The 72,089-nt window shown below is 43.1% G+C and overlaps 1 protein-coding gene across 1 annotated transcript; it reads right to left on the reverse strand.

Annotated features, from left to right (window-relative positions):
* Nucleotides 1-24,264: 24,264 nt before the first annotated feature.
* Nucleotides 24,265-58,259, reverse strand: brinp3a.2 (bone morphogenetic protein/retinoic acid inducible neural-specific 3a, tandem duplicate 2; the record flags this gene model as incomplete). Its single annotated transcript, XM_080770666.1, has 8 exons — nucleotides 24,265-25,074; nucleotides 25,439-25,781; nucleotides 31,598-31,820; nucleotides 35,383-35,619; nucleotides 35,889-35,994; nucleotides 42,158-42,348; nucleotides 45,030-45,220; nucleotides 58,003-58,259. The coding sequence occupies 8 exons, from the start codon at nucleotides 58,257-58,259 to the stop codon at nucleotides 24,265-24,267; spliced, it is 2,358 nt and encodes a 785-aa protein (XP_080626792.1).
* Nucleotides 58,260-72,089: the final 13,830 nt, after the last annotated feature.

The raw sequence follows: 72,089 nt of genomic DNA on the forward strand, positions 1-72,089 counted from the left end.
GGTGTTTTATCGACAGTGGGTTCAGGAAATATTCAATAAATTCTGCTGTCTGATACGTCTCGCTGCCACAGTCCGACACAATTGGTCTCCCGGGTGGAATTTCATATGGTATTGTCCATGAATCCGGGCTTTTGTGTATTTTTGGTAAAAGATAAAATATCCTAGCCCGTGGGCTGTCCTGTCCTATTAAGTATTGGTGTTGTTTGGCGTTTATGTGCCTTTTGTCCTTAAGACTGTTTATGATGGCTATGGCCTTCGTAGCTGTCTGCATGTAAATGGGTCGGTCTAATTGCCTATAATGGTCCTGATTGTTGAGCTGTCTCTCACCTTCTAAAAGGTATTGGTGTCGATCCATAATTACTATGCAGGAGCCTTTGTCTGCTGGTTTGATAATGATTTGTTTGTTGTTGATTAGTTCCCTAAGTGCCCTGGTTTGTTCTATTGTGAGATTATCTTTTTCCTTAATGTGTCCTGGTATGCGTGTTACCGTATTCATGTCCTTCTGCATCAGTCGTTTAAGACTGCTTGGGATTAAATTCTCAGACGGTTCCCAGCTTGATTTTGGTCGAAAAGGCAGTATCTCCGTTCCTTGGTCCATTCCAAAGTGTGTAGCTAGTTTCAATCTGCGGTGATACTGAGAAAGGTCTTTCTTTAACCTGTTGGTTTGTTGTTTATAGATGTCCAGTGTCGGGACAAAGGAAAGTCCCTTTTCCAGCAGTTCGGTCTGGTGTTGATCTGGCTGGAAGTAATGGGACAGATTAATTATGTTTGACTTGCCCCCCCTCCTTTCTGGGTTTATGGGGTCTATAAGTTTAAACTAGTAAGCCAATTTACAAGCATTGCTTTGCCTGTCTCTGTTGTCCAATGTACGTTATCAGGAACCACTTTAAACTCCCTGTCATCCAATTTAGGGAGGTAATTATAGGTAATAATATTGCGATTTAGCTCTCTCATGTTATCCTTATCCTTTATTGAGAAATTAGTTGAGTAGTTGACTAAAGGGACATGGATACTTGCAGTTGGGAAGGCGTTCTGTGCTGCTGCGATGGCCTCTCTCAATGCCCTCTGCGCTTGTTTTGGAGCGTGGCCTCTCTCGTTTATCCCAACCGACAGGATGCAATAGGCTACAGTGGTGTTGCTCGGTATCCTCTCTAGTAGGGCCTTCGTATGTTGGAAGCCCATTCCTGGGTAGCAATCCACTTGCAGATCTGGTCGTGTCAGAGATGGAAGTTGGCTCATGTTTGAGTCTCCTATGATGAGGATGCTTTTCTTTGGGAATAGTCTCCAACGTTGGTTCTTCTTCCCGGTGTTGATGTGTTTGTAAACTTCCCCTGGGGTCCTTGGCTCGTCTATTTCTGGTTCATCTGATTCCTTTTCTCGGTTCTCTCCTGGGTCTGTGTTGGTCCTCCTTGGGCCTGGTCCTGTGTCCTGGGTCCGGTCCTGTGTAGTCTTCTTCTTTGTTGGTTCCGTCCTGTTGTGGTCAGTCCTCTGGGGTTTTGGCGTGCCATTTGGATTGGCTCTCCTACTTCGTGTTTGCCTCTGTGGTGGGCTCTTCTGTGGTGGTAGGGTCAGGGAGGGGAACTCTACTTCCGATAGATCCGTTCTAGGGGGGACCTGTACTATGGTTGGTGGTATTGTCTTGGAGATAAGTATGGTGGGGAACATGGGGGGGGTCGAGGTCAGAGAGGGTGGGGAGAGGGGGGCAGTGGATACACAAGGGGGGGGTTTTGGTGGAGAACGATGGGGAGTGGATATAGGTATATCAGGATCAGAGGAAGGAGGAGGAGGGGGGGGTGGGGGTAAAGTGGGAATAGGCAGAGAGACAGTAGTAGGAGGGGGAGGGGTAGAAATGACAGTTCTATTTGATCTGAGCTGTGTGATCATAAGTTGGGCTTTGTTTATCTCCAAATGTGTTAGTCTTTTCCCTAAGTTTTTTCTAGCCCATCTGATTGCTATGGTAAAGGCTTTTTTCTCCTCGTCCTCTGTTAAGTTATCTGTTAACTCTTGTTTGGTTGTGTTTAAGACTGTGGTGTAGTGTTCTTCTAAGGCTAAGATGGTTGTGTGACACCAGTGTCTGGATATCCCTTCGAGTAATAGGGTGGTTTTAGCCGTTGGTAGAGCTGGTTTTATCAAATTTATGAGTTCAAGGGTTTTCCTTGCTATACTCGCTGGTGGTCTGCTAGAAGAATTTACATTCTGCAGATGATGTGTGCTTATGATCAATTTGTTCATGGTTCTGATGGCTTTTAAGAAGTCACCTCTTTCTGTGTGGTGTGTGTGTGTGTAGGTATGTGTGTTGTATCTTACGGGACCCGATCGGGTCTGGTGTTGAGGTCTCTCTCCGGCTCTTGGGTGAGGTACTGACTGCTGGATTTGCTGTCTCTTGTTCAACCAAGGTTGGTTCTGTCTCCGGAGGACCTGTGGTCTGTGGTCAAGCCGTTGGTTGTGCGGAATTCCCTGTGACTGGTGGGGAGATCTCTGTCTGGGTCTGTTCTTCAACCAGGGCTCCTCCAGTCTAGGGTGGAATTCTCGCCTGTCTTCCGGCGGTATGGTGTTGATTCTCTCCTGGTGATATGGCTGGTTTCCAGCCCATCGTCCCGGTGGAGGGTCTCGTAGGTGTGGCCCGTTCTCAGGCCATGTATCTTCCGTGGTTCTGCGGTGGTCTCTCCATTGGTTCTTCTGATGCATGCTATAGCTATTTCGGACTGGTATTGTCCTTCTTCAGGCAGGAATGATTCTGTTAGAAGAATGATTAGTTGTGCTGAAACCCTGGTTTATATGTGTTCCTAATGGTGGGCGTGACTGATAGTCTTTGGCCAATCAGCTTTGTTTGATAGGTGTGGCTTACTTAGCCATTGTTTCACTCTGTCCAATCAGAATCAATGGGTGTGTGTTCTATTGTTCTGGATTTTTTTCCGTTGTGGTTTGGTTTTAGTAGAGACCAAATGTCTCTAATGGAGAATCAGTAATAATTATAAAAGACTTATCTCCGGTTTCCAGGTACTAGCTCAGGGGGGAATTAAAAGATTTCAGTGCACTGTGCCTACACATGTCGCGACCGCAGGTCGCGACATGTGTAGGCACAATGCAAGGAATAAATGCATTCGCCATGTATCCGAAGGAAGTCTGATCCAATCACTTTTAGATTTCTCCAGTTTAATCCTGAGTTTAAGTTTTTTAGTGTTCAAGATCTAATTTTAGGCATGTTTAAGCCTCGAGGAAAATCCGTGTTGAGGTTCTTAATCCACTGTTTTTCATTAAAACGTCTTTGTCCTACTGTCCAGTTAGGATTGTGTTGAAGTCCAGCGCATTTTAGAGCTCCAATGCCGTGCGCCATAAAATGTTGCACCAATCTTGTGGTTGTCTTTTTGGCATTGTTAATATTGTATCTGTGTCGTCCCAGCCTAGTACCTATTGTTTTACCTGTCTCTCCGACATATTGTAAACCACATTTTTCACATGTGATTAAATAAATGCAGTTGCTGGTTCTGGCTGTTATTTGTTGTTTAATCTCCAAGACGCGTTTTGTGGTTCTATTTTTTACTAATTGTTTGGGTTTGAAGTATTCTGGTCCCTGGCGTGCTGGTGTGTTGATTTCTTTTAGCTTGCTGTGTACTAGATAATCTTTAAGGTTTTTATTTTTTCTGTAGGCCGATATAATTTTATAATCTTTTAGAAGATCGTCTGTTCGGTTCTCAAAATTCCTTTTTATTCTGTTGTTGGCTAGTGTGCTCTGTGTTGAATAACTGGTTATCAGGGCCAATTTGGGGCCTGTATCTCGCACTTTTATTTCTAAGAAGGTTTTTTGGGCTTTCCGGAGGAAGGTCCTAGTGTATCCTCTTAGTCTGAGGGCATTAAATAGAGTTTTACAAGCTATTTTGAAATCACTTCTTTGCGTGCAAATCCTATGGAATCTTAGTAGTTGTGATTTGACTATTCCTGTGTAGGAGTGTGTCGGGTGGAATGACGTTTTGTGTAATAGGGCGTGAGTGTCTGTTTCTTTAAAGAATACTTTTAAGTCTAGTTTCCCATTTGTGTTAAAGTTTGGGCCCTTGAAGATTGTTACATCAAGAAAGTCAATCCTTTCTGTGTGTGTCACATATTTTATCGTTATGGATCTATGATGGCTATTTAAAACATCAATAAATTCCTGGAATTCTTCTTGGCTATGTTCCCATATTCCAAATATATCATCTAGAAATCTATAGTAATGTGTCGGTTTAAGTCTGCATTTTTCTAGTGCGGTCTGTTCCCATATGCTCATGTAAATGTTTGCATAAGATGGTGCAAATCTCTTTCCCATGGCCGTGCCTTTGATTTGTAAATAGAATTTGTTGTTAAAGGAAAAATCATTCTGGGTTAGATTTAAGTCTAGTAATTGGAGTATTTCCTCCTCTGGTCGACTTGTGTCTGGGTATTTACTAAAGACTTCCCTGACTGCTTGGAGTCCTGATTCTGTTTCAATGTTTGTGTAGAGGCTGTCTATATCTATTGAAAATAGAAGGGCCTCCTTTCCTACTTTAATAGCTTTAATTTTGTCCACAAAATCGTAAGTGTCTTTTATAAAACTGGGGTGTTTTATCGACAGTGGGTTCAGGAAATATTCAATAAATTCTGCTGTCTGATACGTCTCGCTGCCACAGTCCGACACAATTGGTCTCCCGGGTGGAATTTCATATGGTATTGTCCATGAATCCGGGCTTTTGTGTATTTTTGGTAAAAGATAAAATATCCTAGCCCGTGGGCTGTCCTGTCCTATTAAGTATTGGTGTTGTTTGGCGTTTATGTGCCTTTTGTCCTTAAGACTGTTTATGATGGCTATGGCCTTCGTAGCTGTCTGCATGTAAATGGGTCGGTCTAATTGCCTATAATGGTCCTGATTGTTGAGCTGTCTCTCACCTTCTAAAAGGTATTGGTGTCGATCCATAATTACTATGCAGGAGCCTTTGTCTGCTGGTTTGATAATGATTTGTTTGTTGTTGATTAGTTCCCTAAGTGCCCTGGTTTGTTCTATTGTGAGATTATCTTTTTCCTTAATGTGTCCTGGTATGCGTGTTACCGTATTCATGTCCTTCTGCATCAGTCGTTTAAGACTGCTTGGGATTAAATTCTCAGACGGTTCCCAGCTTGATTTTGGTCGAAAAGGCAGTATCTCCGTTCCTTGGTCCATTCCAAAGTGTGTAGCTAGTTTCAATCTGCGGTGATACTGAGAAAGGTCTTTCTTTAACCTGTTGGTTTGTTGTTTATAGATGTCCAGTGTCGGGACAAAGGAAAGTCCCTTTTCCAGCAGTTCGGTCTGGTGTTGATCTGGCTGGAAGTAATGGGACAGATTAATTATGTTTGACTTGCCCCCCCTCCTTTCTGGGTTTATGGGGTCTATAAGTTTAAACTAGTAAGCCAATTTACAAGCATTGCTTTGCCTGTCTCTGTTGTCCAATGTACGTTATCAGGAACCACTTTAAACTCCCTGTCATCCAATTTAGGGAGGTAATTATAGGTAATAATATTGCGATTTAGCTCTCTCATGTTATCCTTATCCTTTATTGAGAAATTAGTTGAGTAGTTGACTAAAGGGACATGGATACTTGCAGTTGGGAAGGCGTTCTGTGCTGCTGCGATGGCCTCTCTCAATGCCCTCTGCGCTTGTTTTGGAGCGTGGCCTCTCTCGTTTATCCCAACCGACAGGATGCAATAGGCTACAGTGGTGTTGCTCGGTATCCTCTCTAGTAGGGCCTTCGTATGTTGGAAGCCCATTCCTGGGTAGCAATCCACTTGCAGATCTGGTCGTGTCAGAGATGGAAGTTGGCTCATGTTTGAGTCTCCTATGATGAGGATGCTTTTCTTTGGGAATAGTCTCCAACGTTGGTTCTTCTTCCCGGTGTTGATGTGTTTGTAAACTTCCCCTGGGGTCCTTGGCTCGTCTATTTCTGGTTCATCTGATTCCTTTTCTCGGTTCTCTCCTGGGTCTGTGTTGGTCCTCCTTGGGCCTGGTCCTGTGTCCTGGGTCCGGTCCTGTGTAGTCTTCTTCTTTGTTGGTTCCGTCCTGTTGTGGTCAGTCCTCTGGGGTTTTGGCGTGCCATTTGGATTGGCTCTCCTACTTCGTGTTTGCCTCTGTGGTGGGCTCTTCTGTGGTGGTAGGGTCAGGGAGGGGAACTCTACTTCCGATAGATCCGTTCTAGGGGGGACCTGTACTATGGTTGGTGGTATTGTCTTGGAGATAAGTATGGTGGGGAACATGGGGGGGGTCGAGGTCAGAGAGGGTGGGGAGAGGGGGGCAGTGGATACACAAGGGGGGGGTTTTGGTGGAGAACGATGGGGAGTGGATATAGGTATATCAGGATCAGAGGAAGGAGGAGGAGGGGGGGGTGGGGGTAAAGTGGGAATAGGCAGAGAGACAGTAGTAGGAGGGGGAGGGGTAGAAATGACAGTTCTATTTGATCTGAGCTGTGTGATCATAAGTTGGGCTTTGTTTATCTCCAAATGTGTTAGTCTTTTCCCTAAGTTTTTTCTAGCCCATCTGATTGCTATGGTAAAGGCTTTTTTCTCCTCGTCCTCTGTTAAGTTATCTGTTAACTCTTGTTTGGTTGTGTTTAAGACTGTGGTGTAGTGTTCTTCTAAGGCTAAGATGGTTGTGTGACACCAGTGTCTGGATATCCCTTCGAGTAATAGGGTGGTTTTAGCCGTTGGTAGAGCTGGTTTTATCAAATTTATGAGTTCAAGGGTTTTCCTTGCTATACTCGCTGGTGGTCTGCTAGAAGAATTTACATTCTGCAGATGATGTGTGCTTATGATCAATTTGTTCATGGTTCTGATGGCTTTTAAGAAGTCACCTCTTTCTGTGTGGTGTGTGTGTGTGTAGGTATGTGTGTTGTATCTTACGGGACCCGATCGGGTCTGGTGTTGAGGTCTCTCTCCGGCTCTTGGGTGAGGTACTGACTGCTGGATTTGCTGTCTCTTGTTCAACCAAGGTTGGTTCTGTCTCCGGAGGACCTGTGGTCTGTGGTCAAGCCGTTGGTTGTGCGGAATTCCCTGTGACTGGTGGGGAGATCTCTGTCTGGGTCTGTTCTTCAACCAGGGCTCCTCCAGTCTAGGGTGGAATTCTCGCCTGTCTTCCGGCGGTATGGTGTTGATTCTCTCCTGGTGATATGGCTGGTTTCCAGCCCATCGTCCCGGTGGAGGGTCTCGTAGGTGTGGCCCGTTCTCAGGCCATGTATCTTCCGTGGTTCTGCGGTGGTCTCTCCATTGGTTCTTCTGATGCATGCTATAGCTATTTCGGACTGGTATTGTCCTTCTTCAGGCAGGAATGATTCTGTTAGAAGAATGATTAGTTGTGCTGAAACCCTGGTTTATATGTGTTCCTAATGGTGGGCGTGACTGATAGTCTTTGGCCAATCAGCTTTGTTTGATAGGTGTGGCTTACTTAGCCATTGTTTCACTCTGTCCAATCAGAATCAATGGGTGTGTGTTCTATTGTTCTGGATTTTTTTCCGTTGTGGTTTGGTTTTAGTAGAGACCAAATGTCTCTAATGGAGAATCAGTAATAATTATAAAAGACTTATCTCCGGTTTCCAGGTACTAGCTCAGGGGGGAATTAAAAGATTTCAGTGCACTGTGCCTACACATGTCGCGACCGCAGGTCGCGACATGTGTAGGCACAATGCAAGGAATAAATGCATTCGCCATGTATCCGAAGGAAGTCTGATCCAATCACTTTTAGATTTCTCCAGTTTAATCCTGAGTTTAAGTTTTTTAGTGTTCAAGATCTAATTTTAGGCATGTTTAAGCCTCGAGGAAAATCCGTGTTGAGGTTCTTAATCCACTGTTTTTCATTAAAACGTCTTTGTCCTACTGTCCAGTTAGGATTGTGTTGAAGTCCAGCGCATTTTAGAGCTCCAATGCCGTGCGCCATAAAATGTTGCACCAATCTTGTGGTTGTCTTTTTGGCATTGTTAATATTGTATCTGTGTCGTCCCAGCCTAGTACCTATTGTTTTACCTGTCTCTCCGACATATTGTAAACCACATTTTTCACATGTGATTAAATAAATGCAGTTGCTGGTTCTGGCTGTTATTTGTTGTTTAATCTCCAAGACGCGTTTTGTGGTTCTATTTTTTACTAATTGTTTGGGTTTGAAGTATTCTGGTCCCTGGCGTGCTGGTGTGTTGATTTCTTTTAGCTTGCTGTGTACTAGATAATCTTTAAGGTTTTTATTTTTTCTGTAGGCCGATATAATTTTATAATCTTTTAGAAGATCGTCTGTTCGGTTCTCAAAATTCCTTTTTATTCTGTTGTTGGCTAGTGTGCTCTGTGTTGAATAACTGGTTATCAGGGCCAATTTGGGGCCTGTATCTCGCACTTTTATTTCTAAGAAGGTTTTTTGGGCTTTCCGGAGGAAGGTCCTAGTGTATCCTCTTAGTCTGAGGGCATTAAATAGAGTTTTACAAGCTATTTTGAAATCACTTCTTTGCGTGCAAATCCTATGGAATCTTAGTAGTTGTGATTTGACTATTCCTGTGTAGGAGTGTGTCGGGTGGAATGACGTTTTGTGTAATAGGGCGTGAGTGTCTGTTTCTTTAAAGAATACTTTTAAGTCTAGTTTCCCATTTGTGTTAAAGTTTGGGCCCTTGAAGATTGTTACATCAAGAAAGTCAATCCTTTCTGTGTGTGTCACATATTTTATCGTTATGGATCTATGATGGCTATTTAAAACATCAATAAATTCCTGGAATTCTTCTTGGCTATGTTCCCATATTCCAAATATATCATCTAGAAATCTATAGTAATGTGTCGGTTTAAGTCTGCATTTTTCTAGTGCGGTCTGTTCCCATATGCTCATGTAAATGTTTGCATAAGATGGTGCAAATCTCTTTCCCATGGCCGTGCCTTTGATTTGTAAATAGAATTTGTTGTTAAAGGAAAAATCATTCTGGGTTAGATTTAAGTCTAGTAATTGGAGTATTTCCTCCTCTGGTCGACTTGTGTCTGGGTATTTACTAAAGACTTCCCTGACTGCTTGGAGTCCTGATTCTGTTTCAATGTTCAATGGGGGGGGGGGGGGGGGGGGGAATATAGTAAACAAAAAATAAAGGGACCCATAAAAATGTGCCAACGACCCCAGTGTTTGGTAACCAGTGTTGACGTTATTTATTGATTCATTTATGATTTAGTCAGAGAGGCTTCGATTGTTAATTTAAAAGGTTGATCACTCGTAATGAGCCCATCTTTCAGCAACGTGTTCCTATCAAGGCCTGACCCTCTAATGTCTGATTTATAACTTGACACAGTGTGCAATTCACCGAAAATAGCAGAATGCTGTGACATGCTGTGAGGTTGAGATTGGTTATTTTTGGTGCGCAACTATAACTCACCCTTAATGGTTTCTCATACGCTTTTGTGGTTCTTCGTTTCAACAAAGCTCCCACTGGACCACTTCCTGACAATGTCACCTTGGAAATAAACTTTTAAGGCAAAAACATGAATGAATTAAAAATATACCAGCAGCTACTCTAATCGCACACATTCCGAATAACCTTGCTGGTTTCAGAAGACTGGGCTTCATTATATAAAAAGGCACATTTGGAGAAGAGCCAGCAATTTGCCCTATTGGAATAAAAAAAAAAAAAAAAAGGTCTATGAATGAATATTTTTGAAGTATGGCTTCACTTAACATATTTTTGTACCTCTTAATGGTTGAAATGTGAAAGTCATTCCCACACAGATACCAAGTAATCAATACAGCATGTGCATGATGCAATGTGAGGTTAATCCATTTTGGGCGGGAACCCCTTTTGGTGTTTGAAGCATTATATTTTAGCTATTGAAAAATAGCAGATCTACAACTTCATAGCGCGGCACCGAGTGCTATGAAGCTATGAACTTTAAATCGTGAAAATTTGCCTCAAATCTTTGAATATTATGTTATTTTAGAGTTTCAGTTTTTAACTCAAATCTTTGCTTCTGGAGGGTCCCTGGAACAACATATTTTCAGATGGGTGTCGGCGGCATATTACATATATTTTTTGGGGTCCTTGACATAAAATATTGAGAACCACTGATATACAGTAGAAACATCTGTTTTTCAGAAATAAATATTTTTTTTTAATTTCGACGTCAGGCCTAAATGTGTTAACAGCAACAGACTCATCATCCTGAGCTGGGAGACATTATGAGCAACGGTGTGGCATTGCTGCCTTTCTTGCTCTCAACTCATTCCTCCGTAATGTGTATATATTTTCTGGTGCCAACCAAGCCTCCAATCTTACAGAGCCAATTAGCCTAGATCACATAGTTTGATTTGCAGTGGTGGAGAAAGTATACTCGCACGTTTTACTTAAAATACTGCAAGGTATAGAAACGAAGTAGAAGAGTATTAGTATCAAAATGTACTTACCAAAGATAGAAAGTACTCATTATGCAGAAGGCCCCAAATATCTGAAATTTAAATATAGGGCTGAAGTGGTTTTGTAATAATAATCTAAATGTAATTCAATTTTAAGTAACTAGTAACTAAAGTTGTCAAATTGTTGTCAAGTAAAACGTACCATATTTGCCTCTGAGATAAAAGTGGAGTATAGAAGTAAAAGTACTGCAAATTGGAAATATTCCCCAATAGCAGCTTTTCAGTGCCAACTCTATTCATATTTTTTATTCATCATTTTAATGCCAATAGAAAAATCTGTGATATACACAATATATCATTTTAACGGGGCAATCATATAGTATAGACACCCAGTCCTGAAATGACCGAATCTAGCCGTCGTCATTTCCGGTTAAACGGGTGTCAACATCCGCTATCTTTCTGCACTGTGTTACACAGTGATCTGTCCCCGATATATGCGATCATCGTTTGTTTTCATATCTAAGTCAAATTAAGCTCTAATCAAGCCCCGAATATCGCATTTTGAGCAGCTATGCACATAAAGACTGCGCGCGTGTGCACACGAGGATTTCGGCCGGTTTTAGGTGAAGGGCATCGGCCGTTAGCCAAAAATGCTAAAAGTTGCTACATTATTTAAAACAAAGCTCCCGAGTATAGGGAATAAAACAATTACGTCAATCCCGTCAACGGGATGTCTGGATTAATGAATTCACTACATCAAAACCGTCAACGGTAGTTCAAGGGTTTTAAAGTAAAAACAAATTAAAATGTACATAAGTAGTACTTGAGTAAAGGTAATGAATTACTTGACTTTACACCACTGTTGATTTAACATGCCTCCATCATCACTGATGCCTTCCCCTGTGGGAAGACGTTTGCTGATACTGGTTGCTGTGCCTGTTGGTATTAGATTGATAGTTGTCAGGAGGTGCAACTTTCACCCTTTGTCAGACCTCTGATTGGTCCCTGACTGACTAACCAGCAGGCTCTTTCTGACTTGTTCCGCCCTGGTTCCACCTTGTTCATGTTGAATTTGCTAAAACATCATTTTTGGAAAAAACTAAAAACAAACATGATATGCCCATTGCCCAGTCACCATGCTGTGCCTGTGATGTTCCTTTTTACTGACACCTAGTTTAAAATTAGAATTGAACGCACAGAATATCAATATGAAGCAACTGAAAAACACACTTTATTTCAATGGTAGTGGATGGAGAGAGAGGATTTTTGTCCAACCACGAAACTGCAACCAATGGGTGCGAAGAAGGGCACAACCATGTGCCCCTTTGTCAAGCGGGACTTGACAAAGGGTGAATTCAACGGGTGCTCGGACAAAAAGGACAGACTGCAAAAGAAAGAATAAGTCTGCACACCGTTTTGAAAGCTACAGAGAGAGAGATATTACCCAAAGTGTTAATGTAACACAGCTCTCTTTACACCTTTGCACCTTCATTTTATGCCTATTTATATTCAATATCTACGTATTTTACATACATTGTTTTATCTTGATTGTCTTTTTTCACTTTTGCTTTGGCAATGTAAACGTACGTTTTCTCATGCCAATAAAGCTCCTTTAGAGAGAGAGAGAGAGAGAGAGAGAGAGAGAGAGCATAATTGTTTTCCTGTTATAACCAGTCTTGGAGGTACTAACAAGCGATGTTACATCTGATAAATGTCTCAGCAATGATCTATTTCTGGCAGACATCACCGTTCTGTCGAATTCATTCATGCTGATCAAGGTGCAATTTCAGCATATACACTAAAACGACTTTTTTGTTCTTCTTCTTCTTTTTCCCTCGTTTTTGACATTTCTGCCAAGATGTCTGACTTGCAATATAGGTCTAATAAGCATCTCCTTGCAGGGTATACAATTGGTTCAGACCTCCTTCCCTGCCTGCATCCTGACAGTCTGTGCTTCTAATTTCAGTCATGAAAATTGCCTTGTTATGTCCTGATAAGGGCATGCCTATTGAGATGTCATTATATGCAGCACTCGCTGAGCAATCACCCCCAGCCATCCATTCAATTTGAATTCAAAATATCACTTGCAGGGGTTGTCAAGGGAGGTTGTTGCAGTATAACTCTCCAATACACAATACATGCACTGTATACACGTGTGTGTGTGTGTGTGTGTGTGTGTGTGTGTGTGTGTGTGTGTGTGTGTGTGTGTGTGTGTGTGTGTGTGTGTGTGTGTGTGTGTGTGTGTGTGTGCACGCACGCACGCACGCACGCACACACCCCGCATCATTGTCATTCTCAAATCAGACTCAGATGATGGATGGTACTATAGTATTCAAGGCCAAATGGTAACACTGAGTTCTCTCACCCAATTCCTCCAGATTCCTGCATGCCTTATGCTCAACCAGGTGTGCATAAGTAGGCACGGACACCAGGAGTATGTGCGATCCACATGAGGCGGTGGTATTTGGTTTCTCTGAAGGGAAGGCAGTGGGTGGCCGACTGCAAGCAGTGTTGTTTTTGTCGAAAAAGAACAGCTAAAAAGAAGGCTAAAATGCTAGGAAGGGGACTAGTGGACAAGAGATCCAGTATAAGTCATTTTACGCTTGGTTGCATGCTGAAAATAACCGATCTACAAGCTTGAGAGCTTGTAGATCGGCTATTTTCAGCAAGCGTGAAATCAGCCATTACGACAGCATCAAGGCCCGCCAAAATACGTTTTAGTCGACTAAAACTAGACTAACACTAAGGCATTCCAGCCAGGTGACTATAAAATGTGACTGAAACTAAATGAACACTATTCAAGAGACTAAAACTAAAATCAAAATGTGCAGCCAAAAACAACACTGACTGCAAGGTGAGGGACACACACTATACCTATTTTCATAGATGTGTGAAGTTCAGTCACACGAGAGAGACTCGGAGTAGAACCGCTGCTCCTTCGCCTGGAAAGGAGCCAGCTTAGGTGGTTCTGGTTAGGATGCCTCTCGGGCGTCTCCCTAGGGAGGTCCTCGAGGCACGTCCCACTGGGAGGAGACCCCGGGGCAGACCAAGGCGCAGTTGGAGGAATCACATCGACTCACTGGCCTTGGAACGTCTCGGGATCCCCCCAGGAGGAAGTCACAAATGTTGCTCTGAAGAGGGAAGTCTGGAGCTCTCTGGTGGAGCTGTTGCCCCTGCGACCCGACTACGGATAAGCGGTTGAAGATGGATGGATGGATGATAATTGCCCTGTTGTGACACAGGAGGTGTGGATCCGTTCCTACTGTACGTGCACTCTCTCCCCGGGTGTATTCTCTCTCTCTCTCTCTCTCTCTCTCTCTCTCTCTCTCTCTCTCTCTCTCTCTCTCTCTCTCTCTCTCTCTCTCTCTCTCTCTCTCTCTCTCTCTCTCTCTGAAAGGTTGAGAAATGAATGGTGCAAAAAAGGCAACCCGGGGATCTGTTCCAGACCAGCTGCACTGTGAAATTGATATTAATTGAAATTGATTATTCAATCTGGAACACATGGGTCATTAATTTCTAATCTCTGCCCTCAATCAATAACGCATCCCTCTCTCCACAAGTATAGCATTTAGAGGTTTTGTCAACTTGTTTATAAATAAAAATGATTATGGTGGTAATATTCTTTAATTAATGTATAGGCCCCCGGTCTCTTCATGATTGTAGTAAATCTCATGTCACTAATAGTGCAAAATCGTTAATTAAGCATTAAGCATAAGGAAAGGAATTTTATAACCCATCTTTCACCCGGTGCCAATTGCCTAAGCTGTATATCCTGTGGCACTACTCTCCCTCTGCCCACCTGGAGCGAGCTCTGAAATAAGCTCATGCTTCCTTCAATGCATGAGGAGTGAGCAGGACGCCTTTCATGAACTCAAGGACGCTTTACAAAATGTACCAACAACAATCCATAAGCCTGAGAGAATAAGTGTCTTTTCAAGGCAGCCTTAAAAGAGGCATGGCGAATCTCTATTGGGAGAGAGTTCCACAGGGTGGGTGGGAGGGCTGCCACACTGAACGCTCTGTCCCCGAAGGTTCGCTTGACTGCCTCGGGGGACAGAGAGGAGGTCCCAAGTTTGTGGACCGCAGGTTCCGTGTCACGGGAGGTTTATGGAGGAGGCCTGAGAGGTACTGTGGAGCCAGGCTTTTTGACACTTGTAGGTGAGAAGGAGGAGTTTATAATTGATGGGGAACTCGACAGGAAGCCAGTGCAGTTGTTTGAGGGTGGGGGTGGTGTGCTGCCAAGGCCTGGTGCGGGTGAGAACATACTGCAGCCTGTCCAGGTACTTGTTTGGGACCCCAAGCAGGACTCCATTGCAGTAGTCCAGTCGGGAGGCAACACTTCTTAGCCCCATTTGAAAAGATATGTCAGCCAGGGACCCCCATGAGAGAGGATTTTATGGCTCTAGCAGTGATTTTCAACCATTTTCATTCCAAGGATCCCCCAGTTCAGTTTAACATGCATTAGTCTACGGACCCCCTATTTAATGACATTTCTATCTCTGGACCCCAATTTATATTGTAAAATCAATGCTAATTTAACTCGTCCATTTGGTTCCATTTGTACACTCTCAGAGTTACAGACCATAAGGTTTCATTCGGTTCCTAACTAATTTTAGTTGGGGAGTGCGGGACCCCTGGAACTCCCTCAAGGACCCCTGGAATTGTCCCCGGACCCCACTTTGAGAACCATACTGTATTAGTCTGTGTGTCCTCACCTCCAGCCAACTTACTAAAATAGAAAATTAACAGTGGACCATTGTGGCGGTCTGCCACAATGCAGTCTGATTAGGAGTTGATTATGTTGTTGGTTCAGTGTTAATTATGCCAGCTGTTTGGAAGACATATTGTTCCTCTGATTGCTGCCGGGGTGTCAACATGAAATGGCCATCCTGTGAAAATGAACAGCTCTGGCTGTAAGTGTGTTTGAGGTCGCCACTGATGACTCCCAACCACTCAAAGGCTACTATTGAAAGTGTGGCTAAAACATTAAGAGGCTGCCTCTTTTCATGATTAGTTCTATTATCTGTATCTGTGCATATAATTATTCATTGATTACGAGCACACAGACACTATAAGCTCAAGTGACTTCTAGACATGTTGCGTCATCATGTGCAGATCTTTTGGGGGCACAATAGACTTGGCTGCCCACATGACATAAGCCAGACATTGGAATGGCTAGGGCACGTAGGGAAAGTACATTATTACTGTATGATGTACGAGCGGTATACCAAACAAACAATTTAGTAATGGAAATGGAAACCAAGTAGAGAATGAGCTGATATTAGATAGCAGATGTTGTTAATTACATATTTGACAACCTACCAGATGGGCCTTATATATTGTCCCTATGTAGTCATCTCATGTTTATTACTTGAGATATGTTATTGATTCTGATGCTTTTCCAATTAGGCTGAAGTCAGATGAGGATCAAGGGGAAAAGATACCAACCCTTATTATACACCGTAAGGACACAATTTGACACGGCCATGTGATATCATCCTTGATAACGTAATCAGCAATCCGTTTAGCCCATTTTAGGCGGGAACCCCTTTTGGTGTTAGCATTACGTTATGCTTTAGCTATTGAAAAATAGCAGATCTACAAGCTCATAGCGCGCCACCGAGTGGCGCGCTACGAGCTTGCAGGTCTGCTATTTTTGAAAAATCGAAGAACGACTGACATAGAAACATGGCTTTTTCAGAAAACTGTCATTTTCAAACAGACATTTTTAGAATCTGATCTCGGGTCAGAATGGTTTAGAGATTGATTTGTTTTGTTTTTTTCCCGGACACAAAGGTTCCTGTACTGTGGCTCTCTTTTGTCACACTCAATAGAGACGTTCACCCTGGACGTGCAAAGGCACAAACACACGTTTACTTTTACTTTCCCTGACGCAGGCAGACATGGGCTATTAAGCGTGGAGGAGGCAATTTGTGAAAACAAAATGTGCAACGAATCCAAATAGTTCATAAATGACCTTGCCCAGTGCCAGTGACTGAATCCTCTGATGAGTACATGTCACAGCAAAGGATTGTCCAATAAGTGATGCATTGGAAAGCCTGGACCGGAGTATCCCCAAAGCAATTCTTTTATAATTGATGTTGTGGCACACAATGGCTCTCCGCGCGGACGACAGCTGATTGGCCCGGGCTTTCGTAGCTGTCTGGCCACTTTGGTCTCACAGACACTCACCAGGTGCAATGACAGTCTCACATTCAATTATGCCATTAACCCATTCTGACCGGGCACCCATTTTGGTGTTGGCATCATGTTATGCTTTAGCTATTGAAAAAAAGCAGATCTACAAGCTCATATCGCGCCACCGAGTGGCGCGATACGAGCTTGTAGGTCTGCTATTTTTGAAAAATTCGAAGAACGACTGACATTTTTAGAATCTGATCTCAGGTCCGAATGGGTTCATCAGACCAGTGTGTGTCCAGTGGAAACCTCGTATTAATCTGATCTCAGGTCAGAATGGGTTAAGTCCAATGCCATTCTTCTGCGTTCTATCACAGTATAATAGGACGCCCACTGTATCTCAAATTTCAGAGAAATTGCTCTGTTTTGTTGCAAGCCACAAGAGCGTGTGTGTGTGTGTGTGTGTGTGTGTGTGTGTGTGTGTGTGTGTGTGTGTGTGTGTGTGTGTGTGTGTGTGTGTGTGTGTGTGTGTGTGTGTGTGTGTGTGTGTGTGTGTGTGTGTGTGTGTGTGTGTGTGTGTGTGTGTGTAGAGACAATATGTAGGCTATTATGACCATCTGCATTTTTGGGTGGTGAAAGCAAACGCATGCATATACGTAGCCAACGGACCTAATTCATGACCGTCCGCCACATGTAATCTACCATGTATGGAAAGGCATTTTCCGGACAAATAATTTCTCTTCCTATCTGTTTCTCCGCTCACTTTTTTTCCCCCCTTTGTTAAGTGCCTTGTGGTCTCTGGGGGTGTAATGCAAATAGCCTGGTGTTCCACTTACTGTGAGAGCTAGCAGGGTTCATCTAGTCAAATCAAGAGTGTTCTACTTGTAATCACGTAGAGGATACTTATTTGCTGTGCTTTACTTGGTTGCAACTGTGAGATATTTAACATTATTGGATTTGTAGTTCTTGCTCATTGTCGTGAGTGACGATGATCTAAACATGTGAAGCATGATCTCATATACTGTGCATCACACGAGCTCACAATCAGCATTTCATGTATTGCAAAACTTTCCTTTTTCTTTTCTGAGTTGTGTGATATTTCACAGTGTCCTCCTGGGTAATCTCCTATCCTGTACTGACCACATGCTGCTTCGTTCACGGTGTGGTTTCATTTTAGCGGGACACCTTTGGTTGTCTGCTGTCTCCATGGGACATCACCACCATGCAGGGCACAGCAGCTTACTTTTATCTCTAACAGCAAAAAGAAATGGCACTTCTAGAATAATATTCAAAACGTGCCATAATAACATTACATTGGAAAAAAAATAAAACAACCCCAGTCCCTCCCCTCTTTTTAAAGCATGGATGGTTTGTGAAGGAAATTCGAACCTCTGAAAAGTATAGTCTATGATGTATTCAGTAAACGGTCGATATTCTTCACCCGACCCTGAAGGACATCGGATGCCTGCGATTCCTCTTGAAACTAGAGCTGCTTTCTGCTTGTCTGAGGTCATTATTATGTTCATAATACTAGAGAGCATTATGTTTTAGATGATATTGTCAAACAGAGTAAAAATAGCAATGAATAGTACCAAGTAGCAACAAAATAATTCTTAAATATACTACGGTAAACCGTGTTCCGTTCAGCATTCTACACCCCACTGTCAACACGACGTAGCATCGTTATAACGAATGGCATTCACCACCTGGCACACACCCTATGCGTAATGTCATTTTTATTTTACGGCGTATCATGGCGGCTAATAAAGTCAGCATTGATTTGTGCTTTACACAAAAACACATCAGGCGGAAACCATCACATCGGTAATAAATTGATACTGATTTGGTCTTTGGGACGACGGAGGAACCAAATGCCAGCATATCATTTTTCCCTCCCCTCTCTCTCTCTCTCCCCTATACCAGAGGCTCAGTGCCGGTACAATCGATTTCAGCTGCAAGAACCTTTTGTTCTCTGAAGTAATAAAGCAGTGTATTGATTTATCGGAGGCTGACGGGTACCTTTTGCCTCCTCCTCTCCCGTGTACTTTGGTTTCAGTCCACTTGGTTTCTCCTGATGGAAGGAAAGGTTTTGTCTGCATGACAGTGAGGCCCCCTGTCCAAAGGAAAACGCTCCTTCTTGCACTATCGGGCTGTAATTGCACCTTTTAAACTAAAACTGCTGTATACGGAGCATAAACCTCAAATTACACAACCTTAACCCCTTTAGACTTGACCATTAAAAAAAAAAAAAAAAAGGCTTCTAAATCCTAAAGGTTTTCTGAAAAACCTATGTTTCCACAGTATGTCAGTGGGTGCTCAGCCGTTTTCATGTCAAGAACCCCCAGAATTATCTGTATTTGGCCACGGACCCTCATCTGAAAATATGTTGTTCCAGGGGCCACCCAGAAGCAAATATTTGTGTTAAAAACGTTTGATTTAAAAGAAAATAGCATGATCTACAAGCTTGTAGCGCGGCAATAGCTACAGTAAAGTGTAACATAATGCTTAAAACACCGAAAGGTGTTCCCGCCCTGAATAGGTTAAACTAAATTGTGTTGTAAACAGAACATAACCTACTGTGAAGGCTAACGTTTACCTAACTTTTGCTACTACAGGGAAAACATGCGCATGTACATATGTTACTATTTAATTTAATTACATTTTTTACTCTTTGAATGCTCTTTCTTGCACTCTTTATTCTATCCCTTTGTTTGCTATGCATGCTTGCTGTGTTTTGTTGTGTGGATGTTATGCTATGCTTCTGCATTGTCTGTAAGGAAGCCAAACTAAAATAAGTTTGACTCGTATACGTATGTACCTGCATGTACACAAGATGTACCAATAAAGTGCAACCTTGATCTTGTGACACAGGACAAATAGGACTTAAAGCTGTAGGAAATACTTGTGATTAATATAGTCGTTGCAAAGGTATTAGTTGATTGACTGAGTCCCGTGGTGGGAGTGCATGGTCCAGTCATTTGGTGAGAGGCACTGCAGGGAACCACTCATTAAAAATGAATTCATCCACAAAACTGCCGTCATTTGTATTGTTGACCTATTTCTACCAATATAGACGGTGCTGGGCAGCTACATGTAGCTTAACTTGCCCAACACTGCAGTGCAGATAACAATGAATCATAGCTAATAGGCCTATTAATTAACTTTAATAGACCTATTGCTTCTTCTTACTGAAAAAAACCCATCAAATAAAGAATTAAATAACTAAAAGGAATAGTGTTGGGCAAGTAAAGCTACATGTAGCTGCCCAACACATTATAGAGACACTTTGGTTAACTTTGGTTAATGTTTGACCCCTCTGTCACATGGAACTATGATTTTTGTAAGTTTTTGGAACAGTTCCCTCCTTTTGGATGTCAAAAAATAGAATAATTATAATACTTGCGGCCACTGTGAGGCTTGTTTTTTTTGTTTTGTGAATATTATTTTTTGTTCTATATTGTACTTATTTGAATTCTTTGACTTTTTTCGTCTAATTTTATCATGTTCGGAATGAAGTTCATGCATGAATGAATGCATTCATTCATTCATTCATTCATTCATTCAACTATGTTGTGCTGCTGCTGGCGTAGTGATAAGGGACACAAATAAATAGTTCCGAGAGGTCAAAGATGAACCAGAGTTGCTCTATAATATTTGTATTGTTGTCCTATTTCTACCATATAGTCTATATGGTAGAAATAGGTCAACAATACAAATGAGGCACGTTTTGTGGATTAATTTATTTTAACCCATTTTGGGTGGGAACCCCTTTTGGTGTGCACCGAGTGCCACGCTTACGAGCTTGTAGGTCTGCTATTTTTGAAAAATGTGGCCCAAATTTTTGAATATATTCTTTCAGAGTGAACATTTTAACTCATATTGAGGTCCCTGGAACTACACATTTTCAGATGGGGGGACGGCAAAAGTCAAAAAATCGGAACTAAACCCTTTAAGATTTGAGCTGTCTAAGAAAAGACAATGCAAAGTGCATTGATTTGCACTATAGTGGATTTCCCTTTCATGTGTATTATTTAGGACTTGAGAACTTGTTTATTGTGTAGAAATCTGTATGTTGATTTTCTGACACTCAGACTTAAAGTAAATTAAAGACTAAACTCAGACTAAATAGAAGCACTCCATTTAGTGCAAATCAATCTCTTTGATTTGACTTAGAATGTCTGAGCATTAACAATTGGCAGGATGGATAGAGTGGCAGACGTGAGAGCTGTTGAGTACAGCACTCGTTTCAACACCACGTTTGGTTTGTCAGAACCAAACAATACAAAAAAAGTGTTGTAACCCGCCGCTTCTTTTCTTCTTTCCAATTCTTTGTTTGGCCCAAAACATCGTGTTTATTGTCATGATTTGTCACGACTCACGACAAGAGTTGGCTTTGTCTGCGGCGTAAACGTCTTTAAATAAATACTTTTTGAAAAGTCTATGAGGAAAAGGAACAGGGAATTGTATTCCAGGTCTCTCGAAGGGGCGGGACTGCGACGCTCTATTCGGGCTGTAGACCATGGGCTCTATTTCCATCAGTGCTAAACCCTTTATCTCTAAACTTCTTTGCATTTTTTAACTATTTTGCAAAAACATTTTTGAATAGTTCAAATAGCCGATCTACAAGCTCACAACGTGGTGATGTAGATCGGCGAAGTTGAACTATTCAAATTATATGTACAGTAATAGGCCGCCGACCCCCATCTGAAAATATGTTGTTCCAGGGACCCCCCCCCCCCAGAAGCAAAGATTTGAGTTAAAAATGTTCACTCTGAAAGAATATATATTCAATGTTTTGTGCCACATTTTCACAGGTTTTTCAAAAATAGCAGATCTACCAGCTCGTAGCGCGGCACTCGGCTGCGCTATGAGCTTGTAGATCTGCTATTTTTCAATAGCTAAAGTATAACACCATGCTTAAAACACCAAAAGGGGTTCCCTGATGTTCAACCTAAATCCCCTTGTGTTCTGGTGTAAAGAGATAGAATGAATGTACTGCACCCCCCCGACGATAACATGAAACACTGCTTTTGCCGTCAGCATTTCACAAAGTCAACATTTTGTGGAGTCAACATTTCAATTCACATTATACTCTAGGGTGTTTTTTTGGGGGGGGCCATTATATTATTGATCTCCTCAAGTCTTTTAGTTTCTCCTAAACTAAACAACAGTTCGACCGTATAAACTGAGACAAAGAGTTCTATAACTTTTCGCCTTACGAAGCTTTCTTAGAAAAGTGCTGTAAAACCGTAGCTCTTGGGATTCTTGCTGAGAGAGAGAGAGAGAAACTATCGTATTATTGTCCAAGATCATTAGAATAAACATGATTAAATTCTGCCCCTGCAGGATTCGCCCCTTATGGTAGTAGGAAAATAAATACAAATATACCATACAAAAATAGAAATTAAAAAAATATATTTTCATGCAACAACATGAAATGTACTGTAGTAGCCGTGCAGAGCAGTGCATCTGGTTGACAGTGCTGACCTGCTGGTCAGCACTTCTTTAATCAGCGCTCCTCTCTTGCAACGCCCTTGTGCGTGTCATGACAGGTGGCTCTGTGGATTTGTCGGTGGAATAAAAGGGAGCCATTTACAAGCCCACGGTAATGACTTATGGCTATAGCTGTCTCTGAAGAACAGGGGTTTTTTTTTGGACGTGACTGTGGTAATTGCACAACGAGCTCAGTGCTGTTAAGCATCATAATTACGGGGGACCTACACCTGGGGATCTTTTCGTTTTGCCCCGTCGAGGAATACATGAGGCAGATATAATTATTTTCCGTCGCCCGAAAATTCCCCTGCTCTTAGAAAATAACTACACGGTTCCCCAAGTGCTGTTGTTTTTTTGGGGGTTAACCCATTCTTGCCGGGAACCCATTTTTGTGTTAGCACTATGTTATGCTTTAGCTATTGAAAAATAGCAGATCTACAAGCTCATAGCGCGCCACCGAGTGGCGCGCTACGAGCTTGTAGGTCTGCTATTTTTGAAAAATCGAAGAGCGACTGACATTTTTAGAATCTGATCTCAGGTCAGAATGGGTTAATCAGACCAGTGTGTGTCCAGTGGAAACCTCGTATGAGTCTGATCTCAGGTCAGAATGGGTTAAACGAGGTAAAATGCAGTGCTGATACGTTCTCCTCCCTCCGTGCCATCTCCTCTGATAATTAAAAGAGATTGATCGTACACGCCGAGGGAAATATGTTCATGGGAAGTCTTAGCAGCAGCCCTTTGAGAAACACTAGTTCTTGCACTTTCAACACCATCAAAGTGCCAAAAAAAAAGCTATATCTACAATATAACCGGAGGTGATGACGGGCTTTAATTATTCCTTTGTTTTGCGGTTTTATTGTGATTCTCTCATTAGTAAGCTGTAATTGACAGTGCTGTATATCCAAGGAAATTCACTCTTGACATTTGCCCATAATTATTATATTCAGCCGCTCACCTCACATCAAACCTGCTCATCTGTGCACTATATCCTCCTCGGAATTTAAGCGTTTTGACAAGAGCTGGATTTGATGAGGGGTTGCGGCGGACAAATTGAGGTGATGACTGCTGACCTTCTCAGGCGCTCGCCCCTCCCCTTGGACTGCTCTGCTGGGCAGCAATGTCACTGAGACAGAGGCATGTTAATAAATCAAAGGTGGCATCCTACACCTGACATTAATAAAGCAGGGGCAGCATCTGTGACCTGCTGTCCTGAGTGACGACGACCATTGCGGTCATTCCTGGAGACTGCAGATAAGCCCCACAAGTTTTCACCTTTTTGTTTAGCTATTGTTTAGAATATCTAGGCTGTTAATTGTGCTAAAGTAAACGGGAAGTTACTGTGACCACAAGTGAAGCCTTAATTGTCTTGGCAGGTCTCACGTTTCTGAGAGTTGTGGTCTGCACGGTGCATGAAACAAATCCTTTCCGGGCTCCAGATTCCGTACAGCTAGGGCTCAGGGGAAGATGGTTACGAGCCGTCGCTGTAGAGTGGAGTAATTACAAAAAAGGCTATAGTATAAATAATTAATTTAATCTAATTAAACTTCATCAGTCCCTTAGATCATAATATTTCATTTAACCCTGCACTGCAACATCGTGAGTAAAATGTGCTGCATACGCAGTACGTGTCACATTTCAGTGAGTGCAAGTCAATACAAAAATATATATAAAAATAAAATCCAACATCATGGTCTGTTGTAACATGATATTTTAATAACAATTTATCTACAAAAACTTGACTGACACCACTGTATTCTGGTCTGCATGGAAAGTGCACGGTCACCGAAGCAAAGGAACATATAAAAATGTACATACAAACATACGGCACCATGTTTATTTTTTAGAACGCCCATTCATTTGGCCTTGGTAGTTAGTTACAGTATAAATGAGCGGGGTCATCTTTCAACAGGATGGGGTTCATCTTGATGTTGCTTAATCTGAAATTCTACTGTATTTGTAAATCTTGTTAAAACGTGTTCTGGTGTGCGACAATATTGTGTTTCTCGTCTCGCTGAACCCGACTATTATTTAATGGCACGGCACTTGTATTTGTATGTTTTTGCCACAGAAACCCCCCCCCCCCCCCAAATGTGATCAGTACATTCCACCAACTGTGCATATAGCCGGTTCTTTTCCAAGTAACCAACACGTTTGCTGACAAAGTAATCCATTGGACATCCATTGGGTCATTGCACAACAGTACCCCCCCCCCCTCTCCTTAGAATGGGTATCGGACCCTCATTCATCACTGGCCATTGACATTCCAGGACCCCCCTTCCCCTGCAAAGCAGCCGTTAACTGCACAGCTTGGTGGTCTCATAATAATCCAGGGAGTTTGGCAGGCGCGCGCTGAAGGCCTGCAAAGAGGCGTGGATGCGGACCACCTCGCTGGCGGTGAGTTTGAGCCGGTGCCGGAGGAGGCAGGCGAACAGGTCCAGCCTCTGCTGGCCGGGCGGGGACAGGCGGTTCACCCGCTCCCGCAGCTCCAGGAGCTGCAGCACGGCCGTGTCCTGGGAGCCCTGCGTGTACGGGTAGTCCAGCTGCAGGATCAGGTCGCGGATGGCCTCCGGGTCAAAGTGCATGCTGTAGCCGAACACCTGGATGCTGTTGATCTTCATGTAGCCCAGGTTCCGGGCGGGGTCCATCATCTCCAGCGGCTCGTAGTAGACGCTGTCGTTGTTGGCGCCCGACGGCGGCGACGACGGCGACACCCCGCCGCCGGCTTGCACCTTTATCCGACTCCGCAGGTAGATGTGGATGGTCTCGAAGAAGGTCTTCCACGTGTTGCCCAGCGTCAGCGTCCAGTTGTAGCACTCCAGGGGCAGGTCCAGCTTGGTGGCCCGCCAGTCCGGGAAGCCCCCCTCGCTGACGGGGATGTACCAGCTCTCCGAGTGGCTGCCGCCGAACGGGTTGATGTACAGCGTGAGGACGGGCTCCAGCGTGCTGTTCTTGGTGAGGCAGATCTGCAGGGACACGCCCAGCAGCATGTGCACCAGGTTGGACTTGTACTTGTTGCTCTTCAGCGTCAGCAGCATCCTCTTCCTCCACGACGGGTCGAACCAGCTGTTGAGGCGCATGTCGTTGCTGATGAAGATGGCGTGGACCTGTATTAGGACACACACACAGACACGCACGTACATGTACACATTAAAAAAAGTATGCCAAAATGCAGGCGCAAAACATACACTGAGATATTGGTTATTATGGAAAACCAGAGAACTGCCTCGGCGGCCTGTAATGTAATACAGGCTCCTGATGGAATTAAATTTGGGAACACACATTAGGGATGCTTAGGGAGTTCCTCCAGTGGCATTGCAGTCTTCAGATGTTATAGTGCCGAGCAGCTCCCATGTGTAAATGAGTACGCCTCTATCCCCCAAGGCTATATATACTGTTGGGGGGAAAAGCTATAACTCAGCTCTCAGACAGCCATACATGTATACAGCATATGATAAAACAACAGAACACCTCTAGCCTGCGGTCAGCTCTCTGCAGGAGGTAGCGGAGCTCCACATCCTGGAGGTCCGTCTCGAACCCCAGGTAGTTCTCCGTGGAGTCGGCCACGGCGGGCCTGCAGGCCCCCTGCGTCAGCGCGAACCCCGCGTTGCAGCTGCCGCAGCGGGTGTGGTTGTCCGGGGCGCACGCGGCGCACGCCGAGCCCTCGCCGACGGAGCAGGGCGGAGGCGACTGACACGGGCTGTGCTCGTATTGGCAGCTGCAGCTGTGGAGCTCCTCGGAGAAGGTGCCCAGTTGGTTGTTCTCCGAGCAGTACAGGAGAGACTGGAAGTGGCTCAGCCAGTAGGACTGAGGCCTAAGGGAAGGGGGGGGGGGGGGATGGGGTGGGGGGGGGGGGGGGGGTCATTAGATTGGTCATTTAGCATGGCACACTGCAGGCTAAACTTCTGGCTTTACTAGGATGTAGTTTCCACGAAAAAGATGAGGTACAGTATATTATGCTGTATAGTGAAGACAGAATGTGCATGAGGGAGAGAGAGAGAGGGAGGAGAGAACAATTGGGGAGAGAGATGCCGTATATTTTAGAGAGAGAGACAGAGAGAGAGACAGAGAGAGAGAGAGAGAGACAGACAGAGAGAGAGAGACAGAGAGAAAGACAGAGACATAGATAGCTATGATGTCTTTTTCATCAGGATATATTGTGAATTGGGGTTAGTTAAAAAGTTTGGTGCAGCTGTGCAGGGCTCTTAGAGCTATGCATAAATCCAGGGATTGTCTGTCTGGAGCCTTTGATTTGCTGCGATCCCTTTGCACTTCTTACTGTATCAACGTGGCTTTACAACGGCAGAGCTGCCGAACAAGCTTTGATGGTGTATTGTGGTTAAAGTTACGCCCATAAGACTGTTTTTTTGTAATATGTTAAGGGACTCATGTCTCTAAATCCTGTTGGAATGAGTTAGGTTAGAGGAACATGCATGTTAAAGGTATATTCAGTGATTTCACATAATTCATCACTTTTCCCCCCCTTTGTTGGGGGATAATCCTCCCTACTATAGAGTGTGCTGACCATATAATTAGTTCCTCCCTATCCCCAGTGAATCGCAGGTGTCAAAAAAACCCTAGTTTCGGTTTTGGTGGTGGGTGAGAAAACCTTAATCCAATCAAGATAGAGCGGGCCTTCCTCCAATCAGGATCGAGCGGGGCGGGCCTTGGTGCCCGTGCTGTTGGCCTGTTGCGTGTCCCCCCACTGTAGTGCGTGTGCATGTGCACATCTTGTTACCGGGGCAGACCAGGTTTTTTTTCCAAATCACCCAAATCACTGAATGCACTGAATCCTAATGATTTTAATATTATGAAATCCTCCACAGCTAAATCTGGGTGGGTGGAAGGAAGAAGAAAGCCTGCCTAAACCCTGCTTTAAAATTCACTCACTGCTAATTACTTCTTACTTCCATTGACGTCTTTGTTTTTTTTGTACGTGTGTTTAGTTTTCAGATGGCGATCTTGGCTAACCTGGCTAAACATAGGAAAATATGTAACATTCACAACTATAAAGGATTAAAAGCAGCTTTATAAAAATGGGTCTTCAGGAGTGATTTAAAACAAGGAACCAAGTCGGCAATTCTGATTCCTAGGGGCAGGGCATTCCACAGTAAGGGTGCACGGACTGCAAAGGCCCGGTCGCCTATAGTTTTTTTTTTACACCAGTTTTTATGGTAAGTAGAGCCTTGCCTGAGGATCTCAGCTCGCGGGCAGGCTCATAGGGGTCGAGTAGGTCCGAGATGTAGGATGGAGCAAGGCCGGTCGTGGCCTTGAATGTGAAGAGCAGAATGGTAAAGTCAATTCTAAATGAGATTGGTAACCAGTGGAGGGTGGCCAGGATAGGGGTGATTATGGTCAAACTTTCTTAAGAACTTTCTTAAGAGCAAGAAAACCATGTGGTCGCAATAAAAATCCCTCCCATGTACTTATCGATATTTATTTTTCCGGAATGCTCATATTCCTCTTCCTGTACGTATCCTTCCACTTTTGCCACCGTTACATTTCCAATGGGCTCCAACTACTGAGAAGATGGACGATTTACAAGCAGACTTTTGAGGGGCGCCTCCTATAAACGGCTATAGTGTAGATTCTGTCTTAACACAGACATTAAATGCCATTGACAATGAATGGAGAATTTACGCCATATGTGCCTGAGCAAATCGGTTGTCGGTATCGGTATGTCTGTCGGTATGACGATGCAAGCCCTTGGCCAATAAGGGACCACTATTATACCGTGTGTATAATGTGTACATGTACGTACGTGCGTGTTTGTGTGTGTGTCCTAATACAGGTCCACGCCATTTTCATCAGCAACGACATGCGCCTCAACAGCTGGTTCGACCCGTCGTGGAGGAAGAGGATGCTTACATAACTAAGGTATGTTTCAAGGTCGGTATAAGGTTGGGTTTAAAGGATTTAAACCTACAAAGAGATCTTTTGTGAGGGCATCCTATTCACAGCTTTGTGTGTAGGTGTGTTTGTAGAACGGAATGTGATGATTTGTGGCTGATGTATGATGATGTACATGTTATGTCTCACTGACCGCTGTTTGATTGGGGGGGGGGTTGTCTGGGATCGACTACTTCAGTCTACTGCAGTGTGGTGATGTTGTTTTTTGCTGCTTGTTGTGAGTTTGGCAGTAAAAGAAGAGTTGTGTTAAGCTGTGTCATGGTCTGCTCATTCACAAACACAATAGTACATGATGATAATTGAGTGCCAACGGTCTGGGGTGCAATTGTAGTGAAGACAAATATTCTGTGACTACTTGAAAGGTACTGTAAGTTAAATTAAGGAAAAAAATGCTTGGCAGGGGAGAAGGGGGGGGGGTGGGGGGGTGGGGTGAGTGCTGGCAGTCAATGATTAAAAGCCTCTACAGACCTAGCTCTGCCAGTAGACAGCAGCTATAGCAACCATTACCAATAAAAGGACGTCTGTCATCTTTGCAATCATGACGTTATTTTGCCAGAAATGAGTGCGTAGAGAGAGTGCTCTCTCTCTCTCTCTCTCTCTCTCTCTCTCTCTCTCTCTCTCTCTCGCACGCACATGCACACTCACTCTAGCTTTATCTTTGTGCATGCTGGCCCAAATAATGTTTACAGTTGGCACTGGGCGAATATAAAGTGAAACTGCTCTCCCTTCTTAACGAGTCCCACCGCCGACTCAACATACCGGGTTCATCAGTAATGCCTGGCTACCACAGATAATGTGATTCACACTGTACAAAATAACACGACCGATTTCCAAGGCCTAACAGGCATTAACACCTAATATCGAAAGCCCTTTGATAAAGACGGATGCCCAGGTGCGATTGAGCAGTGTGTAGAGTAGAGTTGTAGACCACACAGTAAAATCCATGTTACTCAGAGACTGCACACAGGTCCATTTGGTTCAATTTATATACACACTCATTTGAATGAACACTAAGCATATCACTGTACGCTGTAGCTCTTATGCACTAGCCCCCCTTTAACTAGCTCCCTCAGGCAATTATTGTAAATAACAATAATGCTCCTACTCATCTTGTGTCAGTTTATGAACATAATTGCACTGTAACAGCAATGGATTGCCATTTTAATTAGCAGTTTAACTGTCACGCAGTGAGAAGATATAATCTTCAGGATGAAACCGCCAACTGTTTGTTTGAAGCAGTCTTTACCAACTATGGAGTATGTGAGGCGGAAAAGGGAGATGTTTGAAACATGGATAAAACAGAATTGTGCTTTCCAATGAATAGCACATGACTGACTGCTTGTTTTCACAGATGAAACTTGTCATGTTGAAGTATGGGTATCCTTGTTTCTTAAGACTTTAATAAACAGAAAATGTCATCCAATCACATTATGTCATCCAATCGGGAGAGAGAACCCATAATCGGCTTCAATTTCAGAACGTTCCAAATCCAAATGTTGACTGCATCTTCTTGTTTGTATCCTGTATGACTTCTCTCTCCTGATTGGATGAAACTTTGAGTCCCACCTGAAAATGTATTTTCTGTTTGCTGAAGAGAATCTGAACAAACACTCAATACTCTAGAGTGCTATAGTCTATAGCAATGATTACTGTCAGAGTAACAAGTGAAGATAGCATCCATTAGTCACAATAGCAACCTTGACGTCCCTTTTCTGGGCACGTCATCAGAGCTTCTGTTTAGAGGGAAGGGGCCAAGTGCAGATCCTTGGGGGACCCTATGGTGAACTGAACTATACAGTACAGCACTGGAAGTCGTTGTAATGTGCTGATTGAGATATGCATTTTAACACATTACCATTACACATTACCATTACCACACGTTACCATAGCCGGTAACATGAGGCTAGTGCCAGAGAAATGCAAAGACGTATGCAAAAAGCCCTCATCCGGGCCGACCTGGAAGTGATTGCCCTCCATTGTCGCGCCAGGCTCGCTCACGGCCGTCCTCTGCCGCTCAAACTACAGTATTCTTATGCATAGCGCAACCTCGAATTAATGTTTTAAGCTCTAAACACATGGGGCTCCATTTTCGTCACCGCTAAATCCCTTATCCCTAAGCCTTTTCTTTTTACTATTTTGAAAACATTTTTGAATAGTTCAGCTAGCCTCTACATTGACACGCTGTGAGCTTGTAGACTGGCCATTTTAACTATTTTTTGCAAAATAGTAAAAAAAAAGGCAAAGAAGTTTAGGGATAAGGCGTTTAGCGGTTATGAAAATGGAGCCCATGGTCTTTTATCTCAATCTGAGCCCTAAAATGATTTAGACCGTGCGCGTGCTCGTGCACGAGGAGATTTGGGATATTCGATGACTACACACCATATTTGTGAGCCAACGGAGGTTAACCAATGGATGCTAAAAACGGTAAATAAAATACTATTAATTCCAGACATTAAATGACATTAAACAAACCCGAGACTTATCGTGTTAGCCAAGGAGGTTGCAAGCACGAATCCCAGGAAATCGTGGGCCTGGCATAGATTCGGTTAAGGTAAGCAAATTGAAGCACTGATGAGATGCTCGCATATGAGTAAAATATGTCTCTCATCGGCTCTAAATAAAATATATGAAAAACAAAATGGAATGGAATATGTATAATTATGCCTAATGGCAAACGTCTTCACACAAAGGCAGCGCACCATGCAACCTCATCACTATTCAACGTATAACCGCCAAGCCTGACTGCTCCCACTGGAATATTCACTCATAACTGTCATCGCAGAGAAAAAGTAGTGTAGCCTCGGGGAGCAAAATCAATCACATTTCTCTCATCCGTCTGTAGTGCCTCGCACAGGATGTTAAGAAGGGGGGGCTCTTTTAAGAGCGTCCGCATCACTGCCAGTCAAAGTGACAAACATTACATTCTCTATATCTCTCTCATCCACATTATGGGAATATTCTCCAATTCCACACCATGGTAATAGCACAGATAAACGCCGACTGGTTTGGGGGGTAACGATTCTCTTACTTCCTTTTCCCTGGTGAGTGCACAGGGATTATCTGATCCAGAGACCAGTGATTGGAGTGTAACTTGGCCCAGAGACAGAGAGACAGACAGACGGACATGCAGACAGACAGACTGGAATGGATATTTAACACAGTGAAGTATAGGACCTACAGTGGTTGAGTGCTGAGGGAGAGTGTGTGTGTGTGTGTGTGTGTGTGTGTGTGTGTGTGTGTGTGTGTGTGTGTGTGTGTGTGTGTGTGTGTGTGTGTGTGTGTGTGTGTGTGTGTGTGTGTGTGTGTGTGTGTGTGTGTGTGTGTGTGTGTGTGTGTGTGTGTGTGTGTGTGTGTGTGTGTGTGTGTGTGTGTGTGTGAGAGACCACAGGCTAGTGGTCAGAGGCTTGAGGATTATAGGGTTGTCCAAGTGTAAGGCAAAGCAGCTTGCAACATACTGTTCAATCTCCTCCATTATAGGCAGTCTGTCTATTTGGAGGAGAAGGTGCTTTTTGTACCCATGATTTACTTTCGGTGTTGGTAATATGACGGTCTGAAGTGACCAATGTTGGCTGTGAATAAGTTAATGTGTTGCCTATATTCTGTAGTACATTTAGGGCTTGTTTGGACTCAAGCACTGAGACACGTGATGTTTCGAGTGCGTAGTATATCAGAAGAAAAATGTGTGTGTGTGCGTGTAACTTGGAGGCCGTGCAGGCTTACCGTTCTCTCGGCAGGCGGATGTGAGGCTGCCTCTGGCACCTCTTGCTGAGGCTGAACAGCTTGAAGACGACGCGCTGGGCGCGTCTGAAGAGCACGCGCATGCTGTTCTCCAGCTGCTCGTAGCGCCAGTGGAACGCGCTGTCCAGCGACCACAGATGGCGGATGGTCGAGACGTTGAGGAAGATGTTCTGGGGCAGCCTCGTGAAGAAGTTCTTGAACTCGTCTATATATACCAAGACAATAACAAGTGGATAGTTTTATTTTACTACTCGTTTAAAACAGCTGCAAGTTTTAGTTATGTTACGTTAGTAGAAATTTGACAGGAAAATACCTCCAAAAAAATCATAAATACGTTTAGGAAAAATAACATTTGAGTTGAATATATAGGCTAGCTTCCGAAGCATAAATACACTGAATTGCATGTCAGTGTAACTTGCACTGTTGAATACAAGCGATTGGAGGGTGTAGCATTACCAATAGAGAGTATGCACATGCATGATTTTCCCATCAGGACACGCCCCCCTCATCTAGACTGAGTGGCAAAACATTGAGCAGCATGGTGGAGTGTTGGAGTTTGGAAGCGCTCGTTGGAAATCACTCAACCGTCTTGCGTACCACCTGTTTCTAAATGTCACATAATGCAGGAGGCAGCAAAATGTTGTGTTATTGAAAACAAGCACTTCCAAACTCTGACATCAAATGCAGGGCATTTCTTGACAGAAAGTAGCTCATAACGTTTCTATGGTGGATTTTTATGAAACAAAAACTTTGCAGATAGATGGAGGATAAATCACTTGTCTGTTTGGATGAATGGGCTGTCAAGGCCAGAAAGTAGTTTTTTGCCACTCAGTGGGCGTTCGATCCGCATAACTTCCAGGTACGATGATGTCACGTGGATACCCTCTATTGTATAGCACAGCCTTACTAGGCTGTAGTAGACCGTTGAGGCTAAAACAGATGGTGTAGTAGTCAGGTGCTATGGTAAAACAGTATAGGCTATCGTAGTAGACGGTTGGTATAGCCAGGGCATTATTTGCTGGTGTAAGCATACATGTAGGCTACTATTTGAAAGAAGAAGCATAAGTGTTTATGGTTCATAACACTTTGTTCAAGAAAAAACGTGGTGCTTGTTGTAATATTATTTCAGATTTTTCAAAGCTCAGGTTATCCAGTGTTGTCTTCTTTGTGTGTTTGGTTCATTATCGCTGCCATCATTCATCATCATTAGCCTTTATTGCGGTATTAATCATTATAGGAAGTTACGGTCACTGCCGATGCGTACAGTTAAGTTACCTTTGAACAATCAAAGTGTCATAATTCTACCTCCATATCATGATTATCCGGCTGAAAGTAGTCCCATCGTTTGTTACCCAGTCGACACATAACCCACTTCCGCGATGCGACTCACCAACAAAGAGCAAAGCGAGCCAAGATTGTCTATACCCCCTTGTTCACTTTGCATTGGACTCAGTTTCCCAGAAGCCCTTGCAAGCCAGTGATGGGTCGATTTCTGGTTGCGTCATCATAAAGCGTCGGCTTCGTCACAATGTCCGTAACAAAGCCGGTATTTCTTAAATGTTCTTAAACATATAATAGTGGGTATAGCGTGTTAGGCAAGGAAAGACAATGGAATAAAACGCGGGTTTAGAGGGTTATGCAGCAAAGCTCTTAAGCAATCATATAAACAAGATTAAAGCCCCATTTATTCTTCCACGTTTGACTATATAGTTCTGTACAGTATGTAGGCCTATAATGCTGTATGTTCAAAATATAAGCATACAAGTAGCAGCTTCGAGAAAATGTGCACAAAGACGTACAAAGCATTGTGAAACGGGTAGAAGTATCCATTCCGTACATGTGTAGGCTATTTAATGATAAGGTCCTTATGTGTCTCGCAGCACAGCTGCCAAACCAAAGTGGTTTAAACTAACTGAAATTGCAATACTTTCACTATTATAGTATAACAGAAACAAACAGCTGTCCATTTAGGGCTGGCATCAGAGGAAAGGACCTGTGGTCACAAAAATCTGTATTTTGTATTGTATTCTTCATCAATCGATGTCAATTACACATTGCCGCCCTAGAGGAAAGGTCATGAGGCCACTCAAATGGTTACGGTGCATCCTCTGGGAATAAATGGAATGGAACCACAACTTTGGAGTGATGAATGTAGTGATTTTTTTGTTTTGTTTGAGAGGCAGATAGATAAAACAGTAGGCGCGACTTGAAAGGAAATCGTTTTGTCACCATGAGGCTCGGCTACAAGGTGTATTTTGTAAGAAAACAATACAACTATTGCTTGTGGATCTCCAGAGGGGACTAATGGAACCAAACCTGCGGAAAGACGGATGTACTGGATTCCAATTATTGAAAGATTCGTATAACAGTAGGTGCGAGTTTGAAAGGAAATTGCTTTTGAATAGTTATTACGATTGTCACCATGAGGCTCGGGGGTGCAGGAGGACAATGGTAGTGGCTCGAGTCACCGTTGTTAATCCATGTCTTCATGTTCAAAAGTGGCTCCTGACACACCACATTCTGCTGACGGGGCAGAGTGCTGAAAGTCATTGATATTCCCACCGGAGGCCAATTTTGCGTCACCTTAGGGTATTATGCATTCTGGACATGCTGCTGCCCTCTGCTCTCACCGAGCTATTAAAACATAAACTTTGAAAGTAATTGCATTTAGGGATATTTCAGCCATCATTTGGAGTTGTGGAATAAAAGGCATTTTGATTTCACCTGAGTTATAATAGCCAGGGCATGGTGACCGAGCACGGCAATAATAACCAAACATTATGCTAAGTGCTTCCATTCAAACGCCGTTTCTACGGCGATGTGAAAAGCTGGACTGGCAATAAATGGGTTTTTATAGAAGATTAATCTGCTCGAGACGTATTGTAAACTACCTGAGCTGAACGCTGTTGATTTTATTTTTAATCCTTTGCCGTCAGAGAGTTGATTTGCTACATGCAGATACAGTATAGTGTGCCAGGACTGTGTCCAGAGATTCACAGCCCGCTATTACAGTTTACAGGCCATTGTCTATAAATCAAAGTCTAGGGGCAAAGCCCACGCTGTGGCTCCCCACCGCAGATTTTACTGCTGAATATTATAAAACACTTTAACCCATTCTGACCTGAGATCAGATTCATACGAGGTTTCCATTGGACACACACTGGTCTGATTAACCCATTCTGACCTGAGATCAGATTCTAAAAATGTCAGTCGTTCTTCGATTTTTCAAAAATAGCAGACCTACAAGCTCGTAGCGCGCCACTCGGTGGCGCGATATGAGCTTGTAGATCTGCTATTTTTAAATGGCTAAAGCATAACATGATGCTGACACCAAAATGGGTTCCCGGTCAGAATGGGTTAATTCATTCTCACACTTCTTTATGGATTGTTTTCTCCTTTATTTTATGATATGCTCCTCCATTGTGAGATATAGTATGGTTATCTCCAGTGACGCTAAGTGGGAATTTAGTCAGGAATATCCCTTGACTCCTTCCAAAACCGCTCTCAAAGGGCACCTACGGACAGCTGCAATTCGAAACTGGCCCCCGTAAAATCGGAATCCCCCACCCACATCTTTTCCCCCTCACTGTATATGTTTTGTATAACGTCCATAGACTTGGCCCGGCCTGGGGAATTTATAATTTAGCTCTAAAACAAACGTCCATAGACTTGGCTGGCCTATATGACGTCATTTCGGAAAGCCATGCATTACATGGGGCAAAAAAAAAATCATGTTTAAAAATCGTTACTTTTACTTGTATAATTACCCGAGTCCTCAAACTCCTTGTAGAGGATTCCCCACGTCTCTGTGATCCTCTGCAGGCTCTCCTCCATGGCCTGCAGGTCCATGTAGGGGCAGTTGCACTCGGGGAACTTGGGGTCACACTTGCACCAGCAGTCTGTATCTCTGCAGACAAACTCTCCCTCTCCGTTGCAGGCAATATAGCTTAGAGCAGCTTGAACGAATCCCTCCTTCAGGTAGTCTGGGAGGATCACCTGCAGGCCTGCAATGCAGAGCATCGGAAATATCAAACCACAAACTTGTAGAGAGTGAAAGTGGGTGTAGTGTCATTAAAAATGCCCACTGCGCTTGACTTGTTACATACTTCATATTAAATATTAAATATCATCAAAACTTCATCGAAACTTTTCTGACATCTCTGGATATCACAAGCACAAGCAATAGTTGTTTCTATAGTTTCTTTTTATAGTGTTTTCTTACGAAATACCCACATCTAATACTCAAAGGTAATACAACAAACATGAGACGAACCTTGTAGCTGAACTTTGTTTTCTGGGCTCTGAACCAGCACAGAACTAACGGAATCAAGGTTGTCATAGTTACTGCATCCAAGAGGACCTGTTCGAGTCTCTGTCACCTGGGCAACAACAAATACAACATCTAATTTATGAATTATAAATTCTCTGGGGCATTCATCTCAGCATTCATCTCACCATTGCCACACAACAAACTGTATTGTGCATTGGGAAATAATTGGGAAATAATTCCCAATGCATTTTTCCCATAGACATTTCAAAACGTATTTACTTAAAGACCTTATAAGCGTCGCACAAAGCCAACTCGAGTCGTGACAAAACAACAAAAAAAATAAATCTTCCTCTTGCTAATTATTTGTTCGGCCCGAAATGTTGTCATGGTTTGTCACGACAAGAGTTGGCTTTGTACGAGGCTTAAAAGGTCTTTAAATAAATACTTCTTGAAATGTCTACGAGGAAGATAAACGGAGAATCATGTCCTGGGCCTGCAACGCTCCATACCCTGAAGGATAACCCTGAGTTATTTATCCATAACTTTTTTGGAAGTGTTATGCTGCAAATATAGAGACACAAGATGCATTGTGTATGGGCTCAGATCCATGCCAATATTATCTGTGTGTTCGTAAAAGAAAATGCGTAAAAAAACAATCCGTAAAAGAAAAATGCGTAAAAAAACAATCCGTAAAAGAAAAATGCGTAAAAAAACAATCTGTAAAAGAAAAATGCGTAAAAAAACAATCTGTAAAAGAAAAATGCGTAAAAGTTACAGATGCTTTTTTTGGTTCCCCAGTGATATCACTGCCAAAATTCACATGACGGCTGAGAGCCAATCACTTACGAACAGAAAAAAAGACAACCTAAATTACGAATGCTTTTTTTGGTTCCCCAGTGATATCACTGCCAAAAATCACATGACGGCTGAGAGCCAATCACGTGAGGCCTTTTCCTCTACCCAATCAAAAAGCTCCATAAGTCTGCCTGGCAACTGAGGTTGCCATGTTTGTCTGGGGCTACGTTATAAGTATAAGTATAAGTTTATGAGTTACAAGTTTAGCTATATTATATCCATATCTTGTCTTAAAACAACCACTCAATGGCATTATTGACTAATTCATTATTTTATAATGATATATATATGATATATATATATATATATATATATATATATGATATATGATAGCAGCCTCATCATACTATCATCATCATCACATCATCACATCATATCATATCATATCATATCATATCATATCATATCATATCATATCATATCATATCATATCATATCATATCATATCATATCATATCATATCATATCATATCACATCATATCATATCATATCATATACTATATATATATATATATACTATAATTAGTGAATCACTGCCTGCACCAATCGCTCCCACTTTTCACACGGGGGGGCAATATCGCACAACGGGCAAGGGCTAGTATAAAATAGTAATACATAACTTAAAAATATATATTTAATCTGGGACTGGGCTTTCCTGTCTATAGGTTTAGCTATATATCCATAATATCTTGAATTAAAACAACCAGTCAATTACACAAATTCGTTATTTTAGTAGCCTAAAATAAATAAAATAAATTCAGCTATATATCCAATATCCATATGATATTAAAACAATCGGTAGGCTATATCCTAATTTCTGCACACAGGCATCATTATTTTCGTTCTGACGATTAAGTAAGGCATTGTATAATTTCACCACAGGGAGACGCTGTACGTCTTGCTCACTGTCTCATGCACACACCACCCGCACCCCCCCCCCCCTGCCTGAAACAGGATGTGACGTTCTCCCTCAGCTGCTGTCGGTTTGTGTAGCCTAATTTGTTTGTTCCAAGCCACTCTATGGGGAGAAGCCTTTAGCCGCGAGCGAGCATGGTTCCTGACTAGATAGGTGAAGACTTCTTCTTCTTTGGCGATTTTTATCATACTAGATTGGAACGCCCATAAACGTCACATCCTGTTTCAGGCAGGGGGGGGGGGGGGGGGGGGTGCGGGTGGTGTGTGCATGAGACAGTGAGCAAGACGTACAGCGTCTCCCTGTGGTGAAATTATACAATGCCTTACTTAATCGTCAGAACGAAAATAATGATGCCTGTGTGCAGAAATTAGGATATAGCCTATTTGCCGATTGTTTTAATATCATATGGATATTGGATATATAGCTGAATTTATTTTATTTATTTTAGGCTACTAAAATAACGAATTTGTGTAATTGACTGGTTGTTTTAATTCAAGATATTATGGATATATAGCTAAACCTATAGACAGGAAAGCCCAGTCCCAGATTAAATATATATTTTTAAGTTATGTATTACTATTTTATACTAGCCCTTGCCCGTTGTGCGATATTGCCCCCCCGTGTGAAAAGTGGGAGCGATTGGTGCAGGCAGTGATTCACTAATTATAGTATATATATATATATATATATAGTATATGATATGATATGATATGATATGATATGATGATGTGATGATGATGATAGTATGATGAGGCTGCTATCATATATCATATATATATATATATATATATATCATATATATATCATTATAAAATAATGAATTAGTCAATAATGCCATTGAGTGGTTGTTTTAAGACAAGATATGGATATAATATAGCTAAACTTGTAACTCATAAACTTATACTTATAACGTAGCCCCAGACAAACATGGCAACCTCAGTTGCCAGGCAGACTTATGGAGCTTTTTGATTGGGTAGAGGAAAAGGCCTCACGTGATTGGCTCTCAGCCGTCATGTGATTTTTGGCAGTGATATCACTGGGGAACCAAAAAAAGCATTCGTAATTTAGGTTGTCTTTTTTTCTGTTCGTAAGTGATTGGCTCTCAGCCGTCATGTGAATTTTGGCAGTGATATCACTGGGGAACCAAAAAAAGCATCTGTAACTTTTACGCATTTTTCTTTTACAGATTGTTTTTTTACGCATTTTTCTTTTACAGATTGTTTTTTTACGCATTTTTCTTTTACAGATTGTTTTTTTACGCATTTTTCTTTTACGGATTGTTTTTTTACGCATTTTTCTTTTACGGATTGTTTTTTTACGCATTTTTCTTTTACGAACACACAGATAATATTGGCATGGATCTGAGCCCATAATTGTGGCTTTCTTTAGTCCCGTCAATGAGTTATTTGCATAAAGCGCTGTCTTCTTTAAAGGCATTTTGAGAGAGAAAGACGGCTCTATATTCCCTCTTCTCTCTGAAACAGCAGGATCAAAAGCTCATCTCTTTGTTTTCCAGCCGCTGACTGAAGATATTTGCATTGACCTTTCCTTTGAGAAGCTGCCCCGTGCAGCAAAGCATCCCTTCTCACTTAATTCTGCGATAAGAGATCTCATTTCAACACCTGTGCTGTGGCACGGTGCCGCAACTTAACAGGCTCCCATTCGTCTCTCTCTCTCTCTCTCTCTCTCTCTCTGTGTGGGGGCGTGGGACGCCATGTATTTGGTGCCATGATCTGTCCTCATCAGCCTTGTCAGAGGACAGTTGGTGTAAAGTGGCAGATGGATGAGACGAGACAACGAGGGTCAGTCCATCAGTAACACAATCAAGGAGGAGCGAAGGGTGATTTATAGTTAGCGTGCCAGTGTCGCGCACACAAAATAGATGATCTACAAGCTCACAATGCGTTGTGACGGCACGCAACCAAGTATAAATCAGGCATGAGGGTGTGCGTTGTATTGAAAGCTCTGGATGGATCAAACTCTGAATCCAGAACTGGGGCCCTTTACATCTTATTATGAACCTCTTGCTTGTCTCATGTGGGTATATATATGGCTGATATGAATATAAGGAAATTATATTCCGATATAAGGCAATATTTGATAAACCATACGATATGCCATATGGGAAAATACTGACTGCTGAGCGGAATATTCAATTTCCGCTTCGTATAGCAGCTGCTGTCCATTGAGGATACATTCTGGTAACATTACGAAATACTTAAATGGGACGTTATTTGACACCTGTGTGTTGATGCACAGCCAATTGAGGCATCGAGGCAAAATGCCTTCTTCATCTTGGCCGCGTGCCAGTTCCTGTTTGTTGACATATTAAAGTAGAAGAGGAAGAATGAAAGACTGTGAGAGAAGACTCGTTTCAGGACAAGACGAGGTTTGCAAAACACGTTAATGTAATTAATGCGTGTGGTTTTGTCCCACCTGCTGTGTGGACACAGATCCCGTAAAAAACTAATGATTTAATCCATTTTGGGCGGGAACCCCTTTTAGTGTTATCATTATGTTATGCTTTAGCTATTGAAAAATAGCAGATCTACAAGCCACCGAGTGGCACGCTATACGAGCCTGTAGGTCTGCTATTTCTTTTTTAAATCGAAGAACGACTGACATAGAAACATAGCTTTTCCAGAAAACTGTCAGGTTGTAGAAGACATTTATAGAATCTGATCTCAGGTCAGAATGATTTAACCGTTGACAGAAGACTGCGGGAGTCTAGCGGAGTGCATGCATGGACATCCTCTGCTCTTCCTCTGCGATAATGGAGGGACAAATCAATGGGGTCTTGAGGGCGGAAACATAAAAATGCAATAGCTTGCCATAATGAGAGCACAAGACAATACAGGCTCTCCTTGGGATGAAAACAAAACAAGGAGTGCGGGCGGGCGGCTGCATCCCCGCTGCCTCCTCATTCAAGTGTGTCTACTTCATGCTCATCATTCCGTGTCAGACAAAGAGGCAACTATGGAATCACGTGGGGATATCGCCATCGATTTAGCCCTGGAAATTGTCAAATGATAACAAAAGTGATCCCTGCCGCTCTCAAACAGCCATTTCTCATTGTACAAACGAGTTACGACGGTGCCCTGAACACTGTCTCCAGTTAACGTTGCACCGTGACTTCTTTAAGATTTACACAAACACCCCCCCCCCGGCATACTACACACCGTGCAGTAACAGGCTTTTCCTCTGAAATGAGCTCTTCGATTCTCCACTCTACAGGGGGGGGGCTTGTCCTTATTGGCCTTAGTTGCTCCTAAAATTTCACATTTTCAGAGTATTAGCGCTCAGCTGTTTTGTTTGCTCTGCCTATTTTCGGTGCGACACCGGCACGCGTCTAAGTGTACATCAGGCTTTAAACCATTTAGACCTGAGAAATCTTCTAAATCTTTGTTTTCTGAAAACGCTATGTTTCTATGTCAGTGGTTCTCAAACTATTTCATGTAAAGGACCCCCAAAATGATTTGGCCGCGACCACCATCTAAAAAATATGTTGTTCCTGGGACCACCCAGAAGCAAAGATATACGAGTTAAAAAAGTTTGCACTGAAAGAATATATATTCAAAGACGTCCGCCACATTTTCACGATATTTCTAAAATAGCAGACCTATACAAGCTCGTAGCACGGCACGCGGTACCGTGCTGTGAGCTTGTAGATCTGCTATTTTTCAATAGCTATAACGTTTAAAATAATGCTTTAAAAACAACCAAGAGGGGTTCCCACCCAGAATGGATTAATACTCCTCTGGTGATGGAGGTGAGCCTCTCCTTTCTGCTCCCACATGTCAGTCACGCCAGATGACTGCCACTGGAGCATGAAAGCCATCTCTCTTTTCTCTCTCCCTCGTTCATTCTCTCGCAGCTACATAAAACCTCCAATTCCCTGGACAGACAAAGCTGCTGCCGCTTTACCTCGGAGGACGTGCTCACCTTTTACTCCGTAGCCATATATGCAAGCCACCCAAGTGTGAGGACAGAATTTTGACTCTGAGCTGTTCAATCCGTTCAAACAGAGACGTGAATATGCATTCCAGACGGTAACGCCGATCTACAAGCTCACATTGCGTCACATGGTGCCCACAACAACGGCATGATGTGGCCCACAACCGTTGAAAGTGGTTAAACTGGCGCAATCATCTTTCAAATTGAATTTGAATGGGGAAAAATAAGGGTATATTTGAATTGGATTTGAATGGTGGAAAACAAGGGTGTACTGATAAACGCTTCCTCTGCATTCTGGCACAAGAACTCTGGCTCCGATTGATTGGTCTAGCCTCGTCTAGCGGATGGTGGTAATAGCCCATACAGACAGACTTTCCATGCCATTGTTGCCATAATTATTATTATCTTGGAAGTTGCGATCATTATTGTCACAATGTTGTTGTCATCGTTCATGCATTATCGTCATCATCATCCTCCTCGTCATCGTCATCATCAGTATTGACAGCTCCATTATCAACAACGACAAGCTAAATGCAACATCTGTACCTTGATGGCGGTGGAGGCGATCTGGATGTGGTGCAGCTTGCGCAGGGTGGTCTCTCTGTCAATGAAGTAGGAGGCGGCCAGCTGGTGCAGAGCCTCCAGGGTCACAGTGGAGGAGTTGCCCGAGTAATCACTCACCTCCGCTTTCTTACTCAGTTTCCTTTTATCCACAAATATTGTTAAGGCCTCTTCACCTGCAGAGCGGAATGCGAAAGGGTGCATGTTAACGTTGATCCAGACTTTAGAAACAATAAGTATTTGTAGTTTTATAATTGAAATTTTGGAATTACAAGGCTACATCTGAAAGCATCTGAAACAATGCTTCATGCAGTACTAACGGTATATATGGCCAGTACTTTTCATTCCACTGTGTACACAGGGGAGGTATATCCACAGCACAGGAATGTATTCATTGTGTTGCTCAAGGACTGTGTTGCTCAAGATAATAGCTGAAAGGCACTAAACAGTAAACACTGGACGTGTTTTTCGGAAAACCGATGGAGAAACGCAGCTGAAAATCCGAAAAACCTGCTCGGTGTGCGGGGACCTTAATATCAACCCAGTGTCCTCATGTAACCAAAATGTGTTACATTTGTACACTCCAGGAGTTACATTAACACTGGGGATTTTTACTGTGGCTATATACCTCACACTGTCTATGACCATGTTGTTTTTGGCAGAACATTTTGATTTTAGTTTTAGTCATAGTCTCTTGAATATAGTAGTTCATTTAGTCTGAGTCACATTTTAGTCACCTGGAATGTCTTAGTGTTAGTGTAGTTTTAGTCGACTAAATCTACAGTTGATTTAGTCGACTGTAGATGTCGACTAAATGATGTAAAATGTCTTTTGGCGGACTGGCGGTTCTTGGTGCTGGCGTAATGACTGTTTTTATACATATCCATATACAAAAAGTGTAAAATGACTACATTACGACTACTACACTAGTCCCTTCCTAACATTTTAGTGTTGTTTTTATTTGTTGACAAAATTGTCAGTATATTTAGTCCTAGTTTTAGTCATCATAGCTTATAGTTGTCATTTCCATTTCATTTTCGGCAGTAAAAAAAGGGTAGTCGACGAACAATTTCTGTCTTAGTTTTAGTCGACAAATTCAACACTGCACTGCATGGGGCATTGGGGCCACCTGCCAGGCAGCAAATAGTAATAGCAGCCACTGTCTGATAATGGCAATCGATACTTGTCCATATACCCATTATATCTTGAGACGCTCGCTTCTCCTTTTTATCACCCATAGGTCAAATCGATACTTACCGGCGCTCCACGCTGCTGCATGACATTTCATGACAATTCCATTTCACTTTTCTAACTTGGCTATGGATGGCGGCCCCTTTTAATATAGCCATCTATTCATTCATTCCTCAAAGTTCATATGTTTTCTGAACACATAAGAGGCAGTGATTTATAACCCAGCATCACTTCTCTGGCCGGAACCCAGGGCGGGCGAGCTCCTCACTCTATTCATCTATTCTTCATAGCACTAAGAGCTGGCTGCGTGCCAGAGCGCGAGCGTTGCATTGGCTCAGAGAGCTCCGTGGGAGAGCGGAGGGCTGAATTATACGTATAGCTGCTCACAGACGCGACCTTTCGGGAGCCAAGGCTCGGGTCTAAAGTAATTGACAAGTGTTGCTTTGTAAGAGGAAAGCTGCTTTTCCAGACGCCCATATATACTGTATGTGAGTCTTTCTTATATATATATATATATATATGGAATTAAAGTTTGTGTTGTCGTCGTTGTCCCTTGGTGCAGGCAGGCAGGCACCATTAATGATTATCCGTCCACCACACTACAGAAAACCCAACACATGGTGACAACTGGGAGAGGCACGTTTCAGCACACACAGTACAATAAAAAAAAGTGTGCAAATGGAACCACATGATCCATATTGTTCCATTTGTACACGATAGTTAAATGAACACCCAGGATTTGTCAGTGCACAAGCTTATATACCAACAGTATAATCCCGTGTGTATCATGTATTTTTGACGACAATTTCCATGCGGTGAGCCATTATCTGTTATTCAATGTCAAACTGTTTTCCGTGCACACACACACACTCTTTTTTTGGGGAAGCAGTGGGTGTCCCACACACCCACTGCTTCCCAAAAAAAGTGTGTGTGCACAAAAGAGTGTGTGTGTGCTGTGCACTTTTCCCGAAGAAAGAGAGCACAGGTCTGCGCCTGGTCAGGTGCACCAGCAATCTTCGGAATTCAGGATATGGAATATGAAAAATCGGACAGATCCGTCTCGACTAATAGAGACAAAGTGTACCGATTTGCTTGATGTCTGGACAACATTTGTATAGGAGTAATATTTAAAAAAATCACACCCGTGTGAAGTGTGGGGCGCTCCTATCATCATACGTCCTAACATGTCTATTTGCTCAGACACTATGACGTAGATTCACAATTCATTGTAAATGGGAATTTAATATTTGCGTAAGACGAAAAGCTACACCAATAGCTGAATATAGGAGGGAGCGTCCCTCAAAGAAATCAGTGGCGCCATCATAGGGCAATCTTAAAAGGGTGACATTTGTTTCTCAACGTAGTGCGAATGTGCGCGCAAAGTTTCACCACGATCAGACGCTGCGTTCATGATTTGCCGTATTTCGTTCAAAACTGGGTGTCTGTTTTGTCAGTGTAAAATACCTCAGTGCACACAGTGCACAAAATGGAACCAAACAGACAGGAGGGTGTACTTGGTTCCTATTACTATAGCCTCTGGAACCCCTCCCAGGACGGACTGACTGACTGACTGACTGACTGACTGACTGACTGACTGACTGACTGACCGACCGACCGTTGTAGACCCCCATAATCAATCATCGTGAGTGACCGTGTCATTGTTTACCTCCGAGTGTTGCTGACAGCAGGAAGTGCGTTCCATACTTCCTGATCAGCTGGTCTGTGATCATCTGGGTGGTGGGCCTGTGGCCCAGCAGGCGAATGTTCCGCGTGAACTCTGGAGTCAGCGGCAACGGAGACTCCAGGAAGTCTCTCCTCTCCACTGCCAGGTTGTTCACCTTCCACCTCCCAAACTCTCTGAAAGGAAAATAATAAGGCAGCTGTTATACCGGCGTAGTTCATAGCATGCACGCGCACACGCACAGTGCAGGGAAGACAACACTTCTATAGCAGTGGAATAGAAGGAAGTAAGAGGAGAGAATGCATGAGAGAGTGAGACAGATGTAGGCAATCATTACGGAGGTCTCAAGATGTGCTTAATGGCACACCTCGGCTATGGCTGCGCCGGAGAGAGAGAGAGAGAGGACAATAGTGAAAAGAACTCAGTCAGACAGCAACCATGTAGCATTTTGTAAGATGAATGCCATCTGGGAAGGAAGGGGGGGTTGTGCTCATATAGAAACACATCTGACAGATGCTCTGCTTCATAACCCAATCATGACAGTCATGGGGGGGGGGGGGGGGGGGGTGGAATGGTGCATGTAATAACCCTGTGGTCGACACATCCGGGTGTTTTCAATTATGGACGAGGAAACCTAAGTGCAGGCGACGAATAAATGGAAGCTGTGATGATCGCAGTCTGAACAAAGGCATCTCATCAAGCCTTTGTTGCCTAATCGTGTTCTTCTGTTTTCCAGTGACAACCAATACAGCTGACCTCAACGAGTGCAGCGTTTATATGAATCCCTCGTGCTTTAGTGATTATAATATCCGAGCATGTTCATTTTTAATTGCCTCTGGCAGGTTGAAGACGATAATGGTATGAGTCAGGGTTAACTGTGAAATGCTAGCATAATCTACCTCGGCAGGCAACGGGTTTAAATGGAACACACATGCAGTGAACTGCGGTGTTCGCCAAGGAAGCATACTAGGGCCGTTACTAGGCATGTAACGATATATCGTATATCGATATATATCGTTATTAATCCCGAGGATATGAATAGATTCGAATAGATTCATTGAAATAAAAAAATCGATTAAAAAATCGATACAATTTTTTTATTTATTTTTTTAGGGTAGTGTGATGTGAAATGTGAGCTTTAGTCATATTCCATCATATTCAAGTGCTTTTGGAGAGAAATGATAGTGACTTTCAGTAGTAGAGCACTGTAGAGGGGAGCTGTGTGTGTCTGTGACTGTGCCCAGGTGATGATGGTCGTTGATGCTCATCAAGGAAGACAATTATGTTTCTGCACTGTCAAAAGTAATGCTACTTCTTTTGCAATGTAGTTAAATAAAAAATCTCAGGGGGGGGGGGGGAGATAAATTATATAATTTTTTTTAAACTGTGATCTTTCTTTAAGGGTGAGGGTGAGGAAGAACTCAGTTCCGTATATTCACCAGAATCCGTATGCGTGGCTTAACCGATAACGAACTCTCACTACGCCTTAATGGAAAAATAGAATCCATTCTTTCCGCGTCCCTCAGCAAGGTCAAGTATCGCCACATCCTCACAACACCATTAAGCATACTGTACTTACAACCTTACATTTAGATGCCATTGGGATTGGAACTATTAGTATTAAAAACTTTTCAAAGTCATTCAGACCCATAGTCAAACAGAAACCACTGCTACTGTAGACCAGGTGTTTGACTCTACTCTACTATGTTTTCACATATTTCACATATTTCGGTCTAATAAAGTATTCAATCAATCAATCAGTTAATGAAAGTTATACACAGCTTCGTAAGCCGCAACAGTATATCTCCCTTTTACTGGTTTTCCGGGTCTTTTTAAGTCTTATAAATAACACATAACAAAAGGAGAATAAGAAAGCCGCGAGCCGTCCTCACACAATCTGTTTTCCAGTCGATTGTCAGAAGTATCTTTTTGTAGAATTGGTTGCCTAGGGCAGTTCTTTGAGAGCTCTTGGATGCAAATGTCAGTGTTGTGAATCATATCATAAAAAAAACATTCTGTAATCAGTGGCCTGCATTAGCAGACCTGTCTGTCTGTCTGTCTGTCTGTCTGTCTGTCTGTCTGTCTGTCTTCTGTTACGTTCTATGGTAGCTGGTGAATAGCTCAAACAAAAAATACGCTTAAAAATGTTGAAATCTTGACGGATTTACAAACGGGTTGGTTTATTACTAATGTCACCAAACACGGCTATGATTCAGGAGGCTTATCGGCTTAACTTTCTTTTTTATTTTTATGTGTGGCTGTTGGCATTTTCTTGTGCATCTTTTCTCCAAGTGGGTTGAAAATTGCACACAGGAATTGGCCATCAGCTTATTGGCATTTTGCAGGAACTGACAAAGCACATAGTAAGTAAACTTTTCAATTAAATGTAGTGTAGTAAAAGTATTTGGATCCGAGATGTAGTGGGGTAGTAGACGTAATTGGAAATTGGAAATACTCCAGTTAAGTAAAAGTACCAAAATGTTACTTAAGTATAGCTAGAGGTTCCCAAAGTGGGGTCTGGGGACCCCTAGGGGTCCTTGAGGGAGTTCCAGGGGGTCCCCAGCTCCATGATAGTTATAGGAACCAAATGTACCCTTATGGGTCTGTAACTCAGAGAGTGTACAAAATGGTTCCATTTTTTTACAATATACATTGGGGTCCCAGAGATAGAAATGCCATTATTAAATAGGGGACCGTAGCCTAATTCAGGTCAAACCCGGGGGCCCTTGAAAATGAAAATGGTTTTAACCCATTTTGGGGGGGGGAACCCATTTTGGTGTTAGCATTATGTTATGCTTTAGCTATTGAAAAATAGCAGATCTACAAGCTCATAGCGCGCCATTTTGGAAAAATCGAAGAACCACTGACATAGAAACATAGCTTTTTCAGAAAACTGTCAGGATGTAGGAGACATTTTTAGAATCTGATCTCGGGTCAAAATGGTTTTAAAGTCACTGCTAGAGCCACTGAAGTAATATAGCACAACTGGGTAAAATGTACTTTCCACCACTGAAAAGAGGGTGGAAGACAGTATGAAGGTACTATATAGCCGTTCACAAATGGCACAGATGGTTTCCGGCACTGCTCCCGTGTGCTCCCGTTCGCCTTGAGCATTTGCAGTCGGAGCCATTTAGAACTAGACGTCCCCAGCAGCACTCCCGCGGTCGTGTGTGTGCGGTGGGCACAGAGCAGATAAGGCTGCTGCTGCTGCAACTTGTGGCGTTGGCTGTTGTCATAGCAGTGAAGTGCCGCAGAGTTATTTCACACACACAATAAACCTGACTAATGTTCAGCCTAAATGAACAATTACTGTACGTACAATTGGATTGCTCCTCGCAAGGTGCCCACGCAGCCCACTAGCAATTACACAAATCTTAAGTTTCACTAACAACACTCCTTGCCTGCGTCTGGTAATCATGGATCATTGTTTCAGAAAATATATTTACATTTGGTCTTCTCCTCCTACGCACCAGGAGGTAGGTGCAAATGACTTGCTTTTCTAACTTTGCATTTTAGTTATATAATCCTGTACCAGAAGTCATTACAGTATATTATATCCTGTACTGCTCACTCATAACTCCGTATATATTACATACTGTGCTGAAGTCTGGGGCAACACCTACCGTATACAACCAGTACAAACTGTATCACCCTACTGCAAGAAAAAGCCATACGGATTGTTAATGTGGTTGACTATTATGTTCACCCTACCAATTAATTATTTGCAAACTGTCGTGCTTTGAAATGTAAGGGTTTAGTTGATTTAAAAACATTAGAGATACTGTTTAGAGCTAATATGGAAACACTTCCAGATTGTATTAAGGGTTAATTGTTCTCAATGAGAGAGAGCTGTTATTCACTCAGAGGAAAATGTATGTTTAAACAACAAAAAGGAAATGATCAATTGAGAAGTAGATGTAACGATAAAGGGAGTCAAGCTGTGGAATAGATGTGATGATGAACTGAAAGAATGTGGAGCTAAGGATATTCAAAAACAAAGTAATAAATAGCTACACAGAGTAAAGTTTCAATTCAAGTGTTACTGGGTTTTTGACCATAGTTGCGAACGCAGTGAGCACTTACTATGAGACCTAGCAGATCATGTCTGTGTGTCTGTCTGTCTGTCTGTCTGTCTGTCTGTCTGTCCCGCTTTTGTGTCCATATATGGAGCTGAGTGATTACGTCACCATGACTCAGCCATAACCATATAAGGAGTCCCCAAAGCAGCTATACGTCCAAAACCCAAATATGTACGAGCTGCGTTCGCTTCCCGCGTTTGCGCGTCTTACTGGTGCTTAATCAAGTGTAATTTTTGTTGTGTGGAAATGATATTACTGTGACTATTATTAGCATATTGCTTAAAAGAAAAAGGAAAAAAAAGCATGTAAGCCCATTTTAATATATTATAATAGTTTATGTTGAGGACACTTGAAGGTTGTGAAAACAAAACAATGAAATAATTTGCATGGATTGTACTACAGCACAATGCATTCTCCAAGGAAGGAATGATATAGCTATACAATGTTGCACAGTGATCTTTCCACATAGTAAGAGCTTGACTGCTGTAATCAGAGCAGGTTGAGCAACCTTGGCTGCCGCTGATGGATGGAGAGACTATGGCCTTTTGAAAGGGTGTAGATCATATTAAAGCAGGAGTAATGAGCGAAAGCCCCAACAGCCAGATGTTTGAATGATATATACATTCAATGAAAACCCCTCTTGAATTCAAGCTACTTCACGCAAAGGCGCCATTATGTGCAGTGGGAAACGTGTGTATCTTATTTTATCATGAATTCATGATGAATTGAACATGGCGGGCCCTATTGTAAACAAGTTAATCAACTTAATCGGGCGTTGTAGTAGCCACGGGGTAATCTAATTCTAAGCGGTGGATATTGATCTTGTCTTCATGTCTTTATGTATGTAAATTGTCTTGTTCTTTGTGTTATGTCAAATGTGTGCATATGTGTTCTGCAGCAGCATACTTGGCTGCTGGGTCGCAAGACACATTTCTGTGTGAACTGACAATACAGTACTATATCAGATCATATCATATCAAGTGTAATACTTTAGGGTGTCGTCCACAGTTAACAGTTTTGTATTGAGTTGTGCTTGAAATGAATGTACTGTAATTCTCCAATCTGTTAATCCATTTAGACCTGACGTCTAAGTCTTTCCGAAAAGAATATATATTCAAAGATTTGTGCCGCATTTTCAAGATTTCTCAAGAATAGCAGCGCTATGAGCTTGTAGATCTGCTATTTTTTCAATAGCTAAAGTATAATATAATGCTTAGTTAAAACACCAAAAGGGGTTCCCACCCAGAATGGGTTAATAAATTCATCAATCAATGTTGGTAAATGAGACCAACAAATGAGGGGAGAGATGAAGTGCATTGTATGCAAGGTAAATATAATTAGTCCCATGTATTGAATCTGTTTAAATGCCCTCCTGTGTGTGTGTGTAAATATTGATCAGCATTCATTCACAGCCTCCTAAATTATAATAAATTAACCCACATTAACATAATCCAAAGTAAAAGTCGAGGCATCGCCAAGTAGGCCTACTAATGAGGATACTTTGGACATTGTTTAGTTATATGTTCAAAAAGTTTGATAGTTAAATCCCCTCTTACTAACAAAATGGATGCAGCCTATATACGAATGTGCTTTCATCATGTTTCGTAAATGAGACCCGCAGAGGGTAGAATGGATGCTCTGACCTTTTTGCTGACACTGTAGTATTTACACGAAAGGCTTTGACTAATTTGTTGGTCAGGTGTGTCGTCCGTGGTTATTAATCTTCGCTTCATTTCGTGCCATCCAAATAAATGACCTCTTCAAGTGGGACGCACCGTATACGCGTGTCTCCCGAGTTCCACTTTGCAATGTGAGATAGCGAGGGGGGGGGACGGGGGGGGACAGAGAGAGAGAGGGGGGGAGAGAGAGAGTGAGTTCACACAAATCCCCTCTATTGTTGAAGGTGATAATTAAGCTAGCACTGTCTTGTCCGATAGATAGGCCAGTAGTTGCGTGTGTCCCAGAGCAGTGGTTCCCAAACGTTTTCATGTCGAGGACCCCCAAATTGACACTGATGAGCCCGCGGACCCCCATTTGAAGAGACATACCTGCAGGGGCACCCCATAAGACAAGATTTTGACGGCTCTAGCAGTGATTCTCAACCCGTTTAATTTGAAGGACCCCCAGTTTGACATGCATTATAGTCTACGGACCCCCCCATGTAATGACATTTATGACATCTATCTCTGAGACCCCAATTTATATTGTAAAAATCAACGTTAATTTATCTCTGAGAGTGTACAAACGGAACCAAATGGACCCGTCACTCTCAGAGTTACAGACCCATAAGGGTCCATTTGGTTCCAAACTATCATCTAGCTGGGGACACCACTTTGGTAACCACTGTCCTAGAGGGAGATTAGGAGATGAAATAGCTTTCACTGCAGTTTCTTTTATGAGTATATTTTTTTTGGGGGGGAAGGGACTGAAGTCCTGCCAAGAAGTTGTTATTATAAATCTTACTCTGCTTCAGCTTGATGCATAATTTGAATCGGTTGTATCAGTGTGGCCTTGATCATATTAAAGTGAGGAAATGTAAGTTCAAAGGCTTATGACTAGGTAGAACTGTTATAGATGGACCATCCATCCATCTTCAACCGCTTATCCGTAGTCTGGTCGCAGGGGCAACAGCTCCACCAGAGAGCTCCAGACTTCCCTCTCCAGAGAAACATTAGTAAGATTAGACTCGGCCAGTGAGTCGATGTAATCCCTCCAACTGTGCCTTGGTCTGCCCCGGGGTCTCCTCCCAGTGGGACGTGCCTCGAGGACCTCCCTATAGGGAGACGCCCGAGAGGCATCCTAACCAGATGCCCGCACCACCTGAACTGGCTCCTTTCCAGGCAAAGAAGCAGCGGCTGTACTCCGAGTCTCTCTCGCGTCACTTTTTTAACACAATTTTGGCCTTGGATGTGTATACACGTCTTTTATATCAAAACCATGGGGTGCCTTGGACGTGTATTAGGTATTTTTTTATTGATAAACACCCCGCCCCCCCCCCCCTTTTTTTCCCTCCTTCTGCAGTGTACTCCTTGTTGATTCGCGCATGCGCACTGCCGTTCACTTCCTTGTTTGCGGCTCAATGGTTTTGACCAGATGGGCAATGTTCTCTCTTCATTCCTGACTTCAGCATTCCTCTCGTTTTGAATATTAACGCTTCTAGAAAGACTTTAGCTTCTCGTTTTGAATATTAACGCTTCTAGAGAGAATTTAGCATATCCAGCGCGAGGTAAGAATGGAAGATTATGCCTCCCGGTTTTGGTGGTGAATGGAGGAACCTTTCCGAGTAAAATCTGCCTTATCTGATGGCACTCTATATGGCGCCATTATTTTGAAAACCTCTGGCACATTCTAAGTGTTAGGAATGGGGATCAGAGAGTGTGATTATATGGATTTATTCATTGGCACTTGAAAGGTATATTTTATTTTACATAAATTACACATGCATGAAGTTATCTTAATGTAACACAACCACGTGCATTATGCAATATGTTCAGAGCATAGCCAAATGCATGTCAACACTCTTGCCTGCACCCTATAGTGAATATGGCAGCGCCCCCATGGCAACGTTTGCAATGGACAGGTGGTTAGAATCCAGGGCCAACTTTGTTTTTGCTGTGGGAAGCCATGGTTTACATTCACCATAACACTCTAGTGTAAATCCCCCAAAACACGCAAGCATTCGAAAAAACAAAAAACACAAAAAAAAAGCAACACGCCATGTTTGGTTTTCTTCAAGGCACTCATTAGCAACCCTTTCAAATTTGATCAGCAAAGAAGGCAGGGGGGGTAAATTGAAAGGCGGGATGAGAGGGTATACGGTTTCATTAGCCGTTTCGTTGCCATGGTCGATCATGCCACTGTAACTAGAGGCACCGCCTCTCGTATAATTCATCTTCTCCTGTCGTTGAGCATTTATTAGGATTTAGCAGAAATCCACATTCCACACGAGGCAAACCGGACTACGGAAATAATATTGTCACTTTCAATCGCCTCTGCCCTGTGTGAGAAAGATTATACGTTTCACTAAGCAATGGATTGGGGGGGGGAAGAAAAGACAAGACAATAATAATTTGAAAACAAGCATGAGCAAGCTTTTTGCTCTGCACTAGTCACCCTTATCTCAGCAATGGTCACTGTGGAGTTTGCATGTTCTCCCCGTGTCCCCTAGCTTGGGTAAATAACAAGCAGTACTCCTGGTCTCTAAACTACCTCCCCCTGGCAGGGCGCCTGAAAAAAGGAACTGGTCGGAATAACGTGTTCCGCCCACGCACTGCGTCCGGCCAGGGAAACTCCCCCCTGTCAGGTGAAAAGAAGCAGCTTGGACTCCTCATGCATAGAAGGGCGCATGAGGTCAGTCCCAGGTTGGCAGAGGAAGTGTAGCGCCCAGGATTACATTAGATAATGGTCACTGGCACTGATTTGACCTGTCGGTTGCACCACTGAAGTCAGATGGGCAAAGAAAGAAGAGAATGTCCGTCTATACATTTTTGCAGCATTGAAATTGTGACACAAAAAAAAAAAAGGACAAAGAAATTGGCACAGTAAGAGGAGTGCTATTTAATATGTTACCTTTCCATCACCAGCTTGTTTACCCCGGGGCGGAACAAGTTTTTGATGTCTCGGGAATCTCTGGGGTGGGTTTTTTAAGAGGGAACAACAGACAGGGAACATCAGTAACAATGTTCCAGCGGGGTGTAGACTCTGTATAGCTCTGGGGGAGACAGTGCGTCTGCTCTACAGCACTCACCTCAACCTTGTTCTCTCTCTCTCAGCACCTGCGGACTCCCCTGGGGCTTTAAAAGGCTGCTGCTGTTCATTGTACTTTAAGTGGCTCCTATATCAAAGTGTAAGCATGTTTCCTCTGATCAAGTTAAACTCACAGGGCGGGCAGTCAGTCACATCCTGCTTGTTAAAGAGTTTGTGTGACAACGGGCATGGGACACAAATTCCCCCGTAGGCCTACTTAATGTGTCAATACGCGTGACATTAAGGTTTACTGCGGATCATTCCGCGGGTTATAATTCACGTTTCACCCTTAAAATTGATTTGCAAAAGCCGACCTGATGCAAGAGGAGTGTGGCATAAAACGTATGCTGAGATCATCTTAAAGATATAGTTCTGCTACCGTGTGACTGCTGAAACCATCTGCACACCGACCGAGGATGTGGTGCAGTGTGTTCAGGTTACAGTCGGCCTGCTTGAAATGCCGGTGATATGCATTGGCCTTGTTAAAAAATGATGATATAGATTTCTCCTTCAATTAATTTTGGCTTATAGTAATCCCTGCAAAACATCCCGTAATCTCCTGTTAAACGAAAGGGATCGATTCTTCAAATTCTAATCCAAATGTAAATTCTAGTCCTTGTGAATGTTCATTTGAATCACCGTTCAAAAACTAAAACTAAAACTTATTGTTGGTGACTGTGGGTGCATATAGGGTAATATGTTTGACGTATTGCAATCATGCATGAATATTGCTTATGAATCACAGAATGTATACGTGAAACAGCATAGGCTAATAATGTGCCTGCATGTATTCTTTTGATGCAATGCGATTTAATTCAATTTAGGAAGATTTAGAGGCTATTTACCTTTTTGGGTTGTTTCCCCCCCCCTTTAATACCATCACTATTAATCAAGTCGGTACAGTAATCTAACGGGCTTCAAACACAGCCTTGCGGCTGACAGAAGCCTCTCAAGGGAGTCGGTGATAATGCAGAGTAATAAGTATTAAGAGCTCACTAATCACTTGGCCACACGATAAGACTATTAATCTTGCCACCCATGCACCTCGGCTCCAACGGGCCACTGTCTTTGTGCCAGAGCAGGGGGAAAGCTCTAACACAGCAGCTGATCACCGGAGCCATAAAGCATCCTAGCAGCCGATCCATAAGACGTCAACAACCATGTCTGACTCTCCCGTTTCCAGACAGCCAGCCTGGACCTCGTCACTCTCCGTTACGGCGTACGGCGTGATTTATGGCACGGCCGCAACTAATTTGACCACTATATAGCTGAAACCTTTCCTTCAGCTGTGCCAATCCAAATATTTCACTTTAATACTTACTTTAATGCTATACTGTATAATCTGCATGTGTGTAGGAGAAGGTCCAGTGAAATGCAATACCGCGGCCCAAGTATACAGCCATACCGCTGTGTGTTAACACGTCGTAAAGACTCGTAAATCAAAACCCGTCCAGCTGTGTGCAAGGTGTCGTGTGATTATCGACTCCAAGCGCATTTACTGGATGACAGCACAAGCCCAAATAATGTGCTCCTGCACCAGAAAATCCCAAGCAAGGTTTTCACTACGCTAAAACCATCCTTGTAAATTGCCAACAGTCAACAGTATAGCCTGTGGAGTCATATTACAACTCACGCCTCACTGAATACCTGTTACCATAATGGTTATGCTGTTTATAATGTAAACGTTTTCGCAATAGAAATGCCTGCTCATCGGATAAGAGTAATGAGTAAAAGCACAAATGTTGCAAGTATAACAGCAGTTACAGTAAAATAATGTTAAGTATAGGTTATTTAGTATTCGACTTTCAATTACAATGTAGGAACTTAGCTGACACTCTTGTCCAGATCCGGATCTAAATAGCATACTTAGCTAAAACTATTCTAAATAAAACATAATATGTGAACAAGTATAACCAACACGCCAGCGTAGTATAAATAGAAACTATCAAATGACTGTAATAAAAATGATAAAAACAGCACTGATACAGCATCTTGTACAGCTCTTGTCTGGAACGTCATTTATTAGTCATCGTCTGCTATTCAACGAATATATATTTAAACTGTAATGGCAGTTTTTGTGGGATAACTCGCTGACAGATGAAAGTAGTTCACTTCCTTCCTCAGCCATCTCCATTAATTTATCCACCTCACCTGATATGAGTGCAGTACAATTTATTCCGTCCAATATAATTTCCACTGGAGCATTTTAATAGGGGTTAGGCAAGGACTCACCAAAAATTCTGCCTCATGTTATAATCTACAGCTGAAATTCTCAATGGCACATAAATCCTGGATATTGTTATTAATAAAGTACAAGCCTCAGAGACTAAATCAATATTTGCCCCTTGGTGCATTTTTCATGCTTCTGGTAGTTGACTCTTAATAGGTTATACCAGTCAGCAGTGCACATGCAAGTATTGCACTGCATTTACAAAGACTTTTAATGTAGGCCTCTATCTCTTTATCTATAAATGCACCATATGGTACTGTCAGGTCTGTCTGTCTGTACGTACGTGTGTACGGCTGTAACCCACGTAACTGGAGAACCGTTCGCCCCACCGACTCCGAATTCGACACACGTGTTCCACACCCCCACAGGGAGTGCAGTGCCCGGTGTCGGGTCGGTCGGACCCACGGTTGTCCAGAACCGCCACAAAAGGCCTCTGCCCGGGATCTGGACAGGGCCCCTGCCCAGGGTCCATATATGGAGCTGGCCCGTTCTAGTTCTGACTTCACAACACTCCATATTTGGGCATGCCTGACACAGAACTCCATAGGAATGAAGTCAGAGTCCAGATCCAGAAATCTACATACATACATACATACATACAGTACATGGTCTAAAAAACAAACAAAAATTAAAAATTAGGTATGCGTCTAGTCTAACTTGGACTCAGGGGGGTGGACACCTCTGCCTTGCATAGTCCCCAGTGAATAGGCATGTTGCCCTTCACTGGTAACTCTATTTTGGTATTCTTTTTAAATATATGAAGGTATTGTGGGTTGGGATTTTACCAAAAAGCCCCCCTTTTAAATACATACATACATCCGAGAAGTTGAATCCGTTTTTAAGGACCCACTTTTAGGCCAGTGCAACAGAGCATGCTTTTGCCTTTTTTTTAAACCCTACCCATTTTAACCGAATACATTTATATGGGCATAAAAGGGACACAGACAGATGGGTGGAACGGGTACTCATGACACGGGTACAACGGGTATGGCATAGCCGGGTGGGGCATGGATCTCCAACTTACATCGTTACCGACTCGTTGCTCTACAGCCGGGCACCGGTCTAGTTTTCTAAATCTCAAAATCACCAAAATGATGCCCTGCACTGTCCCCCACTGCTCTGCACTGTCCCCCAATGCACTGCACTGTCCCCCACTGCTCTGCACTGTCCCCCAATGCACTGCACTGTCCCCCACTGCACTGCACTGCACTGTCCCCCAATGCACTGCACTGTCCCCCAATGCACTGCACTGCACTGTCCCCCACTGCACTGCACTGCACTGTCCCCCAATGCACTGCACTGTCCCCCAATGCACTGCACTGCACTGTCCCCCACTGCACTGCACTGCACTGTCCCCCAATGCACTGCACTGCACTGCACTGCACTGTCCCCCAATGCACTGCACTGCACTGTCCCCCAATGCACTGCACTGCACTGTCCCCCACACTGAATGAGCACAAGTTCCGACTGTACCATCTGAGCCATTCATTCATCTGAATTTATTTCCCATTGTCACACGGGAACGCGGAGTCAATTTGTTCCTGCAGAGGACAAATACCTCGAACACCACACGTAATAATAAGAGACACTGATACCGAACTGATCCTCAGAAAACCACTTTCTGTTTGTGTACTATAGTTTTCCACCAGCTGGAGTCTGATCGCCATCCTGCCCCACATTTCTCTCGCCTCTTCCTCTATGAAACCAGATAGGCCTTTTGAAAGTGACAGTATATGCACGTGTGCATGTATCACTTCTCAGGACATGCATAAACAATCCTATAGTCCAGGCAGGGGGTCTGCATTCATGGCAACAGCGTGACAGTTCCCCTGCACGGGTTCCAAATGTTGCATGTTAATGTCGTGACCGAGAGAGAGAGAGAGAGAGAGAGACACTCACTCACCTATAAATCTTGTATCTGGTGGAGAAGCCCTGGCGGTTCTTCTCCACAAAGTCTACGTACTCCGGGGAGTGGTGGAAGGGCCCTTTGTCAGACAGCAGCCAGTCCAGGGGCCCCCCGCCGGGCTTGTCACCGGGGACGCCGCCGCCTCCGGCCGTGGCTGATGCTGCTTCTGCTGCTGCGGCCGCCACGCACGCTGTCCACACACACACCCAGCAGTGCACGCTGAGACGGAGGCTGACGGCGACCCATGGAGCCATCAGAGGCGGGAGGGACGCGAGGCGGGGATGAGGTGGCGGTGGTGGTGGTGGCGGGGGGGAGGGGGAGGGGGGGCAGTGGGTGGGTGGGGGAGAGAGGGGTCTAGCAGTCGAAGCCACACGTTGTCAGCTTGCTCCTCCACTGGGACACCCGGGGGACCTGCATACCCTCAATGCCCCCCATGCACCTAAACGACAGAGAGAGAGAGAGAGAGAGAGAGATATAAAGGATATGAAGAAAATGTGGTGGTGTATGGTGGGTGTACAGTATATGCACACACACATGTACACCAAAGGCACGCGCGCATGCACGCGCGCACACGACACAGGGAAACAAAAAGAACAAAGCCATGAGGGGCTAATGAAGCTAAACGAGCATGCGAGTGAACTCAAAGTTGTCGTTCCTCTTTTATAATTACACAAACGATGCATCCGCTACGCCTCTTGTTTTCAACATTAATATTTATCGAGCTCCAGCACTGGCTTTGAGCTGTGCGCACCGCCACTGCAGAATTTAACATTCCTTCCTACATGTATTCTCAGTTACCAAGCCAGCAGTGGACAAAAGTAACCTTTCTCGCTAAAATTTCTTGCTCTGTGGTATATCAGGCTTCTGCAGCTGTTCCAACCCTCGTCCAGGGTTCACATCAGTCTCCATCAACTTCTCAAGGCCTGTCAATCAACTCCCCCGCAGCCATGTGCAACCAGCTGCTTTGCAAGATGTATGACTCTCTCTCTCTCTCTCTCTCTGTGTGTGCGTGTGTGTGTGTGCGCGCAGAGACGTACGCACAGGTGTGAGGTGTCTGCATGCGGTGATGTGGGGAGTTGAGTCTCATTACAGTATTCTGATGACAATCTGTCAAGTGAATTCAGCCGGTGTGCGTGTGCTCGCTCGTTCGTGCGCGTGTGCGTGAGTGAGTTAGTAACAAAAAAAAAATAATGTAATCACACAATAACAGCAAGATGGCAAAGCAAGTAATATGTCCGGTAGCTCATGAAGACAGAAATACAGAAAGGCATTGCTGCCGTTGTTTGAGCTATAGAGACAGAGAGAAAGAGGAGGCAGACAGAGAGGGAGGACGGTTCATTATTGAAAGTTAACCAAGCAGGGAGAGATAGGGAGAGATATGGAGAGATAGGGAGATGAGATGAGTTGAGATGGCGTTTGCCTTGAAATTGATTTTAGTCTGGCGTCAGGTTTTTAACTGGCCATCACTCATCAGCCTTTCACTGTCTGACCCGTGCACGCACGCACGCACGGTGTGTGCGTGTGTGCGTGTGTGCGTGTGTGTGTGTGTGTGTGTGTGCGTGTGTGTGTGTGTGTGTGTGTGTGTGTGTGTGTGCGTGTGTGTGTGTGTGTGTGTGTGCGTGCTTGTGCGTGCTTGTGCATGCGACGTGCATCTTTAAACTGTAATATTCACTTATGAGCAGACATGTCCTGCGGATGACCATAATGAACTGGATGTATTTACGATGGATCAGCACTCATAGTGCCTTCCTTCACACAGAGGGCACATGAGGTTATATCTCTCATGTCTTCTATAATGGATCTACTGAATGTCATTGTGCAGACATCTAAATGCATAACATGCCAGTGTTGAGAGGTGGGGGTGGGGGGGGGGTCGCTCACAGTATAAAAGCCTCAGTATCACTGTTTGTTTAATGCAGTGTTAGTTTAACCAGTCCAATGCGACCATTTGGACCTGTAATAAGGGTCCATTTGCACTGCGCAAAAAGCTTGGAATACGGATGTGTATATTACAGGAAACCCCCGTTAAACTTTCCAACAAACCCCCTTAAACTCCCGAATTGTACCATCACACATGTATATTACTGTATATGCCCACTAAACTTGCCCATAATTGCCCGTTAACTCCTCTTTTCACGCAGTGTTGGTTAATGGTTAGTTGTATTTATACATTCGCAATGGATGTCGCAAAATGTAGTGCCGTTCAAACACAGAGTTGCTCTACTGCAGCAGGGCTATACTGTAAAAGATAACATGCTCTACTATTCACTTTTAACTGCCATTTGTTTGATGTCGTTAAAAACGCTTAAACCCTATACTTTGTCGACCAGTGTCCCCCAGGGGTATACTTTTTTAATGCCGTTTTAAAACATGTGCGCGGTGTCTTATGGTGTCTCTAAAATTGCAAACCTTATTGCCTTCAGCCACAGCATCTAGCAAATAGGATCGGGGGGGGGGAAATATCACTCCTATTGGATTACGCATAGCGGCGTGTCGTGTTTAGAATGCCCTTCATTCAGGCGGGACTATGTGTGGTCATATGTTAATATCTGAACACAAGCAACAGGGGTCATATTTAAACACTGTTTAATCCTGTCATCCAACAGGCGGCGGTCAAAAGAGCTGATGCAGGAAAGAAGAGAGGGCTGGAGAGAGAGCAGGAGGAGAGTGCTTTCTCTCTGTCCCCCGTTGCTCTCTCCTTCTCCCTATATGCCCCTTTCTTTTGTCGCTCCCCTCCCTCCTTCTCAGTCTCCTTTCCTTTTCACTTCTCACATATTACTCCCTCCCTCCTCGAGAATCTCCACAATCTACTTTGATCCACCTCCCCCCCCCCCCCCCCCCCCCCCCCGTGTGCTCGGTGCACACGTCGTACATTATGCCTGTAAACATTTATTGTTTCTGTGATCCGACGGAAGGTTTGTAATCACATTATCGGTCACACGGAACCTTCCGCTGTAAGCCTTTTGTTATCGGCCGCCTGGGCTGATATCAGATACTCACTTCGCGGCTAGTAGGGTGTTATTACGTCACATTTTGAAACCATATATGCAAATGGCGCTTTTCATCACACACACAGCGTTAAAATGCTCAGCCCCCCCGAGGCAAGAGCTCCTCACGTAATCTTAACCCGTACAGGGCCGGAACCCCTTTTTGGTGTTTTAAGCATTATGTCATATACGGTAGCTATATTGAGAAATTAGCAGATCTACAAGCTCAGAATATATATTATTTCAGAGCGAACGTTTTCAACTCAAGTCTTTGCTTCATGGTGGGGTCCCTAGATAGAACAACCCCGTTTTCAGATGGAGGTCGGTGGCCATTTTCATTTTTCATGAAATAGTTTGAAATCCACTGATATGGATAGTTTTCTTTCTTTCTTTTTTTCTTCAGAAAACTGCCATGATTTAGTAGACACATTTGTAGAATCTGGTCTCAGTGGGTTAAAACAACAAATTGAATGTTGTGAGCTGCAAGAGCCATGCATGTTCTTTTCATTATAGGCAGTAGGCTGGGGCTCCGGTGGATACGTTCAAATATGATTTTGCACTCCATGGGCGAGCAATATCCCGAGGCTGTGTGGAACCTCATGTCTGAAATGAAAGCTGTGTTTGTTCCTGTGAGGTCCTCTCAAAGGAGGCTTCAAATTATGGGGGGAAATAGATTTCCTCACAGGAATGTAATGAGCTCTGGCGTTCACTCGTGGAATGGTTGAGTGCCAAAATGAATTCATATTGAAAGCGGTGTGCGGTGCGTCATCACACATAGGCAGCCGCACTCGACCTACAGTATACGGCAGAATCAGTGTAGCCAGTAGTACAGTACAGTATGTGTGCTATAAATGTATACCTGTAATTTCATAATCAATTTTGTTTACTCCACACTAGCGCACTAGCACCGAGCTAATCACAATTTCATGGTAAAATCGAAACAATGTACTGTAAGCTTTCATGAGCATTCGTGCTTTTCCAAATGGCTGCTGTGAGGCACTGATGGTTCCAAAGCCGTTCTCTATAAATGGCTTTTGCCTTGCCATACGACACAATATTTTTCACTCAAACTAAAACATTTTTGTGGATACCTGCAAGGTTTCCATCAATGGGGGGAAAGTATACTATTGCAATTTGTCAGCTAAATTGTGTCCATGACAAGGTCTCTTCTTTTTATTTCTCTCTGGAGGAAATAGCCACTTTAAAATCCTTTTTATTGTGGCTGGTACGGGTGGAGGAGAACTTAAAACAAATGGCCATTTCAATGAAGTAAAGCGACGCGGTTTATACTCTATAATATTTTTTATGCACACTGCTTGGCATAATGGCCGGCCATATTCATTAAGCGTCACTGAATCTCAGCTATTTCACCTGAATGAAATACTTAACACGCATCCAGTGACGGCTCCCATAATATGCGACACACGTTTAAACGACCAATTATTACCGGCGGCGGTCAGTCAACTGGCTGAGTCAGCATGCCATGTCTTTAACCCATTTAGACCGAGGCCGGTTCTAAAAAAAACAAAACGGCTTCTAAATCCTGACAGTTTTCTGAAAAACCCATGTTTCTATGTCAGTGGTGCTCAACCTTTTTCATGTCAAGGACCCCAAACATTATCTGTATTTGGCTGCGGACACCCATCTGAAAATACAGTATGTAGTTCCAGGGACCTCCCAGAAGCACATATTTCAGTTAAAAATGTTCGCTCTGAAAGAATATATATTCAAAGATTTTCGCCACATAAAAAAAAAGAAAAAAAGAAAAAGTGATCTACAAGCTCGTAGCGTGGCACTTGGTGCAGCGCTATGAGCTTGTAGATCTGCTATTTTTCAATAGCTAAAGTATAACATCATTCTTAAAACACCTAAAAGGGTTCCCTTCCTGAATGGGTTAAGACAAACTGCTGTTATGTGAGAACTTTCTCAAAATGTCCAGAGAGTGATTTGAAAGTGCAAAGATGAGGAAACTGAGAAATACTCAAATATGTAACAATATTAGACCTATAATGACCGACCATATTCACATGGCATCCGTCTTCATACCCATGGGTTTGGACATGAAGTAGGCCTATAAGGTCTATAAGATAAGATGTTTATTGTTTGGGGTGCTGTTTCTCAAGCAAACATTAAAAGTCCATAGACTATGGCTGCCACATGAGATCATTTCTGAAAGCCAGACGTTGGGGGGGGGGGGGGGGGAGAAACAAAGTCTGATGTCAAAGATAAGATCTTGGAGAGGATACGATACTTGAAACTAGACCAAACCGATACGTTCGATTTGATATGGCAACCCTTCATTCAACATCTGGGATAAATCGCCAGCTACAACACTGCTGCTAAATGATGACCAATATACTCATTCTGCATCTCAGGGTTTTAGTTTTTGAATAGTTCAACTAGCCGATCTACATCGCCACATTGTGAGCTTCTAGATCGGCTATGTGAACTATTCAAAAAGGTTGGTCAAAATAGTAAAAAAACGAAAGAAAATAAATAAATAAGGGGTTTAGCATGGATAAGGGGTTTAGCCCTTCAAATCTCTGGCAAAAGGGCTGGAAATCCTGTGAACTGAAGTCATTCTTATAGTGTGAATGATGAAGGTTGTCCTTTGGACAGAATAAATTAATAACATATATTGAGCTCTCAATAAGAAGGGCGGCTGTGGCTCAGGAGGTAGAGCAGGTCGTCCAATGATCCCTGGGTCGGCGGTTCGAATCCAGGCTCCTCCTGTCCACATGTCGAAGTGTCCTTGAGCAAGACACTGAACCCTACATTGCCTACAATGAGTCGGTCGGCGTGAGCTCGCCACCATTGCTGTGTAAATGTGGGAAGTGAGGCGGTCGACTGTTTGCCGCTTCACCTCCCAATGAATGAACCATTGTAAAGCACTTTGAGCAATTGAAAAAGCTCCATAAAAAATGCAATTCATTAAGATAGTTCAATAAGCGACAGTTATACCAGCATGTCTGTTTTCCAGGAGAAAACAAAAAATACTCAGCATGTGGTGGAATGCATTAGACATGCTACCCCGGTTGAAAGCATTGTTGATATTCGAAGACCACCAGCGAGGCAACATGAAGCATGGCGCTAACACGCTCATCCTCTAAATGTCGTCCCCTCAGGCAAGGAGCCCTGTGCATAATTAAAATAAAAAAAAGGGCTAAATGGAATGATGAGGCAGCAGGGGGAGGACATTTTCATTACAAGCACTGTGCGAGCTCCGGTGGATTCATTTGAATATGACTCGTACAACATGTTGGCCCGGGAATAACATCCTGAGGCTATTTGGAACGTCATGTGTAAAATGACATGTCTCTTTGTTGTTCTGATGTTCCTCTCACTGGACATGCACATGGTGGGAAATACTTGGCTCTCAATTGCTGCCTAACCCATTTAGACCTGAGGACGATTCTACAAAATGCCTTCTAAATCCTGACAGTTTTCTGAAAACCCATCTTTATATGCAGTCAGTGGTTCTCAAACTATTTCAAGGACCCGTGGACTTACGTATATGTATTTGGCCTCCGACGCCCATCTCACAACATGTTGTTCCAGGGACCCCCCAGATGCAAAGATTTGAGTTGAAAACGTTCGCTCTGAAAGAATATATATTTAAAGATCTGCACCACATTTCGCGCTATGAGCTTGTAGATCTGCTAGCTAGCTATGTATAACGCTTAAAACACAGAAAGGGGTTCCCGCCTAGAATGGGCTAAGGCAATACTTTGTTTTGATTCGATTTCTGTTCGAGATAATATGCTAAATTCCAAATGTGCCAATTTCAGGAATACCATGACAGTTTGTATTTCTGATATTGACATTTCAATATCGTTTGTTTTTTAACATTTTGAAACAAGTTTCAACTTTCAAGCAATATTCTCCATCTGAAGATATAACAACAACTATGAGATGGAAGCTGCCATTCATTCACCACTGTTTACCATTATATCCTTTTCCATTATATTCAGGCTGAATATAATGGAAATAGTGTAAAATTCTGAGAATATAGCAGCAGGTACTGCAATCTTTGGATGTGAACGGTATAAGTTCCCACAAGAGACGTATACAGACCTGGCTATCTACAGGAGTTGCCTCTTGACTCCTGCCCTGGCTTTCAAGACGATACAGTACACGCTTGATGAGATTTGGGAACTCCCCAGCCTAATCTTGGCAGAGAATTTCACCGGGCATGTTCAGAGGATACAACAAGGGCAGAGCAGGGGAGCATTATGCTTCTAAACATCTGCTAACTGGTTTTCTGTTTGGATGCTACTCGCTTCAGGGCCACGGTACCTCCTGTGTACCTGGAGGACTGACTGAGTGTGCACGTTGCCCCCACCGGTGGCAACACGCCCGCTGTGGCGCACAACACCCTCACTGGCACGGCGACTATATGTCAATTTCTGCGATATCTTATCACTTTAAATACAGTTCAAGGAAAGAGGGGCTATAGGGAGTTATGAGTTATGGAGGGCATGCTTAGCAGAGTGGAGTTTGATTCAAAATGTTTCTTTCTACACTTGGATACAATCCCTCCTGCACTATATACTTGTCTTGTCCGCAAGCCAACCCCCAAACCCCTCCTCAGGAAACAGGAACTGCTCAACTTTACGTCTTCCCCTCCGTGCCTATTAACAGGTGTTTTTGGCCCTAATTAACCCAGTTATCGTTCCTCCTACAACTGTCAACAATATTATTTCTCAGCGTACGCCAGGGGTAAAAACCCAGCTTTGGTTTAATTATAATATGATGCGACTGCCAGTTGCACTCGTCCGGCTGTCGTGTAAACAATCACAAAGGCTAAGCGCTTCCCACAGTGTCCTCATGGGAACAGCACATCAAAGACAAAATGGCACTGCATGTGCAAGCATTAGCCTACACTTCAGTTCACAGACACCTAACCAGTGTTGACTAGACTTTATTTTTTTATTTTTTCACTGACAAAAACTAAATTGAAAAAACTAAATGAAAATCATAAGCTATGATGACTAAAACTAAGACTAAATAGTATGTTTCGTCAACAAATAAAAAATAGACTAAAATGTTAGGAAGGGACTACTGGACAAGTCATTTTTAAGTCATTTTACACTCTAGATCGCTATTTTCAGCAAGTGTAAAATCATTACGACAGCATCAAGGCCCGACAAAATACATTTTAGTCGACTATAAATCAAGTTAACTGACGTTCCCTATATTGTGTGTTATATATATATTACTCTTGGGTTGTCTGGTTTAGGTATATGTTGTGTTTACTGTTTGCCCTATAGTAACCTCTGTTCTTTGTATCCAATAGGATTGGGGAGCAGAGCTAGACATGATGATCAACCTAAGTGGCTCGCACCTGGGCCCGGGTGTCGACGCCCTATAAATGCCTGCTTCCCCAGTCCATCCACAGATCTGTTCCTTTCATTTGCCTCCTGCACTCCACCATGCACACTTCTCAACATTTCTGTTAATCCATACAACACGCACACACATACATTTCACTCATGCATACACGCACTACACCACTGACTACTAATCTCCACACTTCATCTGTTCAATCATGATTTATTCCTTACATTTACTATTTTTCTTTAGTTAATCAATTCTATTTCTTTGGTCAACTACGCAGTTGACCAAATAAGTTTTTTTGTTTTGTATCTTGGCACCCCCTAGGCCAGGTACATAACAAAATGTTAGCCGAGTTAGCCGACTAAAATCTTGTGATATTTAGTCGACTAAAACTAGACTAACACTAAAACTATTCCAGGTGACTAAAATGTGACTAAAACGAAATGAAAACTATTCAAGGGATAAAACTAAAATAAGAAATTGCTGTCAAAATCAACACTGCACATGACCACACAAACCTCCATATTGTGCACACATGCATAAGGCTGTGTCCATGCACAGTGAATTCTGACCAATGTAATAAATAGTGGAAGGCGATAGTTAGGGGATGCTCTAGGCGCCTTCACCGCCTTGTGTGCAATGCCATTGTAATGTGTAATTGTAATAGTGCTGCGCCGTAAAATCCTAAACTACAAAAGAAATAGGAACAAAGGAAATGTGCCCAAAATGGATCAATTTTCACGCTCAGTTGAGTTAATAAAAATGATTTCACTGCGTGAGCAGAGAGATAGATGGGGTAGTTCTTTGATGTCAGGATTGATGTAATCTCCGAGATGTCCTATAATTCAGTGCAGAATCTGCGACAGGTGTCTGCTTGATAACCCACATGGCATACGTACTCTCGCCACCCACCGCATTTTCTTTGACGTTCCATGTCAGATCTCTATGCAAACATGCCAGTTTAATAGCTTCTCAGAGGCCGTGAAAAATCCTAAAATATCATCTAATCAGTGGTAAAATATATAGCACAACAGAGGGGTTTTGAGTGCAGTTTGTCCATCATATCAACACAATAATCATCCTTTTACACAGTTTCCATTCAATTACTCAAGAGCCGATATTGAGTTTTGAATTGGTCTGATCACATAATTGTGCATTCATGCAAGCAATCTCCTTTTTTCATGCTGTATACCTCCTGTTGCCGTACGTGTCTATTTCAGTATTGCAGCATAGATCTATAATGCATGGTGACTGTGAAACTTGCCATATCTCTGTGTGTGTGTGTGTGTGTGTGTGTGTGTGTGTGTGTGTGCGTGTGCGTGCAACAGCAACATGAAACAGATTATATATGATTATATCCATAATCAGAGCGTCTGTATCATGGCTTAAAGATTTTTTTCAGACTAGAAGGCTTTATTTGTAGTTGTTACGTCCCCACCAAAGAGGTCCAGGTGTTATTTTGTGCAAAAGCGCATTATTGGCTATTTCCCCTACCATAATCCCTCAATGAATTGAATTGAATTGAATTGCATTGAATTGAATGGGGCATTGGGTTTTTGTGCTAATTCGCTTATTTCCATAGCTCAAAATTCAATTTTTTGTATATTATAACTACAATTAAAGGTAAGAAAGCCTTCTATTCTGAAATTCTCATTTAAGGAGGTGATCGCACCAGGGCACCCGTCCCGGGGTCCTGACTGAGACATGACCTTTTAATGTTTTGTTTTGACTGTGTGGGTTCTTCATGTCAGGTGCGCCCTTGACTAGCCGCAATTTGCAACTCTGGACTTTTATAATGGGATGAATCTAGAGTTGGAATACCCTCCATGGACTCCCCACTCATCCAATTTGCGTTTGCGATCTGCTTGTATTATGCGACGTTAAACTCACCAACATTGCAGCTCTAGGCCAAACTTGAATTATCCTCTTTCAATCTGCCAAGCCTTTGTTTCATAAAAAAAAAAAAATGTCTACGGTGGATTTTTATAAAAACAAAAGCTTGGCAGATTGAAAGAGGATAATTCCATCTTGGCCTAGAGCTGCAATGTTGGTGAGTTTAATGTCGTTTAATACAAGCAGATCACAAACGCAAATTGGATGAGTGGGGAAAGGCCCTTTCGCCAACCCCGCCTCGGGTATGGGCACTGATGACCCCCCCAGCGCCCACACCGGGAATCGAACCCAGGACCTTCTAGCTGTGAGGGTACAGCACTGTTGATTGTATTTTGGTTTCACCTGTGTGAGAGTATGACCACACACTGTCACTGATTGTTTTGTTCCCTACATGGCTGTCAGTAGCGCACACTGGTTAGGTAGGTAACTATAATCTTCAAGGTTTTATTAAGCAAGCAACAAACAAACAAATCACCATCACCATATCTTTGCTCAGCCATCAAACATGGGTTCTGTGGAAATGGGTGGAAGCACAGCTGAGCATTAATTGGGCCAATTTGGGCCAAACCAACTCCAGTTTGTGGATAGGGAGGGTTATTTGTGGACACTGGACTTTGGAAAACTAAAGACATGAGAAAGAAAAGATCTACAAGCTCAAATGAATTTAAATGTATATGAAAATATATAGCTGCAGAGAATTGAGAATTGAACCTTGTTAAACTCTGCCCAACTGTGTTGCCTTGCCATCCTTGATGTTCATATTACCCTCGCCTGAGGGTAACAGGTGTCGTCACCAGGTGTCGTCGCCAGGTGTGACGACACCTGTTATCTGTCAATTTAAGGCCTGTGTTTTGCATTGTGTTCTTGTTGGTTCGTATAGTTCCCTGTTGCGTGAGTTGTCCCGTATCTGTATTCCGAATTCAAGTCCTGTTTTTACCTGCCTTCTCTTATGCCCATTTTTGCAAGAACCTTGGTTTAAACACTTCTAAGTTGACTTCTGCCTGCTTTTGGGTCCTCACCCCGTACTCACCGTGACAACATGGAAATCAGTAAGGTTTGCATGGCCTTTTTTCCTTCTGTGGCTGCCGGGCACTCATTATCTAAAACTAAAACTAATTAAATACTACCGGAGGAGCACAAGGAAGAGAGGGCAGACCACGAAACACCTGGCGCCGTGACGCAGATGTGAAGATATCTGGCCACACATGGAGACAGCTGGAGAAAATGGCCCAGGACCGGGATGTTGTTCGTGGCCTATGCCCAAAGCTCGAGGCGTAAGTAAAGTGAGTGAGAGAGAGTGGATTGGGCACGTTATCAATTGAAATGACTATAGTGAAGAAGTTGGACATCAGGGTCCTATCTTGCACTGCTTAATTAGATCTGCTATTTTAGAAAAATCGTGAAATGTGGTGAAAATCTTTGAATACATTAAGAGCGAACGTTTTTAACTCATAATTATCTTTGCTTCTGGGGGGGTCCCCTGGAACAACATATTTTCAGATGCGGGTCCGCAGCCAAATACAGATAATTCGGGGGTCCTTGACATGAAAAAGGTTGAGCACCACTGACATAGAAACATAGGTTTTTTTCTGAAAACTGTTTGATGTTCTGTGATTTAGAAGATTTAGAAGCCTTTTTTATTTTTAGAATCAGCCTCAGGCCTAAAAGGGAATGTCTCCTCTGTAAGACTATACACTATTATTTTTGATGGACAGTAATGGGCTAATTCTCACAACAAAATAGGCATAGGAAACAAACTAAAGTTTACTTTGAGTCGGTCTTTGAAAAGGTGTGTGTGTGTGTGTGTGTGTGTCAGCATTGAAAGGTTCAGTCAAAGGGGATTATTTTTTTGTATATCTCCAAAGTAACAACACAGATCGAAATAAGCATGCATAAAAGGGACATGTAGTCAGTGCTGGTAAGGCAACGGGGAAAGAACTCTGCCTTAGTTCTGCACGGTAACTGTAAACTCACTTTATACGCTTTTATTTGGCCGCATATCACCGAGTGGCATGAGTACACTCCGTCGGTGAAGCTTCCATAAATCTCTGTAAAACACACACACACACACAGTAGACCTCTTTACGCATTGGCCTTGTACAAACAGGCTGAACAGGTTCCTCCTAAATAAAAAGGGATTGGCCTTCCTCGATGTTGATCTACAGTACGTTTCCCTTTGCGGTGTCCTTTTTTGGTTAGATTCTGTACCTCCTATTGGTGTACGTGTCTATTGCAGACAGTACAGGCATATATATATATATATATATATATATATATATATAGATCTGTAATGCATGACTGTGAAACTGGCCATATCTGTGTGTGTGTGTGTGTGTGTGTGTGTGTGTGTGGTGTGTGTGTGTTTGGTGTGTGTGTGGGTGTGCATTAACAGAACATGTTGAATCTTATAACATTCAATTACCAAGTGCCTCTGAAACAGATTGCATTTTAATGCCCCCAGTCGGTCTCAATCCGAGAGACATTCCGTTTCTACATCGCTATTAGTCAGTCCAAAACACCTCAATGAGACATTTCCCCAACCTCTCTCCTCTTATTATTACACTCTCGCCCTTCCTCTCATCTTCTCATCTGTTCTATACTTTCCCTCCTTTTCTCCCTCTCCGCACATCTCTTATCCATCACTTTGGAGCGCCGTGTCGGCGAGCCGACATACAAGTTTGCTCATTATCATGAAATAATAGGCGACGGTCTGCTCAGCGGACCCTGTAGAAACCTGACAAGAGCCCTGGATCCTAAAACCCCAACGCCACTCCATAAGCCTCTCTCTCTCTCTCTCTCTCTCTTCTCATTCCTTTCTATTGCTCATCCTGGTGTCAGGATATGTTTAGTTTGAACTCTCTCTCTACCCCCCTCTCTCTCTCTCTCTCTCTCTCTCTCTCTCTCTCTACCCCTCTCTCTCTCTCTCTGTTCCCCATCGTCCTGCGAGTGAAAAGCAGATGTGATAGAATTTGCTGCAGTGGCATTTCACGCATGGGTCATTCATTAAGTTGAATCCTTGTTAGCAGCCTATACCTTTTTTTAAAGCTTCTAGATGAAGAATCTCCTGACGCACTGTATATTTGACTGCGAAAGACAGCCACTCGGTAATGACCATAGCCCTTTCTGGCATGCGTGTGTGTGCGTGCGTGCGTATGTGCGACGCGTGTGGTTTTGTGTGCGTGTGCGGTGCTTAATGGGGGCATTATATACCCTTTTAGAAAAGGCCGATAATGGGGCCCATTCTGCTCCTCGTCTTGGCCTCTTTGGCCGCTGCACTTTCATAGCAAGCCTCGTCACAACAAGGAAGACAGACCCTGTGCACGCCACGTCCGTGCATACACACTCTGTGCAACGTGCACGCCACCTCTGTGCACACACACTCTGTGCAACGTGTAATTACCATGGAGGGAAGAGCACAGTTCTCTCCCCCCTCATACACACTGTGAACGCCTGAGTCTTTTACAAATGGCGTGTACAAACATGGAATCACATTGACCATGCAGGCACATTAAGTGCACTTTTCTGAGTTCCAAGTATAGGAAACATCACACCCATGTGAAGTGAGGGGCACTCGTCATCGTACATCATCATAATGTATATAAAACAGACACTCTGGGCTCCATCTTATTGCACCCCTAAACGTATTTGCCTTTTTTTTTTTACTATTTTGAAAAACATTTTAAAATAGTTCAACTAGCCGATCTACATCAACACACTGTGAGCTTGTAGATCAGCTATTTGAACTGCTTTAAAAGGTTTTCTTTAATTTGCTCAGACACTATAATAATAATAATAAACTTTATTTATAAAGCCCTTTTCAAAACAGAGAGTTACAAAGTGCTTTCCAGTGGCATATAAAAAGGCAAT

This window comes from Protomyctophum bolini (genome assembly GCF_963924005.1).
Source record: "Protomyctophum bolini genome assembly, chromosome: 8".
Classification (NCBI taxonomy): Eukaryota; Metazoa; Chordata; class Actinopteri; order Myctophiformes; family Myctophidae; genus Protomyctophum; species Protomyctophum bolini.